The following is a 61,872-nucleotide window of genomic DNA, read 5'->3' on the forward strand; positions in this document are numbered from 1 at the left end:
TTTCATCTGTTCTGTTTGTCAGATTGATTCTGCATCGAACTCGGTGATCAAATTCCTGCGAAGGCCTAAACAAGGATTCTCAGTACAAGCCTTTGCAACAGATCTTTATGGTCATTTTCAAAAGTTCAAGGCTTCCATTAGGAGAAATAAGTTCAATCTAACCTTCAAAAAAGATTCATCGATACTTTCAAGTGGCCACTTCCAATTAGCTCAACAAGAAGGTTGTGATTCAGGAAACAGTTAAGTATGCCAGATAGCACCACTTGCATCCCAGTCCTTGAGCATGTTTCCATTGATGCAAAGTTGCAAACCTATAAACTATTCAATCAAGATTTTTTATTCATAATACTTGTGGATTCTGCATCATTACGTCAACATGTTTGTATTTTATTCAATATGCTAAAGATGGATCATTCTTGCTAATTATATTTCTATATCAAATTTATGAATATTTACACTTAAAAACTAAATGATACAGAGTAAGTTCTTCTACCAAGGGTGTGAAGTGTACTCGATACACACCCAGTGGAGGATCCTATGAACAATCCTATACTAGATTTGAACTAGTACACACATATTCACAGGTTCAAGATTGCAAATTCAAATTTTTGTATTTCAAAATTGTTTGTGCGTGAATAAATCTGGGTAAGCACAAGCTGAAACCTTGTGTCATATGAGATTGACACCACGGATCCATATGAACTAGGATCCTACCCGACCAGGTCACACCTGATCAGCAATTGCAATGTCCAAGACTGTTAAGACTCCATTGTATCAAACTTCCTCCCAACTCTGAAGAAGTGTTCCTCACCTGTTTTTCTGTCAACAGCAACAAGCCATCTGCTTTTTGAGGTCTCCACATATCTCGTTGTAAAGCTATGTATGCAACTCCTTTTAAATCTATCTCTTGGATCATTTCGGCCAATTCTTGTCACTTCCATTCCCTTACCAATGGGGAGAGTCACTGTCCTCATTCCTGTGTTCTTCTGCACAGACTTGCTGTATATCGAGCCGCTTCTGCTTTTCATTTCAAAAAGATTGTTTATCACCACAACTGACCGTGAAGTGTTCATATCAATTGCCTTTATCAACCCCTGAATATTCTCTATCTTTCCATCCACAAGTAAGAAGTCAATATTTTTATACCGTTTCAAAAGTTCTGGAGAATCGCCGATCTTGAACTCCACAAAAACTTCAAGATCAGGGTAATTGTTTAAAGCTTGCTTCGACTCATCAAGGCTTCTTGATTCCAGAAGAATACAGATTACGCGCCCGCCTGTTCTTCTTGCAGCAGCAGCCAGAGCAAACGTAAATGGTGAAATTCTGGAAGAAACTTGAACAATGGTTTGTGCTTTGATTCCTGCCGCCATGGCAGATACAAACTCTGTGCTTTCTGCTTCAGCTGTCCTCAAACAGTAGCATGTGTCCTCAGGATCCATGTACTGAAATTGAAACATAAAAGAAACAAGAATAAGTCTTATTTTCTGAAATATGATTGCATCAAGAAGCGGTCTAATTCAATAATATTATTCAAATAAAATTTGGTGTTGGAGAAATTCTACAACAATGAAACTGAGATTCAGTCTTTCCTTCCAAGTTAGTTAATTAATGCTGCATCAGATGAACCTGTTAAGAAATTATCAAATTCCTGACAGCTTTTGTACCATCATTGTTATAATGTCGGGAATAATCAGAAAAGATATGTTAAAACCTACAGCAAATGAATTTTCCAAGTCCTGTAGATCATGAAATTTCTTCTAATATGTTTGTTTGCCACACACCATCGCCTTTCCAAGAAAGATTTGGTGCAATCACCGTTCCTTCTTCGGAGGGAAACTTTTGTTGCACCATATTCCGCAACCCCAAGATCCCTCCCACAACAAACCAGGACCTTTCTGTCATGGAGCAGAGCAAAACGTGCACATCAAAGTTGATTAAGATCTCTCTATCTATACCAACCCTTTTTGTTATCACATTCACTTGAACCTGAATCTCAGTTTTCTCTCGTCGAGAAAAAAGTTCAGAACCATTAGATAAAAATATCAAACATCCTATGTCTCTTTTATTTGAGATTACAAGGCATGGGCGCTGTAAAGGAAAAATAGCATAAAAAGTGACAATGACCAAAACAAAAAAAAAACAATTATATTGATGAGAAACTTGAACTAACATACAAATACCCGCTAAAGGAAAACAACATTTTTTAAGTTAAAATTAGAATAGAGATGTCCTAACATGCATAAAAATTAAATCATTACAACGAAATACAATAAGAATGTCAAACACAACAAAACCAATGATACTACTTAACACCCAATATAATGATAGCAGTTGACAATCTTCACCAGGGTTGAGAGAGAAGGAGAGGGAGCATACCAATTTGACAGTGTCCAGGAATGCATTGGCTGCTGTCTCTGGTGACCAACCCATCTGGTAGAGGAGTCGCAGAAGAGAGAGAGAGAGAGAGAGAGAGAGAGAGAGAGAGAGGCAGTGTATGGATTGTTGCCCAAAATAGCAACAACAAATGAGAGAGAGGGGTTTTTGGAAGGGATCGATGGGAAGGAGTTAACAGGATGAGCAAGCAAGAAGCCAAAAATGGCGAAGGGACGCGTCTCTTACTCGGTAAGACCATAACTAATCGTCGAAGGACGTGCTCTAATATAGCGGAGAGAGAGAGAGGCTTGAACACCCTTTGTTTGACCAAGCCCTCCTCTCTCTCTCCCTCTCACGGGAGGTGAGTGAACCCATTTACTCTCTCTCTCTCTCCCTCCCTCTCTCTCTCTAAACCCCCTCACTTTTCCTCAACAATTTTTCACCAAACCACTCCTAGGGTAAACTGAATTCACCCAAACACCCTTTTGATATGAATGATACTTCATCTCACTGTTCATAATCAGGATATGGGCCCAATTCAACACGATCTGGATTGCTCCAATTCGTTCAATGATGGCCCGGACCCGATGCTAAAAGAAGAATCCATTTGCGCAAGTCATAAATCATATTGGATTCGCTAATATGTTATTAATAGAGTAGATTAGGTTTCCATTAACGGTTCAGAGCAAAAACAGCCCTTCTGACTTCTATACAAGGTTCATAAATTTGGATTGGACCAGTTCATTTGGCACAAGAAAGTTGTCAAACCTGTGCACCTAGTGCCGCTGATTCGATTGCAGACTCAGGCTCAGTCTGGACCTGAGAAACTTGGTTTTTCTGGGGACAAGTCATGTGTGTAGGCTTCTGAAATGAAATGAGTCCATGATAGACTCAAGAAACCAATCTGATCCGGGTTCAAAGTCAGTTTGAGCCTTCAAAGTCATTTGACAAGAGGATATTTTGGGTCTGGTCTTTATGAACTTGTTGAGCTTGGGTTGCATTGAAATTCTGAAATAAAGTGGGGGCACTTTTGTTTTTATATTTTTTTCAAGTAAATTGGACCATCTTATGGTTTAAAATGGTCCTTCTCATTTATTTTTTATATTTTTACTTTAATGAAAATTATGAAATTAGGCTTTGACTCCTGATCTTATGTCCAGTTTGCCCTCATTAAATTGTACAGCAAAAATGTCAAAAACCATTTCCCTATTTATGGATGTGAGTATATTGTTGGATGTCCAATTCTTCTTTATGAGTAGATCTACAGTCACTAACCTTATCAATGCCAACTGTTACTTATCTATAAAAGAAAAAAAAGTCAAGGCATTTATGATTGTTTTTATGTCAACCCCATCATTTTCATCACGTGTGTCTCTTGAAGCATTGACCAAGTTCACGAACTCTGGTGTTTTTTATACTCTACCAAGTTCATGGTCTCCAATTTCTAATAAAGCTTGATTTTAAGAACTTGGTCGAGATTGATAATGATGAAAGATTGTAGAGTCCGCGTGGTTGGTAGGAGCATGTCTCCTTGTGGTGGGAGGTTGCAGGTTCAAACCCAAGTGGTACGTTGAATAATAACTCTGTGGGGGACAGACAAACGGTACTCATAAAGCCCATCACATGTAGTTGGGATAAAGCTAGACTATTGTTTGCATATATATATATATATATATATATATATATATATATATATATATATATATATATATATATATATATATATATATATATATATATATATAATTTAAATTCATGTGCAAGTGTGTCAAAACTATCAAATTTAAGCTCATTTATACATGATAAGATAAATACTAAGGTTATGGTAAACCTCTTTAACCATTTGTGTTGGTCACGGTAAAAGAGGGTAATGTGTTAGTTATGATAAAAGAGGTTAAACATGTACGGGTTATAGTAAATGATGGTAACTTGTGCTAGTTGTAGTAAATCAATCACGTATCACCTTAAATCTCAAACATCTACTCATATTGTGGTCGATACACATAAAGTATGAAGGCAAGAAACATGGGAGTAGTTACAACAAAAACAATATCCATGATCGTGGGATGCTAAACTTAAGGGAACAACTCTATAAAAAAGAGAAGTTACGTAAATCTAAGGAAGACAAAAAGAGAAGATAAAAAAAAAATTTAAGGAAGCCCAAAAAAAACACGAAGATCCGATCGACATCACAAGCCCTCATTTTCTTCTCCCTTTATCTCTCTCTTTTCCTTTTCTTCTTACTTGTAATCTAATCTCTGGGAATCATAAGCTATTGTAAAGGTGAAGAGATCCTGAAATAAAGTTTCAAGTTTTCATATCTGAATTTGAGTGTTAAAAAATCAACGCTTCAATTTGACACGCCCAGTAAAACCTTTGCCTGCTTCTCATCTTCCTCTAAGAAATGCAACAATGGTGAAAAGAAACAAGAGTTCGAAAATCAAGTTGACGCTCGCAAGCCAATTAAATAGAACCAACACTTCGCCTACTTCTGCATACAGGGACCTTTTTAATAGAAGCAAAGCCAAAGCCACATCAAAGTCCTTCAATAGCTTGGAAGGATAAAACCACCTTCAAGATTAGAGACCTAAGTCGCTCTGGCTATGCCTGCCATACTTTTGGTCGCTTTCTTGATGGTGTAAACCTGTGGTGACCCCTTGTTCTTGAGGAGTTGCCTTGATTTGGCATGAGCCATAATGCTCATGTCATTTCTTATATGCAAGGGCTGATTGGAATGAAAACCTGAACACCCGCCTAACAGCTTTTGTTTTGAGTTTATGCCTTGAGAGAGAGAGAGAGACTTCGTCCATTAAGTCAAACAATGGTGATTGTTTTGACTAAAAAAGTTGAAAGATTTGATACTTTATTAAAAATTCTTTCACCTAATGACACATAACAAAATGAAATTGATTATAATTTACTAACAAAAAGATGTAATATTAGTATAAATATAAACACGAATTTTTTTTGAGAGGGAAACTCAAGAATAAAATTAAATGCACAACAAATGAAAGTAGTTTATGTATATTTGAATTTCTATATGGTAATATTAATCTAATAAATTTAATAATTAATTAAAAATTAACCATTTTCTGTAACCTAGTTGACCATATTTTTGCTTTAAACTTGACTAATTTCATCATTTCTGTTATTATACATTCAGTATGTTGTTTTTTTTTTAATTGATATATATCTATTGGTAAGAATTATATTATATAATTAACGGGTAATACATCCATGCTAAATAAAATATGCTAAATGAAACATGTTAAATAGATTTTTTTGGACTTTTTTGTTTTATTTTTAAATTCTGACTGTACAGATGTGACCCATGTACTTGATTTTATAGGGATCGGCTCTTGAAGTGTTTGATTCTGACACATCGATGGTTTTTATAAGGTTTAAGAAATCAACACTATAAAATCTTTGTAAATTTTTTAGGTTCCAAATATCATTTTTTTTTCATCGAAAACACATGGTCCAGGTGTAGATTCCTTGTAAATTGACCATGCCCAATACATTTATGGGGTCAGAACAGTGAAAAAAAAAACAAAAAAATCTGAAAAACACATTTAGCATGTTTCATTTAGCACATCAGGTAATTAACATATTAAAATGTCATCAATTGTAGAAATATTGAGGATCATGAAAGTTGATCATGGTTAGATGATAAATGCACCACCTCATGTGAATGTTTTGAGGAACCAATCAAAGCTCTGATTATGATTTGGCATGCTGCATGAATGCACCTCCAAGTTTTTTTGTTTAGTGAGATATTTGGTTCATAATTGAGATCTTTTCAGCCAAGTGATAATTAATCAATTTGAGATTACGATATGGTTCCTACTTCATTTTTTTATCGAGGGAAAAACCTGGTTTAGGTGGTGGGATCTTTATGGCTAGGTCTGTCAATGGGTCAGGTCAAAGCCGGGTCAGGGTTGACACAGACCAACCCATATAACTAATAAACGGGTTCAGGCTTTTCAGGTCACGAAAATAGAATCCCAAACTCAGGCCCACATAATATATTAAAATTTTATTTCTATTATCGGGTTGGGTTGGGTTGGGTTGGGTTCTGTTCGGTTGACCCGAATGTTATTCTGGTCAGCACTTTCAATGTCCATACCCGGCAATTTTGGGTTCTGTTCAACACGCCATTTAGGGGGTGTCATGGATAACACAATCATGACACGTACATACATTAATTTAATGTTTTAAATTATTGTTTTATTTATTTATAATAAAATTCCAGTAAAAATATATTTTATGTATTAAAACATATTGTTCCTCAAGAAAATGGATCAGAAACATCAATTTCTTGAGTTAGAAGCTACATCATTTTGAAGAAAACCACTGACCTTGATACTACACTCCAGGATCTGAATCCTAAACAAGTTGATTTGAGACCCAAACTGAACCCTTCTATGTACCCAAGGCTAGTCAAGGAGATCCGCCTGTACCTAGCTCCTTTTAGGTCAATGAATGGGCAAAGGAGGCGAGTTTTTAGTCCTTCACCTCCTTAGTTGGATTTGGGCTTAGCATATTTCAAACCGGGTCATGCAATAGACCATCTCCCCACATTCCAAATCCAATTCCATCTTTTCATGGAAGTATTTATTTGTGTTTGAGAGAGGAGTTAGTTTAGAGATTTTCTAAAGCCCTAGTTTGTTTCCCTTTGTTCTTTGCTTAATTTCAATTCCAGTTTATAATTTTCTACCTTTTGATATCGAGCTGCTCTTATTCACTGCAACATTTGCTGAACCCATTGAGCAACTTTTTTGGAGGATGGACTAAATATGCCTATTTTTTTTTTTTTTCAAATGCTTTGAACCATGGATTCAGTACTTTCCAATCGACTGTTTTCACTGAGATAAGGCCAAAAATAAAAGAATTTTTTTTTTTGTTTCTTGAGCAAGAAATTTGTCTCAAATGAAAGTCTCCAGTCTCAATCAAGAACAAACTCCCTTAAGGGTCTTGTGTAGCGTAGGAATCAGCAGGGTGCAAAAGAGAATTGGTGGAAGCAAGTGATTCTTTGAGAAAAAGGAATTGGTGGAACCCGTGTTGTCAGTATCGGCCTGATACTTATCTTATCAGCAGAAAATCGATACGAATACTAACCTGAATCGGCTATTTTTTAATAAATGTAAAAAATGATTAAATTTATTTTTAATATTATTTTACCATTATTTTAATAGTTTTAACATGTGTCATGTTCTGATTGACACAGAAATATTATTTAATATTTTTTAGCCGATTCAGAACGATTCACCTGAGGATTCAGGGCTGATACCGATACTGACAACATTGGGTGGAACCATAAAAATAAGAGAGGAATCCTCATCAGTCAATTCCTTCCAAATCCGTGTCTTAGATTCTTCCAGCAAGAGCAGATAAGCCTAAAATTCCTTCTCTCGGAAGCATTCGAGTTTCTTTTGAAACCTTTACCAAGGTGCTTCAAAAACAAGGCAATTTCTACGAATTTGGAATAATTGCAAAATTCCTTCACTCGGAAGGATTTCCAAATTCGTTTCTCTTGGATTCCTTCCAAGTCATTTCCATCATCTCCTCCCAAACAGACCCCTACACAGAAAAATCCAATTCCCCTACCTTTTCTCAAAAAGAAAATTGATACATACTAATCTCTTTACAGTAAAAAAATAGTTACTATATATATATATATATATATATATATATATATATATACAGAGAGAGAGAGAGATTTCCTCAATCTTAAAGTCCTAAAGAATCCATAATTTGCTAAGAAGGTTGTGTTGATCTATACATCAACTATATCAATGTCCCTAAGGTTCCCAACCAAAAAAGTTAAAAAAGAAAGAAAAAAGAGGGATCTTTTTAAGGTTCTCTTACTTCTCAACCTGTGTTTCTGATCTAACGACCTCCCAATTCTCTAACCTGCTATCTATCGATCGCCATGAAAACGGGACCTTCAGACACCTCGCTGCCAGGCAGCCAAGAGAGTCCGGAGAAACGGAGCCCTCTGGATCCCAACCTCCTCTTTTCGACCTGAAATCGAAGACGCTGGTGGGAGACGACGAGACGCGTTTCATCAGGACCTTCGACTCCGTGACGAACGGATGGTTCAGCAGCTCCTTGCAACTCCACCTCATTTTCGGGTCTCTGCGCAAGCACCTCTTCAAGAAATCCAACCCCTCGTCGGATAAATCCGCCGGAAATTCCGGCAATTCGTCGGTGCGAACGATCTTGTAAACTGCACTCATGATGTCGGAAACCCCATCGCTCCACGGAGGCCTCCCCGTCTTCATTTCAATAATGGTGCAACCCAACGACCAAATGTCCGACGCGAAATCGACATCTTCTTGTTTCAAGACCTCCGGAGCCATCCAGAGCGGCGACCCCTGCACCAACGATGCCAATTCCCCGTTGTTTTCGAGAGAATCGGAGGAATTCTTCCTGGTAGCAAACCCGAAATCCGCTATTTTCACGTTCCCGGAAGAGCCCAACAGGAGATTTCTGCATTTGATGTCCCGATGAACGATCCCGTTGCAATGGAGATAATCCAATCCCCGAAGGACATCCCTGGTGTAGGAACGAATCACCGATTCGTCGAGAGCGCCTCCGAATTTTTTCGAAATATCAGAAATGCTTCCTCCCGCCATGTACTCCATGAACAGATTCATACCCTTTCCGCCATCCTCTTCCTCCTTGCCGAGGCACCAAACGATCCACGGTGAATCCAGGGAACAGAGGATCTCGGTCTCGTTCTCCAGAGATCGGACGCCGGCCTCTCCAGTGGCCGACTTGACGGCAAAGAGCTCTCCGGTAGTCCGACGCATCGCCAGATTCACCACGCTGAATGAGCCGGATCCGACCGGGTTCCCCTTAACCCACTCCCCCGGCAATACAGAGGAGGGATAGGACGACAGAACGCTCGTTCCCGCCATTTTCTTTTCACCTTTCCAAGCCCGTTTGAAAATGAAAAGCCTAATTTTTTTTCCTGAGAGAAGGTAAGGACCTTGATCGTGTCGTCGCGGATCGATGTTAACCGAATCGAATTTTCTTCGGGTTGCTGTGTCGGATCCGATATCCCAGAACCCTAGCGACTCCAAGTCGGGTGCGAGAGAAGCGAATGTTGCGGATCGGATCGGAAGTCGCTTCCAGGATCTCCCGCGGTCGCTGGCGGAAGACGAGAGCCTTCTCGTCCAACAGGAACCGTAGAGAAAGGAGAGCGACGACGAGACGACACGCTAACAGATCGGAAACCGATCGTTTCTGCAGGAAATGTTGCCTGAAAACCTAATTCCTCTCCTTTTATCCGGATGATACCGGATCGACGATTCAGTATACGTGCCGGAGATGTCGCCGGAAACAATTCTTGTCTCTTTTCTGCTGGCCGAGATGAAAAGATAATCAGACCGGTGATTTCTGAAATATCTCCAGGAACCAAACTCCTCTCCTTTCTCCGTTCGTCGGGATGAAAACGCGAGGCCGTCCACTCGGGAAAATGTTTCAGGATACTTTCTTCACCTCGCTTTTCCGATCGCTGGAAGATCCGTCGGACGCCTGTCGTCCTCTCTTTTCCGGCAGGCCGAGACGAGACGCAGGCGGATCGGTGAGCGATCGGAGAAGTAGGAACGGGAAAGAGAGAAAGAGAACGGCTTGATTTCTTTCTCCCTCTTCGTTCCCGGAGAATCTTTCTCCGGCGAGGTTGCCGGACGGAGACGGTCGCTCAGCGGAAAGGGTTTCTCTTCCCCTTGCCTTCTGGTATTTATAGGAGAGAGGAAAGGAGGATATCTGTTAATTACTTCTGCATCCCAAAAATGACTGAAATGCCCTTGGTAGTTAAGGCCGTTACCTGTTAGGGAAATTAATGTCATTTTCAAAAAGAGTATCAGCGCAGACCGACGCCAACGCGATCGCCGCGCTCAGGGACCGGCTACGGATGAAACGGGTTCGGATCCATTCTGGATATGGATATGGCCTGATCCAGTCCTATTGCCCATCTGGTATAACATGACGTCACAGAGACACAGGGACACGAGGATGTGTGATGCGGGTTTAACTCTTAAGTTCTATTTTTTTTTCGAAAAATAGGACATGAGGACACAAAATTTTTTAATCACTAAAAAACTAATTTATTGATATTTTAATGTTAAAATGTATTTTTATTAAAATAAAACTTTGAAACATTAAAAATAATAAAACATTATTTGTGCATGCCAGTGTTAGAGCATGTCCGTTCATGTCACCAGAGACACGCCACCACAATGGCGTGTACCTGTGACATAGGCTACAAATATTGTCCAGATTTTGAAGATTCTGATAATATCACGAAATTCTCAAAATCCCCGCATATTATCAAATATATCATGCTTTTTAAATTATTTTATATGATTTTTTTCTTATATTTTTTCAACATCATATATTTAAGATTTTTTTTTTATATCTTCTTAAGGCAAAACTCCAATTTATGCAAGAATTTTTCCATATCATGAAAATCCCAAGAACAAGAATTGTAATTGGATCTGAGGTTGGGATAGGATGGATAAGCCCTTCATTGGATCTGACCATTACTAGTTCCTTACCCTTATTAGATCTAGGTTTGTATTAACTGGTTTCGAATTACGATCCCGGTTAACAAAAGAAAATGCATCATACGATTAAGCTCATGGAGTTTTACGCTACTAGAACAGCGACTGTAAGCTGAGCAAGCGCACCAACCCGGGGGGGGGGGGGGGGATTCCACTTGTTTGTTAGGAGCTGTTAGTGCATGTCACCTTGTGTTGGGACGTAAGCTCAAAACCCAATGGTATGTTGTATAACTGGTGGAGATCTGTCTAACCCTAGCTTGCCTATCAAAAAAAAAAAAAAAATTGAGCCAGCGCGACTAGGTCTTCGATCTTGAGAGCGGTTTAAATAGAAAAAAAAAGATATGACTAAATGGACTTGGCTTGGTTGGATATTGAACTCAAACCAAAAATATTTACATCCTAGTTGAGTCAAACTGATTTGGTGATATCCATGACCATGTTGACCTGAGTTGCAAACAAAAGCCATTGGTGAGTCCTCAAAGTCTTCTGGTCAATTTGTGAACAAAATGGCAAATCCTAGATGACTCTTTGCAATGTGCGACCAACTCAGCTGAGTCAAGCTTGAAGTACACCAAGTGTATTCGGATCTAGACTCTGAGTCAAACTCGTAGAAGTCTTTAACTCAACCTAGTCATGGAGGATGTAGTCAATCCCGGGAACGTGCTGATTGGGACTTTGGCGAGCAATCCAGATATTGTTTCGTGATTGGTTGCACTGAGTCAAAGCTGAGTCTTCTAAGGCAAGGGTCTGGTCAATGTCTAAGAAGACTTAACCAAGATTGCAATACTATTTATCAGGGTCAGGTTCTCAGGTATAGACTCTAGAGGTTGGCTAGGGCACATAGTGACAAAGTGAGATTTATGAAATTCCCTCGATAATATTGCAAGAAATTTGCCTGAAAGTTTAAAATGGCAATTTCTTGCAAAATTTTCAAAATATCCCAAGATTTATGAAAAAAACATAAATACCATGATTTAAATGCAATATTTATGTTTTAAACCGCTATTTATCGTGAAAAAACTATGTATTTTTATTTTTCAATAATTTTTATTAATATTTTCTTATAAAAATCTATTATTTATTTTTTTATTGCCAAGATTTTGCCAAAAAAATGCGAGATTTATGAAAAATTTTCAATTTCTCACGAGTTTTTGAAAAACAAGATTTTGCCGAAAAAAATGTTTGTCACTATGCTAGGGCATAACCAAGCCGCTCTCTTGTTTAAGCTGATAATACTAAGCCGAACCACACCCGAGTAAAGATACGGTTAGTTTCATGCATTTTGACCTTGATTTAATTAAAAAAAAAAGAGGCTAAATTGGATTCATAATATGTTTTCTTGAGTTTCCGAGTAAACTGTTTCATCATGAATAAGGATGTCAATGAGTCGGATTTTATCTGATATCTGACCAAATTTGACTCCATTTAGTTGCATTTGGAATGCCAAAACTATATCCTGTTATAATCAGCTGTGGATATTGTTTTGATTTTTTGTTACTGAATTAATTTGATAAATATCTTAATTCATTAAATATAAAAAAAAACTAATTTGGTATGAGCTTTTCACCATCCTAACTCAATCCGATTTGAATCCGTTTAACTAACATCCGATTAGTTGAATATGATATTGGCCACATCCTATCCGAATCTGAACCACCTACATCTCTGATCAAGGAGGGATAAAAAGTGTCTCATGCCTCAGCTCAAGCAATGGTTTGAGATGGATTAAAAGTAAATTATGTTGTTAAATGTGGTAATTAATAGAGAATTGAACATATTAGGCTTCGTTTTCTGGTTCTACCCCATAGTTTGAAGTGTTTTACTATAGATCTGAACCTAGCATGCTTGATTTAGTGAGAATCGACTCTTGGATCATATTTTTTTGACTAAAAAATGTATTTTTATGAGTCGGGAAAAATTGATGCCTTCATAGCCATTGATTTTGGATCACCAGAAAAACCTATATACAGGACAGATTCTGGTGATCCAAAAGTCGGTTCCCACTAAACAAAACCTATAGATCGCATCTATAGTGTTAGATGTGAGAAAAAATACCAAATAATTACGATCTTAAATGGGCAAAACGGGGCAGAACGAGAAAGTGGGCAGAACCAGCGCATTAATCTAAGTGAACAAGTGATAATTCAAGGAGTTGTTGACATCAAATAAGTCTTTGGTAAGGATGTGCATGTGGGTGCAATGTCAATGTGTTGAAACTCATAGGTGTGACTTGGTTAGACTTAATCTAACACCATAGATGTGATCTACATGATTTGTTAAGTGAGGAGTGACCTTTGAATCACCCAATTCCAATGTGTGAATAGGTTTTTTCATCGATTCAAAAAAATCAAAGGTTGCAAATCTTTCAACTCAACAAATGAATTTTATTTTGGTCGAAAAAATGCGAAGCAAAGTCTGGCTCTTGGCAAAATTGATTATATTGAACACATCTGCGGTGTGAGTCTGAGGTGAAACAACTAGCAACTATGAGTTTCGACTCATGGACATGATGCAAATGTGCACACCAAGGTCTTATCTATGGGAGTCTCCCCAAGTAGAAATTATCAATAGTAATGCAGCATTATTAGTTTTTTGTTTATAGGCAAGCTGGGGTTAGGCAGACCCTCCCCAGTTATACAATGTACCATTGGGTTTTGAACTTGCAACGTCCCAATACAAGGTGACGTGCACTAATAGCTCCTACCAAACAAGCGGAGTCCCAGTTGGCAGCATTATTAGTGAGGACGAGGAGAAAAACGATATGATAATAATATTTATGCTATTTTCAGAAAGAAAAATTATAAAAAAAAACAGGTTTCATTATCCAAATGCAATTTCTAAGGTGAGCAATTGGTTCCTGTTAATGGGATCTCATCCCTATCTTCATACCCTTCTTGGGGATTTCATTGATGCAAGTTGTTTTGATCAAATCAGACTTCACATATGTGATCTACCCCCATTCATTTAGTGAAGAACAACATTTAAATCGTCGAAATCCGACCTGTATTTAAGAAATTTTAGCGATTTAATGTTCAATGGTTAACAAAACACAAATTTTTGTATCTGTTGGGACGTTACAGGTTCAAAACCCAATGATATAGTTGCATAACTGATAGGGGTCTGCCTAACCCCAGCTTGCCTTTCAAAAATAAAATACACATACAATTTTTTTGTGATTTAAAAAATTATATTTTTCATTAAAAAATATAATCCATTGGTTGTTTATTATTAAATCAACCACTTTGAATCTATCTATACGGTCACGTTTGATCAAAACAACATGCACCGTAAGATTTAAGAGGGATATGAAGATGAGGGATGAATGGAACTGAACTTCTATCAATGGGTCAATGCAGACTGATCCGAGTCCATAACTCAATCCAGTTTTGAGTGGACGGTATTGTCTTCGATCATAATTGGTTTATACTAGTGTTATCAAAATAGGTCTGAATCAGCCGATCCAAATCGAATTGACCCAAAGACAATTCGAAAGGGGCTGATTCATGACCAATTCAATTTATTTTTTAATATTTTTAAGAGGGTAAAAAAACATTTTATTCTTATTTTTTAATGACTGATTTTTAAAAAAAGGCCAAGTTTTTAATAAACTGGTTCACCTAGTGAACTGATTTTAACAACATTAGTTTATAGAGAACTAGACCCGGGTCAAAGTCCAAATAGCAAGAACTTGCCTGGGTTAATCAAGTGACATTTTCCATTTTGCATCACTTTTCCTGAATCTTCTTTCTTCCAAACGTGCCCTTATGCTTTTGAAGTATTTTATATATAAAAGTATCATTATCTTATTCAAATGTCGGGTTAGACCCATTCATGTTGTATCCGACCCATTGACAACCGGAACCCACATAAGTGGTAAGGTCCAATATTACAATACCGCTTAATTCGGGTTAAACTAGTACGAGCTATCGACATTAGGTTGAGTCAGGCTAAACTCAGCTTAGTTCTAGGAGTGGACATCGAGCCAACTCCTTGTGATCCAACCCAATGACCTAATAGAGCTTAGCAGGCTAGCTAGGCCCAAACCTTGACCTACCAACAAACTGATTAACCTTGCAACCACACAAGTGTAGGGTTGTCAACAGATCAGGTTTATACCGGGTACTTAATCCAACATGAACTCGAATTCATAAGGGCATAAAAGTGTCAATTTGAATAATATTCAGGTTGTGCTGAACCCGACCCCAGCAATATGTAGGCTGGGTTTTTATTGGGTACCTGACCAGACTCAGTGTTTTATATGTATTTAAAGTAAAAGTAAACTTCTGAAATTATACAGATCCGGGTTTGGGATTTCATTTTTGTGACCGAGTAAAACCGGAATCCAACACTTTATTATTTGGGAGGGTTTCAATACACCCCTGTGTCACCCAACGTTTGATACCACTTGCATCCCTTGTTTGATATGCAAAGATTTAAAAAGTTTGATGTACTAGAAACACAGTGAAATAATTTCAAAAAGTTCTAAAAAATGATTTCAAAAAGTATTGGTAGGTTCTCTGAGGCTATGTTTGGGAGCTTTGGATCATGGGTTGTGTTGTGGTTGCTGTATTACTCCTAGAGATGGCATTGGACAGGGAGACGACGGGACCCGGCCTTGCCCCGTTTGGACCGGGGATGAAGGGCATGAAACAGGGATGGAGGCAGGGATGAAGGTTAAAATCTATCCCCATGCAGGGATGAAAGAAGGGATGGACTTACGCTTTCCCCTACCCCATCCCCGTCTCAATCCCCACCTCGCCCTTTGCCCAATCCTTCAAGGAATGACTATAGACCGAGGGAAAACAGGGCCCCACCCTGCCTCACCCCCGTTTGGACCGGGGACAAAGGACATGAAACAGGGATGGAGGCAGGGGGTGGAGGTTAAAATCCATCACCGTACAGGGATGAAGGTTCAGATTTTGAAACGGGGCAGGGGTGGAGTGTAAGACCCACGAATTTTTCTGAGAATTTCACTGCTTACTTAGTGTTGATATGTATGCTTTAATGTGTATACGAGGTTATATCGCGTAATTAGCTCTAAATTGTTTGTGCTTTGTATTTCTGTTTGTGCGCACGACCCGAAAATCGCGTAAATACACTGTGTAAGTAAGAAGTGCCTAATTCTGGATGAATTAATCCTTGAAATTTTAGGAGTTAATTTATAATATATTTTTGTAGTTTGTCCTCGAATTTGGGACCCATACGACATAAAAACCTTGTCAATGCATGTGAATTACGAGTTTTGCTCTACAATTGGACCTCAATCTTAATACGCTTAATTCTTGCAAACGAATGAGAATTTTCTTAAGAGGCATCAAGCATTCCATGTTAATAGAGGCTTTGAAGAAAACTAAATGATTTATTGGAATTAAATTAATATTTTAATACATTAAATAAGAATTGTTTTGAAACATCACTATAGGCGATTTTGGATTTGAATCCGGATTGGCTAGAGGAGGCCCAACTCATTCGGGCGCCCCTCTAGAGGACAATTTTAGACATGGTGGACCAGCTGGTCCAGGTTGGACCAGTTGGATGGCGTTTTTGTAAGATTTTGCATGGTTTTGGAAGAGAAGGCCATGATTGGCCATTTCCTCTTTTCAAAACTCATGATGAGCCTTGAAGTTCATCATGAGGGGTGTTTTTCCAATAAAGGGGATCATGGGGCTGGTGCCCCATGGTATTTTTGTAAATTGATTAAAACATTTCAAATGCCAAAAACCGATATGCTAGCTTGGGCGGCAGCCAAGGGCGCCCCCTTGTAAATTTTTCAAATATTAAAGGCTTTTTGAAACCCTTTTCAATGGCATTTCTGATTTTTTTTTAAAAAGTTTTAAATACATGACATGCATTGAGCGTGGGCTTGCTATGGGGGGCGTGGAGCACCCCAGCCCTCCATCTTGCCCCATTAAATCTCATCCATCCATTATTTTAACCCTACCTATTTAAAGTTTTAAGAGAGAGAAATAGCCCATTCACCTTGGGCGATTTTTGATGGAGCTCCTCTCTCCTCCTTCCCTTCTTCTCCAACCGTGAGAGAGAGTTTGAGAGTGTGTGTGATAGAGTACCTTGTTGCAGTTCCTAAACTATAGACAACCTTCTCCATCTCCTCCATTGATTCAAAGCCTCGAAGGTGAGACGCCTTATCCTCTACACCTATTGTGGATTCGATTGAGCAAGTTGGATATGCTCTTGCATTTTCATGAGCTTTCCTTTACACAAAACAATGAATGTGATTTTTGGTTAGTTTGCTTGCATGTATCCCATTTGCGTATCTTATTGAACATACTAGCATGCGAAATTGTTTTTGGTCTCTCCCGTTGCCCTTGCTTTTCGTTACATGCATTTCATTGAGCAAAATAGTGGTGGGACGCTATGGGTTTCAGATTCCATTTCTCTTGTTTTCCATTTCACGCATTTGCTTCACTTCTTTTATTTTCTAATATGGTTGTAAATGTTTGGAAGCCGTCAACATTTTCCTGCGTTTTCCTTTGATTCAACGCACCTTGTTCGTTGTTTTTGCAAAAGGGGTCTCGGTTGGCAAGGAGACCGTGGACAGCCCCACACCATGCAGCTTACTCCTTTAAGCCAACCCTCGTTGGGTTAGCTTCGGCCGACGTGGGCTAGTCAGGTCGAGTCTAGGTGAAACGTGCCATCAGTTTTCACCATTTCCATTTAGTTGTTTTCTGTTTGTTGGGCCATAGATGCCATGTCTCCTTTGCTTCATTTTCAATTGACTGGACGTCCCAGCAAGTGTGAACCAGACCGACTCCCAGCCAGGGCATCTTCCTCTTCTTCTTCCTTGTGGTGCGGTTTGAATCGTGGCCAAACCCACCAAACCGGGTGGGTGTGGGTCGGTTTGCCCCTGGCTTGACATGGTCTGGACCGCATGTGGTCCAGACCTGTCAAGGGCCTATCCCACGTTTGTTTGATGGAACGTCTTTCCCTATCTCCATTTTAGATTTGGCGCGCTTGACCCAGCACCCATTTCGGGTGGCTGGGATGTTCGGATAGCCTAACATGGTCTGGACCGGTTATGGTCCAGATCTGTTAGAGGCCCCTAACCGAACCCAGTTTCGGTTAAGGGCTCTTTGTTTTGTGCCCAGCTAAGAGCTGGTGTTGTTTGGGGTTGCTGCAGCCTGGCTCCAGCGAGTGGAGGCAGTTGGGTGCAGGTCGTGGGCCTGCGCCCCTTTGTTTGGTGGCAACGGTGCCAAAGTTTGGGTCTGGACATTCGGTCCAGACCTTGCTCCAATTAGAGCAGCCCGTTTGTAGGTCTCGACCAGTCGGTCTAGACCTGGGCCATTTCCCTTTTTGTCGTTGCAACCGAGTGTGTGGGGGTGTGCGGGCTCTTTCCCCAAACCCGGCACACCTAGTCTGTGTGTTTCATCCCTTGCATGCGGGGTCATTGGCGTCGCGTGACAGCATAGCCGCTATCCTCTTTTCGGTTTTGCAGCACTGCCCAAACCAGGTCTGTTGCATGTGCGTGGTGCCCCATGGCACCGAGGTGGCTGTTAGGTTGGTGAGCCTGTTTTTGGGCAATACCAGCTCAACAGCTGGTTTTCCCTCCACTTTGCCGCGCGTTGTGGGTTGTTTAGCAAGTCCCCGGACTGCAACCTTTGGGGCTACGTGTAAGCATGCTACGCGGGATCCAATATCCCTATGAACACAGCGAGTGCTTTGACTAGTTATAACTTGTGCGATGAGTGTGTGTTGTCCAATGCAATTTATGTAAATATGGTTATGATTGCGCGATAAATGACAACCCACCAATGTGGACAATGCGAATACATATCTCTATGCATGGGTTCGCTTCAGCATAGAACACAAAGTTTGTGTAAATGACTCCTTATCGAGTGCTTTCAAAGAGTTTGCGTAATTAAGAACCTTATGTCATATGTTAAACAAACATATACGTAGTTATGTTGGCACAAAGATATAGTACACCGTCAATTTGTGTGGTGTAGATTCACCCTCATTGCTGGTATGACCGCTTATGCATAAATCGAAAAATGTTGCAAGTAATGCCTTGTTAATGCTTTTTATAAAATAAGTTTTTTACGAAACCTAAGGTGCATGTCATCCTATGAATGTAGTCGTATAGTCGTGCTTGTTATATTTGATTGCATGAATCACTTTGGCAATTTCAGGGGTTTTCTCTAAGTACGTAGGGATTCTCGAGATACATGTTTGAGATTATGGTCTTGTGAGACTTTTGCAACTCTGTGGCGAGTTTTGGGTGGGTGATGGCCCCACTTCGCGAGATGAGCTCGCTAATGTTAAAAATACATGGTTTATGAACTTTGGCACAGCTTGTGAGTCACGCTTTACCGTGGCAAAATGCTTCTAATTGTCTCATCATAATGTGCAATGCTTTGTAATGTTACTTGGCTAGTTCTCGTACTTATGACATGATGCACATGTATGCCTATTTACTTTTATGCATAATTCACGGTGACTTAGCTGTTCGGCATCACATACTCCTTGTTGCATTAATTGCTTATGTTCTGTGATGCGTACCATGTTACAAATGATATGAATTGTGTTTAATTATGTTCTTTAATGCATGATATGCTAAATGATACGAATTGTAAAATGAAATGTCGTGGTTAACTGCTCATGCTTTGCTTAATCGCATCAACTCGTGCCAGTTATATTCTCTTGTTGCTCCATGTGTAGTTTTGTTCACTTGCTTATGATGTAACTGTTCAATTATTGTAAATGTACATGCTATGTGTCGTATGGATAGCTCTGCTCTCGTATTTTCACACATTGTTATGTTGTGATTGGTTTGTCTCACCAGCTCGAAAGAGTACTGACCCCATTTTATGGGGATACAGGTGTTTTACTTAGGCGTGCGATGGAGCTCGATGTGCGGCAGTGGACTCTGAACCCACACTTCTGGAAACTTTGAGAATCTTGGTAATTGTTGGTTTTGTATAAGGGAAATGATTTGTACTACTTGTAAAATGATTATAAAATGTTGTTTCTTTCACTGTTGTTTCACTCCTGCGACCCGCCCCGGAGGTTCGCCGCTTGTTTCCTTTTTGGTACTTCCGCACTTGCGCACTTGTTTTCAAAAAAAAAAAAAAAGTTTACCTAAAAATTCAAAGGATTTCAAAAGATTCAAAGAATTCAAAGGAATTCTGGGGGCGTCGCATGAAGACCTTGTCCCCCGCCCCGGTCCACTGCCATCCCCACATTGCAGAAACAATATGGGTACACCACATTTCAACACCATCCACAACAAGATGTTTTTGGCAACTCCATCTATCAACCTCGCACATTGGTAGAACAGTATTTTGGAGATATACTGAATCCGTGTTTCCATCTCAATGCAAGGCTACCAAACATAACCCAATAAACATTTATACAGATTTTAAAAAAAAAATTGTTAAAAGAAGGATACAAAGTATATATTTATATAATCATAAAATATATATGAATTAAAATAAGAAATTACATATATTTGCCTAAGCTAAAAAAACCCGGGTACGGGGCCACGACCACCCTGCCTTACATGGCTCACATCTGAAAGAGTTACGGACACACTCGTATGCCAGCGGGGTTTGATGGGGGTCCTTCAGCTCAACACTTTCACAACTATCCCTCTGGCCACACGGGCGACACCCGCGGTGGTGATCTTGTTTATCACCTTACCTTATTTGATACGGGTCGGTTCCGGGTCAAATCCGAACCATTAAGACCCCTACATATACATAGGGTTTCTTGTGCTCGCTGGGAGTTGCAGAAAGAATTAGGTTTCCTCTCCCTCGTTCTCAGCTAGGAAGAACAGAAAACCCTAATTAGGTATCAATTTCTTTTCTTCTTCGGACTTTTTTGCTATGTTTTCTTTTTTCCAGAGGATTTAGGGTTTCCCTCATCTTGGATCGATCCTTTTCGTTCTCATTTTCCTTGAGTTTTTTTCGATGAGTTTAGGGTTGCGGTAACGAAGATGAGGCCGATTCTGATGAAGGGCCACGAGAGGCCGCTCACTTTCCTAAAGTACAACAGGGACGGCGATCTCCTCTTCTCCTGCGCCAAGGATCACACGCCGACCGTCTGGTTCGCCGACAATGGCGAACGGCTCGGTACCTACAGAGGCCACAACGGCGCGGTCTGGTGTTGCGACGTCTCTCGTATGATACACGCCCCTCTCTCTCTTCTGCTTCCTTCATTTTTACTCAGGTTTCTTTGATATTCCTTATTTTTATCGCCTGTTCATATTATTGTTTGATGAAATTATGGCACTCAAGAAATTCGTATTCTCTCAAACGAAACATTGTGGTATTTGTTTGTATGGATTGAATGTATGCGTTCTGGCTGGACGATGAGTTTAGGGCACTAGATCGATAGCGTTGTTCAAATTCAATTGATATATCTGTTAAATGAGTATCTTTTGCCGGCTTCACGCGCAGAGTGATTAAATGCTATCAGCCGTTTGTTGCAGCATAGGCTCTAGGGGCGAGGGTTCCTAGCCTCGGAGTTTTACACCTCTGGGATGACGGTCGTAGGTATGGCAGGCCGAGCCAGAGAGACCAGGTTTTCTGTCCCAAATGTGGTTTCTTCGAGTAATAAATCAAAAAAAAAATGGTTTAAGGGTTGTATGCAAGGTGGTTGATGCCCAAGGGTCAAAATTCAAAATCCTTTTATGAGCTCTATCTCTAATGAGGCTCCCTATGGCCTTTCACGATCAGGCGATCATGACGGAGCAACACATGATTCCAGCCGTCCCAACTACTTGCTTGGGAGCAAGAACCAACAAATTACTCACTTCATTCTTAGTGCGGATAAGAGACAGAGAGGGTTGGATGAAGAATTGAATTGTGTGTTTTTTCATTGAATATGGCTTGTCATCTTATCTGATGGACGTGGGAGTAAGCACATCAACCTTTGTTAGTGCTTGAAATGTGATATGTGACTAGTTGGTGCTGAACTTGTTGAGAATTATATGAATTTTCAATGGAGAAGGAAATTTTATATCTTTCTATTTTTCGTCAGTTGTAGAAAATTTGGATGCATTCGGTATTTTGTTTTTCTTTCTTTCTTGTTAATGGTTTCCGTATTAGAAATTTCTATCTTCTCTTTAACTAAACTCTCAAAAGACAAATTGAATTGGATTCTGCTTTCGAATTATCTCATACACTTATCTACTTCTATAGTCGGATAGAGGGAATACTGAAGAGTCCTGAAAAGAAGCATGCAATTGAGCTAGTTCCTGCCAAAGCTGTAAACACAAGGACAGGAGATTGACCGAGTTCTGAGAAGTTCCCTAGTCAGACTTGACAAAGTTGATTACTTCCAAACTGTGACCAAGTTTTAGTTTAGATCTTGAAACTAGCCAAGTCAAAGGAAATTTTGTATGTGAAGAGTTCTCTTAAACTCTTGCCCTAATGATTTAATAGGCTGTAGTGCAGGTGCAGATGCTGCCCTGAACTAAATTTTCAGATACTGTTTCTACTTGTTGTGGCTGATGTGTTTGTTTAATGTTTTACAAAGATACCTAGAATTTAGTACTGTTCAACAATATTTTGTAATTTTATTCTTTCTCTAAATTCATTTAAAAGATGCCATTGCAGTAAAATGGCACACATACTTTAAGGAAAAAATTGTTCTAAAAAATAGAGCAAGGTGATGAGGTACACTTGTAAAGGTGTTTCAGATCAAGATTTAAATTTTGTTTTACAGTAGGATGTGCTATCTGAACAAGTTAAATTTCATTACGTTGAAATAATTAGCTATTGAAATAGTAACGGTTCAAATAAGTTTGATGTTGCGGTGCCTGCCCACATCTTTTAGCTTAAGTGGAGTGTCTTGGTCACAGAAGTTTCACTACAGAGTGAATGTAAATGTTTATATCTTAACAGTTGACATCAATTGAAAGTAAACCATTAGAAAACTACAACCTAACTTTTTACTCAAAAATTTCCTTACCTATATTCGATACAAAATGGTTGAATTATGCCTATGACTACCATACTACCTTTCTTGCAATATATGCTGTTATATGATGTTTCTTATTTTATTCTTTTCCCTGATCAAGGATTCATAAGTTTGAGTTCTAATTTTATTTTCTTGTGATGGGCTCATGATCCATGTTATGGTGTATTTGTATTTTTTGCTCATGAATTATACCTATGACTACCATACTACCTTTCTTGCAATATATGCTGTTATATGATGTTTCTTATTTTATTCCTTTCCCTGATCAAGGATTCATAAGTTTGAGTTCTAATTTTATTTTCTTGTGATGGGCTCATGGTCCATGCTATGGTTCCTCTGTATTTTTTGCCCGCAGATCCTTATCCTTTTAATAGATGATCCCTTTATTTCCAAATCCAATTATATAAAAAAAATCAGTAACATGTGTTTAACTGGATCTATATGTTGTCGTTTACATTCAGGGGACTCCAGGCACCTCATCACAGGAAGTGCAGATCAGACTGCAAAGCTGTGGAATGTTGAGACTGGAACACAGCTTTATTCTTTCAGTTTCGATGCCCCAGCTAGAGCTGTTGAATTTTCGGAAGGCAATAAGCTTTCTGTGATCACCACAGACCCATTCATGGAACTGCCTTCTTCTATTCATGTGAAGCGAATTGCCAGGGATCCTAGCGAGCGTATGTTTCCTTTTTTTCCTGCATGATAGGATTCATTTGCTGCTTTAGATATGTCGTTGGGACTTGATAGTTGATACTGTAATGTACATTAGTCATTCCATAACCCATCCATTTTTCTTGGGAGGGAGACAGGATTCTCTGAGTTTATTATGATGTATCAAAAGGTTTGTTCTCAATGATGGCAATTTCTGATGCTTACCTTATCTTTCAGAAACCCCGGAGTCTGTGCTTATAATCAGGGGACCCCAAGGAAGAATCAATAGAGCTGTTTGGGGGCCCCTTAACAGAACATTAATCAGTGCTGGTGAAGATGCTGTAGTTCGTATCTGGGATTCTGAGGTACCTATTGGCATTCTTATGTTATTCTGATTTATACAATTTCTTGATCTTTTGAGTAAATTCTAATATTACCTGCTTGTATTGTTTAACAAGTTAAATTGTAGCTGTTCCTAGGGCACTTTGCCCCCCCCCCCATAGACTGTGGGCACAAATGATATGTGCAATCATCTTTTAGGGCCGCACCATCTGACATTATTATCCCCTTGAAAAATCCTTGTTGTGGTGGATTTGGTACAATGATGAAGCTTGTGCAGCACTATATAAAGGTGGAGGATGGAATGATTTTTTTTATGACGAGGAACCTTTGCCGAGAACCAGGTCACTTAATGCCCCCCCCCCCTGCGACGTAAACCCCAGGTGGGGTCACCAACACCCAAGCCCTTATGGAGCCCGGAGGGTGGAACGAATTGTGTCAAGATTCAGTTTAGGGGAATCTTTCTGGGTTGAATCAGGTGTCAGAAAGGTAAAACAAAATTGATCATGTGGGAAGGGAGTTAGGACATAGAAGCTGCATCAAAGTAGCTTAATTTCCCTGTTGAAGAAAGCTGACACTCCACGTACTATGGATACATCAGACACCCCACATGCAGACTTCCAATCTAGATAATACCTGTTCTGCTCTGCAGAGGCTTCCTGCTGCTGTAAGCTGCATTGTGTATCTTGGATCTCTACTGATTGTCACCCCTTCATAGCCCTAGGCTTGTCTAGAAAATGAACAGTTTTTTGGGTCAATGGTCATCAGCCAGGAGTTTTGGTTTTAATACTGATCCTTTAGCAACAGATGTAATAAATCTAACTTGGTGCTTGCTGTATTAATCTTTTTCGGAAAGGAAGTGTGCCTGAGTTGCTTATTTCATGAGTAGGCTGGAGCCAAGCAGCTGCACTTTATATTTTGCTATTTTAGTCTATATAGAAGAAGGTGCATGTCCTCAACAAATTATTTGAACTACTCAACTGTATTCTTGCATATGTTTATTATTATTTTTTTTTGTTGGAGGCTATTGAATGGAAATTTCTTTGAACCATTTAGGCTTGCTTAACCAATTGGATGAAGTATTAATCTGTATGCTGATTGTTGAAAGGTCCTGTGTTAACTTCCTATTTTATATGCAATACATGTGAATTCTTCAATGAAGTTTCCTCTATTATGTATAAAACTCAGGACACATCTGGCTGTTTAGTTGCTGAGCTAAAGGACCAGTGATTTCTATTATAAACCATGAACAAACCAACACTTCTTTTTGGATCCAATTTTCTTCTGGCATCATCTGGAATTGTCTCCCATTCTTGTAGACTGGAAAGCTGCTCGAAGAATCAGATAAAGAAACTGGCCATCAGAAAACAGTAACTTCACTATCGAAGTCATCTGATGGGTCTCACTTTCTCACTGGTTCACTGGATAAATCTGCGAAGGTACCATCTGTAACCTACTTTTTTTTTGTTTTGGGGATATTTATTTTCTCTTGCTTATATTTTTGGATCTATCATCAGCTTTGGGACTCAAGAACTCTCACACTTATCAAGACATATGTGACTGAGCGACCAGTCAATGCCTGCGCAATATCGCCGCTTCTTGATCATGTATGTATTTTCAACCTTATTATGGTTTCTTTTATCATTGTTATCTGTTTAATATGGTTTGCCAAACGCATGTGGGGGGTTTTGCATGCACATTTAACAGTTGAAGTCTTTTGATGCATTGAATATCCGTAAGAACTGTTCTTTGTTTGTTTGTTTGCAATTTTCTCTAACGCTGAAAATTGCCGACTTATATTGATCCTTATCTGCGTATTTCCAGTGAATTTTTTGACGTGAATGTAAACTTCAATTTTCTTTTCTACTTTAGACTGCTAAAGTTTCTGTGTTTATGTCATTATGCATATTAGGATGTGTAAGTTTCGATCTTTTCTATTGGTTGATTTCCAAGAAGTTGACTTAATCAGTTGCAGTTGCTTGCGTCATAAGTGTTAATAATTTAAAAGGTGCCTCATTTTCTTATTTGTATTAAGTTTGAGCTGGGGGCATAATCTCAGTTGTGGTACTCGATGTAGACTCGGTTGTGATGACTTTAAGTTTTTTTTTTTACATGACAAGGCTGGGTTACAAAAATATGAACAAACTTGAGAAAATGTCTGAAGGAAATGCTAGGCTGTTTGATCAACTTTTTACTAACTTGGTGCATCTATGGATGGAATGTTAATTACTACTTTGATGCGAATAAACAGCTCATTCAACTAAATATGTTTTAATTATACGACTCTTTCCTCTAAAAAAAATTATATGACTCTTTGTTGTCTACCTTAATAAAAAGAAATCTTGATCTCTTTATCTCTGTTCTGTAGAGTCTCGGCCAGTGGAGAAGTGTTCAGTTTTACCTGTCAATGGATTTTATGTCACTGATACAGATCTTTCCTTCCCTCATTGTCATCTACAGGTGGTGATGGGTGGTGGTCAGGAAGCATCGCATGTGACAACCACAGATCGTCGTGCAGGGAAGTTTGAGGCAAAATTCTTTCACAAGGTATACTTTTCTATCTTACCCCCCCAAATCCATAATAAGCCCATGAGTGATGCTACTTATTACACGAGAATATAAGAGGGAGATTGGAGACTTGAGACTGATCTGATACTAAAATTCACCATGCCATCAGATCCTTCAAGAAGAAATTGGTGGTGTGAAGGGGCATTTCGGACCAATCAATGCACTGGCATTCAATCCCGACGGCCGGAGGTATCTCTTCTCCCCCGTCTTGCTCTCCTTTCCTTTTTTGTTTTGGCCTGGGGTTGTAACTTGCAATACATTGGTGTTGGGAGTGGGATTTTTTTGGGGATTACCTGTATTGTTGTATGTATTCACATTATATGCAGCGATCTGCTTGACAGCCACCCATCTTGGCATTTCTTGAGATGGGTATGGTGTCCATCTCAAGAAGTGTTGAGATGGATGGTCATCAGCAGCGCCACTGCATAAGAAATGACTTGTTATATTTACAATTTGTATTGTTTGTTTGATCTGCAGTTTCTCCAGTGGTGGTGAAGATGGATACGTGAGACTGCATCACTTCGACCCTGATTACTTCAACATCAAGTTGTAATTCCAGAATCCAACCAGATTGCAGTTTTGTAGCCTTTATTTATATGTCTGCGTCCTTTTTTGTAGATACGTTTTGTATCTGGTTGCCTTTGTTTTTCTGCAATCAAATACAAGGGAAGATCATCTGTGATGCTTTGATGGGTAACTTCTGTTTTGACTAGGGTGTTTTTTCACTCAAGCGTGTTTGGTGTTTGTTCAACAACCAGGCCTCCGGTTGGTTGAACTTTTGAGGTCTCCCCTGCCCGCTGTGTTTCGAACCGTGGTTGTTCCATGTCACGGTGACAAACGCCTGCCCTCCTAACCAGAATGGATGCAGCTAAATTTGTCTGGAATGATAAAGCCAATTGATTATCAAAAAACTTGGAATAAAATGGGCTATTGTGTTGTAAAGCAGAATGCCATATCTCTATTTTCCCACTTTTTGAAATGACTAGATGCATGCTAATGAAAGCTCTGTTTGGGAGCAGGATGCTGTGGATTCCACGCCTTCAAGAGGGAACTGCGGATTTGGGACTTTCCACTGTGCTTGTTTGGTAGTCCCAGCCATTTTCACTATACCACTATTTGGGAAATGAATAAGGATGCCCCCGGTTTTAACGTGGGAGGGAGTGGAAGATACCGTTGGAATACACCACCAGAGTAGGTGTTGGCATGGAAGTTGCTAACTACCAACTCTCGACGTTGGTAGCCCAAACGAGGAAAGGGAGGCATCAGTTTCCATGGCTAGCGCCTTCTTTTCCAACCCTTGCATGCTCTTGGGGCAAAGGGTCTAGCCCATGGAGTGTTAAGCTGTCAGGACAGTGATTGTGTAATTACGTCCGTTAGGTCTATGATCCTTTAGGTGGGTTTTTTGTGTAAATATAAAAAAGAAATGGTGGTTAACGCTGGGGCGGTTGGCTCTCAAACAAAGCTTTAATACTCTTTAGAACCAAACTTTAATTAACTGTAGGGAAAATCATCATCAACGTCATCATTCATATAAAAAAAATGAGAGGCCTTATCCAGCATGGTGTTGGCATTGGGCTTTTTTTATTATTCCATTATCTGTAAAATAAGAATAAGCATCCATGACCAACCGGGGGCTCCGCTTGTTTGGCTGGAGCAGTTAGCGCAAGTCACTGTTGAGATGATGCAAGTTCGAATCCCAATGGTGTATGGTTGTATAACTGGTAGGGGGCAGCCCAAAGGCTCTGATAGCCTAGCTTTACTTGGCACACTCGGAAGGACAAACTGCAATATCCTGATTCAAGTTTTGCTTTATAGGTTTTCGTATTTCTTTAAATTACTCGTCCGCACAAAGATTATGATAGCCTAGTTTTACTTAATACTGACGTGAGTGTTTTGTACGTAATTTTAATAATGGATCCAGGTTTGGTTTTTTTTTCGTGACTTGGCAAAACCCGAATATGAACTCGAATAAGCAATTTGTTATTTAGTCAGGTTCTGGTACACTGGATGAAACGGGTTCCTGATCCGTTGACTGCACCCTGTTTAGCACACGTGCTTAAAAAAACCCATGATGAAAGGGACTCTCATTATCAAAAGTTTTCGTCGATAGCCCAACTTCTCCTTCCTTTATGCTTGTGCATCACATCGCAAAAGCCAACATTAAAGGGACCTTTTTTGGTAACCTCTTTTATTCAGACCTTGCTTTCTCTCCAAGCTTTTCTTAATGGCTAAGGTTTGCAGCAGGGATCCTTTATGTGATCTTGCTCAATTACCTTCAAACATGGTCTTTAGACCATCGATTAGGTGGCTCACCGTACCTTTGCACAAATGCTTCTCGATGCCCAAACTATTTGGGCAAGTGTTTCTACCATGCTCTCTATCAAGTTAGTGCTCGAAAGCGATAAAAAAGTGTGCAAGCCTAAAAAGACCGAAATTGAGATGCTAAATGTGAACTCCAAGTAACCTACCGAACGTGTTCCAAGCAAAGGACCTCAATATGTGCTTAGTGTAATCTCCATATTGTTGGCCCTTTACCTATGGGATGAGTGACCATCATTTGGGTAATCACCATTTCTTCTCCAGGGATATCTCATCTCTTAGAATCTTTGATGTAATTCTTTTCATTTTGACAGTTATATTTGTAAAATAAGAATGTTTGCCTTTCTTTAAAAAAAAAATAGTCTCTTCATTCTCTTCTCTAGGAGATCTGACAATCATGTCTCAATAAGCAAGAAGATTAGAAGCATAAGTTTGTGTCCTATGTATGGAGAAGCTAGGCATATTCATCTAAGTGCCAGGCGGATCTACAGGAATGTGATTGGATTAGATTCATACCAAATCCGTCTAATAGGATATTGTCTTAGTTAGATTTGGAGTTGGATTCAGATTCAAATAGGAAAGGTGGTGTCGAATCCAACTAATTACATGTTTTCGATTTTCATGTCAGCCGAATTGGACCAGACATTAGATAACATTCAATCCATCCGTGTTGACCTTACGGTAAGGGGTGCCATCCATGGGATTTGTATTTGCGATGTCTTTTCAACTTAAGACATTCACTAGTTTTGGTATTTTCTTATTGAATTAGATAAGTATTAGAATTTATTAAAAAAAATAGATATGGTATGAGCCTTTCACCATTTGAATCTAAATTAGAATTTGAATATATTTAACCAACATCGATATGATATTTGGTTATATCCAATCTGAATCCAAACTGTTTACATCCCTGGTTTTTGTAAGTCAGTGAGCATATCCCGAGCCGATCTTTCGGAATGGGGCATGTGCAGTTTGGAGCTCTACTGAGTGGAAAATGCATTAAGTGTAAGAACGTGTGGTATGTGTTCGCTTGATCGGTGACGTGTGGTGGTAGCACGGCATGCGTTAGGCATCAGTATCATCGTTAGTGTATCGCTATATGGCGGCACGGACATAGAGCGTTGTTCAGTTAAGCAGTGCCAACGGATCAGAGGATGTTGCCTTTGGAAATTTAGATAAGGACCTCTCGGCTTGCAAGATCATCTCATGCGTGGCGGTTGGACGCACGGGGGTGCGTGCGAGTTAAGACTAATTCTTCTATGGATCACATTAGGTGATTTCAACCGAGTATGGTGACTCGAGGCTAGGCGAGTGAATGCCTAGGCATTGGCGAATGAATCTGGGTAGTACTTTTCGCTATAATGTTCAATCATCAACTGGTCTTTGGACTAGAGGCCGCAAGGCCTTGTTCCTTCAATGATGAGGTTTTGCTATGTCGTGTGCATGGAGATGCAATACGCTTCATAACACGCGAGACTAAGGCAAAGTTTGTGTCTCTTTCGAAAGTAATAGCTGATATGTGACTACTATGCACTAAGTAGCATGGACTACATGGAATGCATATTTGAAAATGCGCTTGATCAACTTCTGCTAGGTAGTTGCGCATGGGGTGGTTCACAGAACCAATGAAAATGATTTAGCACATGGAAAGATGTTGGTACGCGGCCTTTGACCGTTAAGCTGACCAACTTGGGTAGCCTGACGTGTTGCAGGTTTGCGATGCATTCTATGCCCATGACAAAGCGATAGAAAGGCTTGCAACGGTAAGGAAGGACCCTCGGGTCGCACTGGCTTATTGAAAAAAATAAGCTCGTGATAAATTAGCATCAAAGCAGAAAGATTCATAGAAACCTTGTTCTTCATTGTGTGTGACACTGTAGAGGACAATGATGGTTTATCTTGGTTATGCAGATATTCGCAACTGAAGTGTGGTTGACCTTGCAGAGAAGCAAGATGTTGATAGGATGATATGGGACATCTTGTCGATGACAAGCAGAAGTGTAAGGTTGTTGTTCAGTTAGCTAAGGGAACGTAGATAAGCCAAAGATTTCTACCAGTTATGCGTTAGGCTCACAGGTAGAGCATGACGTTTGCAGAATACTCGTTGTTTTGGTTCATTGAGTTTGCAGATCCTCAATGAATTGTGTGTGCATAAAAAGTTGTTCGTAGCTTGTTGGTTCATGCGGGAACATTTTGCTAACTCTAAGAAAGAGTTACAACATGTTGGCTTCGGGAGGATAGTTTCAACATTGGGCCAAAGGTGCTCATGTAAGGACAAGTGCCCAGTAAGACGTTTTGAAGGACTACTTTGGGGTGATACGCAAGAAGGCATCACTCACTTGAGGACCAATTTGAAGCATTGAAAAACCGCAAGTTGGTACTTAAGGGAGTTGATATCCTTGCAACATGCATTGGTGGTCATCTTTCTTTATGAGGACCACGAAGGTCTTGGACTTTCCCTTGTTGGGGTTGGAAGGCACCCCAACCATGAGAATGAAGATAATAAGTTTGTCGTGCAGGCGAGGATAACCCGTTTGTCTTTGAGATTGTACTGAGGTCTAACGAGCAGAGAAAGCTCGATGTTGATAATGTAGAAGATTGTTGTCTAAGAGATCGAAGATGCGTTAAGGAATGAGACTTGACGTGTTAAAGGTTGCGGCGATGGTGGATGTAATCCAGAACAAGTTGACTAGGCTGAAGAAAAAGAGTAAACCAAAGATAAGTTCAAAAGAAAACTGACATACCAGCGAAGACTGTGTTCTTACCTGCATTAGCATTGTCGAGGATGACAATGGTTTTGGGTGAGGGAGAATGTCCCGAGACGATCTTTCAGAATTGGGCATGTGTAGTGCAAAGCTCTCCTGAGTGAAAAATGCATCGAGTGTAGGAACATGCGGTATGCGTTCACTTGATCGGTGACGTGCGGTGGTAGCACGATATGCGATAGACATCAGTATCATTGTTAGTGCATCGATGTGTGACGATACAAACATAGAGCGTTGTTCGGTTAAGCAGTGACATCGGATTAGAGGATGTTGCCTTTAGAGATTTGGATAAGGACCTCTTGGCTTGCAAGATCGTCCCACGCATAGCGGTTGGATGCACGAGGGTACGTGTGAGTTATGGCTAATTCTCTCAGGGATCACATTAGGTGATTCCAACCGAGTATGGTGACTCGAGGCTAGGCGAGTGAATGCCTAGGCGCTGGCGAATGAGTTTAGGTGGTGTTCTTCGCTATGATGTTCAATCATCAATTGGTCTTCGAACTGGGGGCTGCAAGGTCTTGTTCTTTCAGTGGTAAGGTTTTGTTATATCGTGCGCATTAAGCTGCAATACGCTTTATGACACATAAGGCTAAGGCAAAGTTTGTCTCTTTCAGAAGTGATAGCTGGTACGAGACGACTATGCACTAAGCGGCATAGACTACGTGGAATGCACATTTGGAAATATGCTTGATCAGCTTTTGCTAAGCAGCTGCACACGGGGTGGTGTGAAAATGATTCAACACATGGAAATGTATTGGTAAGCAGCCTTTGACCGTTAGGCTGAGCAGCTTGGCGCATCACGGGTTTGCGATGTATTCTATGCCTATGATAAAGCAATAGAAAAGTTTGCGGCAGTAAGGAAGGATCATCGTGCCGCACTAGTTTATCGAAAAAAGTAGGTCAGTGACAAGAGCATCTCATATTGATTAGGGTTTTGTGGAGAACTTTTGACCAAATTAAAAAGCGGGTTTGATACATACCTGAACCCTACAACCCATACGAATCCGAAAATAAAATATACACAGGTCTGAGTTGAAGACTAGATCCAAACCCGAAACTTAGGGGACTTGGATGTAGGGGTGGCAATCGGGTCAGGTTGGCGGGTTGGCGTGTCAGCATACCTCAACCCGAACCCAACCCGTTTATTAAACGGGTTGGTTGTGGCAAACACGAACCCGACCCGTTTAATAAACGGGTAACCCGACACGACCCGCCAACCCATTTAATAAATGGGTTGGGTCGGGTAAACGGGTTTTCAGGTTGGCGGGTCGGATTGGCGGGTTGACGGATCGGGTTGGTAGGTAGGCAGGTTGGCGGGTCGGGTTGGCGGGTTGGCGGGTTGACGGGTCGGGTAGACGGGTTGGCGGGTTGACGGGTCGGGTTGGCGGGTTGGTGGGTCGGGTTGGCGGGTTGACCCACCCGCCTAACCCGTTTATTAAACGGGTCAGCCGGGTTGGCGGGTTGGCATACCCCCAACCCGAACCCGACCTGTTTAATAAACGGGTTACGCGGGTCGACCCGTTTATTAATCGGGTTGGCTTAAGCCCAACCCGAACCCGCCTAAGAGGCGGGTTGGCGGGTCGTGTCAGAAATTGCCACCCCTACTTGGATGCATCCTCTTTTCCCAATTAGTCAGAACTCGTAAGCAGAGAATCCAAGGGGCGTCTCTCTCTCTCTACTTTTCCGGCGACGTTGCTTACCAGGCGAGCCCTGAACGTCGGTTGCCGGAGACGAAAAAACGACCCACATTCTTCTGACGCCTTTTTCTTCTTGAACCCTTCATTTGCACTTCTGGCATTAGCTTTTTCTTTGTCTCTCACCCCAATTTCATGTTTTCTGCGTTTCCACTTTGGTACTAAGGCTGTTTCAGAAGAAGAAAACAAAGGGTTTTTTGCTCTAGCCTAATTCATTTTCTTCCTTTTGATGAGGGAAGCATAATTGTGAATGCCGGAACTCCGAGATGAAGAGGGAGAGGAAGGAAGAGATTGCAGAAGACTATTGCTTCTTTTGCAAGGATGGTGGGGCGCTTCGTATTTGTGATTACAAGTGAGCAAACCGGTGTTTCGAATGTTATTAGTAGCACGCGTTGTTGGATTCCTTTATTTGCTTTGTATAGGCTTGCTTTTGAAGTCCTTGTCGTTTCTGAATCGAGATAAGGCACCCATTTCATGAGGGAAATGATAGCGCGTTTGTTGGTCTTCTTTATTTGCTTTTTATGATACTTTTCTGCTTTGGGTTTGTGGTCTTTGGTGGGTTTCTGATGTGTCGATCATGGATGGGTGCATTCGTTTATGTTGTAGTTGGGCTCTTGCTATCATGTAAAACCATGCATGCCATCTCTCTCTCTCTCTCTTGTAATGAATGTGTTTATGTGTTGTATGGATATGGCCGTCTTGGTGTTTGTCATGTGGAGTGCTGATTTCTTGAAAAATATGTTATAGTTATATGCGTATGTATGTATGTATGCATGTACGCGTGTATGTATGTATGCGTGTATGTATGTATGTATGTGTGTGTATGTATATATGTATGTATGTCGAAACACATTTAGGCATGGTTGATTCTAGTGACCACGCTAAGTGATGTGAAATTTCTAAATGGTATAATGAAGGATACCACTTTGATAAACTTCAATCGTTTTCATAGGCATTAATATTATCTGTAGCTTGCCTAAACTTGTTATTAGCAACTGGCAGTAGCCAGCAGGGTGGTTCAGACCAGCTGCCACAAGCAACTCAGATCAGAAATTTCATAAAGTTTTATGTCAAATTCTGAATTGCCCATTATACACTCATTAAAACTTTTTAGCTCCAGCAAATGGTTAAATATATATTCATGTTTCTATCTTTGTGTGTGTGTGTGTGTGTGTGGTGAAAAAACCAAGGTGCCCCTAGTTTTCCTGCAATTACCTTGACTGTGTTTTATATGTTTGTCTAGGATTGAAGCTTAATCAACCATTTCTACTCGCTAAATTTGTTGTATCAGGTCCTGTCTTAAAGCTTACCATGCAACATGTGTGGGCAAAAGTCCTGAGTTCTTGGAATCAGATGAACGCTGGATTTGTGGTAAGTAATTTGTCACGTTTCAACTCTGTTTTTTTTTAAAGTCCAGCTGGGGTTAGGCAGACCCCTACCAGTTATACAAGGATACGATTGGGATTTGAACTTGCAACGTCCCAACACAAGGTGACGTGCACTAGCTGCTCCTACCAAACAAGCGGAGCCCCGTTGGTTCAACTGTATTTTGCCATTCATGTCTATGAATATGTAAATGTGTTGCTGTTACCAGTTATCTGGTTGTTATTTATTATCAGCCACGCTCAATGATGACCTGAGACACTCGCATTAGTAGATTCAGTAGATCCGTATTATGCTGTTTATCTTACAATATCTAGTAGATTATTTCGGTGAAGATAGGAGTCTTTTGATGGAATGTGTGGCTATTCTTGTATTGTTTTGAATCTATGACTTGCACATTGGCACTATGTTTTGGTCTAGCAAATCTTCTACAGTTTGTAACTATTGGCCTTCCTGTGTTTAGGTTGGCACTCATGCTTCCTTTGTAAAAAGACCTCGAGCTTCCAATGCTTTTGTTGTCCAAAGTCTGTATGTTCAGCTTGTTCGGTAGCTGCCAACTTTGTACTCCTCAGAAGTAGGAAAGGATTTTGCGATGATTGCCTGAAGCTGGTGTTGATGATAGAGGATGACATGGATGTGGATTCTGATGGGGTATGATTCTTTGATCTTTATAAGTTGCATACCTCCGTCATTGATTCAGTACTGCTCCTGGCATCCAGATAGAGCAGGTTCAGTTTTTGCTTTTGATTTTTTTTCCAGAGTTATCATTTTACTTATAATAACCTTTCTAGAGTTCAGAGTTCAATATAATTTTGTCATATTGGTGAATCCATCTCTCTGTTGGTCTTTCCTGGTGAAGACTTGCAAGCCTCATTATACAGACAATTCATCTCGGTATTTCCTAGACATTGGTTTGCATTTGCTGGAGCACAATTCTTAAAATACATTCAGATAATTCCTAAGGAATGGTGGAGCACATTCCATGATGGTGGGGAGACCATGCTCTTATGCTTCAGCTGCATATGTTGACCACTTATATCACCTGAGTATATTCCTAAACAAAATCTAGGAAACTTCCTTATAACTTAAGTATGCTTGTGAGGACCACTTAGTTTTGTCCCTTGTAGCATTCCCATTCACTTTCTTTGAAAGTTATTCCAGTTATCGTGCTTGAGAAAGAAAAGCACTTTTCTTCCTTTAAGAGTTGAGCAACATTCATGTTTTCTTCTTTCCTGGATTCATTGTTGAGCCCAGGAAAGTTTGATGTGCTTCTTTTGTGGTTCAAGAAGTTTTGTAGCCTCCAGAAGATTGAAGATTAAGGGAGGTCAGAGAGGTTTTCTTCTCACCTAAACTCATTCTTGTTGATAGAATCCAAATAGGAGATTTGTCTTTGATTCATTTTCTTTTCTTGAAGGTTCTACTTTGGACATTTGGTTCCGTTAAATTGTATCCCTTTTTGTATCCTTATCTACACCAGAACTCATGGTCCCTAAAATTTTCTCTTGCTTTCTAAGGCATAGCTGTGATTTTTGGAGATTGCTAAAAAAAGAAAGAAAAAAAAGCAGATTACTTCTGCAAGAAAATAAAAAAATTCTGAAAATCCCATAAAAGTCTGAGCTGGATAACCTGGATTAAGGTTTAATGCATTTCCTCTTGCAAATGCCATGTTATACTATATTCAAATTAGTGAAGATTTCACAAATATGGTTAATACTTGTAGCCTCAGTGTGTTTTTCTATTTTTATCTCATTTTTGTGCATATATATATATTTATATATACCACTAGAATGTGATGGTGTCTTTTTTTCCCCAATCTGTACGGATGTGATCTATATGCTTGATTTCAAAGGGACTGGCTTTTGAATCATCTGATTGCAAAGCATAAACAGGTTTTTTTAATGCTTGAAAATTGATGGCTCAGTTTTTTCGTAAATATCAAGCATCCAAAAATCATGTTTTTTTTGTCGAAAGGCATAATCCAACAGTCATTTCCTAGCAAATGGACCATGCTGAACGCATTTTCAAGGTTGGATTTGCAAAAAAAGCATAGAAATTGCCTAGATCATACTCTAGTTCTCATATTCTAGTGGTCCTATATATAAAATTTGAGAAGTCTTCCTTATATTTCTTATGTTATGCACATATATTTTAGTTTTACAACTTCAGATAGTTTTCTATCTTCTGGATTCTGTTTGTGTATGTTAGGATGAAGGGTTAGGAGTTGCTAAATTAATTCTAGCAAATTTTGTAAAAGTTTTGAGATGAGGTGAGGCTCTGGTTCCCCATGGGATGAGTAAGCTTCTAGGAACAAATAATTAAATTAGTGCAAGGGAAAGGCAAAAACGGAGTTCTCCAGTTGATTTGGAAGGGTTAACCACACTACAATAAGTTCTTTAAAATCCACTGCAAAATTGGTAGCTTCTAATTGTAACCGCTGTCTAATTTTCATGGGATTCCCAAAATTCACCAAAAAATCAAATGCTCTCTGGGATATGGACTGAAATCTGCTTTCCATGGTAGGGTATAGCTCCCTTCAAAAACCAGAAGACTGGTAAAACTATTGAACTTTGTCTTCATTACAGTTTATTTTTCAAGAGATATAGTTGTAGAGGTGGAAACTGCTCTTTTCCTGCCACAAATGTCATTAGAGTTATTATCGTACAGACAAAAGGTCAACCTAATCTAAAAAAAGTCAAAAAAATCTAGTTGTATTAGTCCTTGTAACTCTCCTGCCATTGCATCTGGCAAAGAGATACAGACTTCGTAAGAGTGGTGATTTTATTTTTTTGACTAGATGTTCTTGTGTTGCATCTTCTTCCTATATTCACTGCCTAGTCCTTCTATGTTCAGGGTAAAGTGGATTTTAAAGACACAGAAACCTGGGAATTTTTATTTAAGGACTACTGGCCAATTGTGAAGGAAAAAGAAAAGTTGTCTACAAATGACGTTCATAAAGCTTATGCACTGCTAAAGAAAATTGGATTCACAAATGATGAAGTTGTAAGAATCGATCTAGATGATTCAGAAGAAGATGACAAAACTGGGAGATCAGTTATGAAAACCAAGGCTATCCGCCCTAATAGTAAGGTGAAGAAGATTATGCGAAGATATAAGTCCAACAAGAAGCAGTTTGTTGGTTGGGGTTCAAAAGAACTGATATGCTTTCTTCAATCAATTGGCAAAGCAACTGATAGGTGTTTTACTCAGGTGGAAGTTTTTGAAATCGTGAAGGAATATATACAAGAAAATAAGCTGCTGAACCCTCACAAGAAAAGGCGGGTTCTATGTGACAGTAGGCTGCATGCTCTTTTCGGGAGAAAATCCATTAGCCGTATTAAGATCAATGATTTGCTGGACCCACACTTTGCAGCAAATGAAATATCAGAAGATGAGCTTGTTATTAGTTCAGAAGATGAGAATGTTAAAAAACGACGAAGGCTGAGTTCTGATCAAAAGAGTGGTAAATCAGTGTCAAAAGGGAATGCTGTGGATGTACAAAAAAGTGTATATGCATGCATAACAGTAAAAAATATTAGAGCAGTTTATCTAAAGAGGAGTCTGATTGAGGAGTTTCTGAAATCCCTGGACACATTTGACAGCAAAGTCACTGGATGTTTCATGAGAATTAGAAGTGGTGCAAAAGCAAAACTCAGAAACTCTCACCAGCTTGTTCAAATAACTGGTAAGAGATAACAAAGGCATTTCCTTGTTTCACCTACCACCTCCTCTCCACGACTCACATGCACACCAATGCATATACTGATTCACATGCATGAACTTCTGTATATATCATCCCTTTTCTTTTAATTTTACCCTTTATCTGGCTTTTGTGTCTTTTCAGGCACGAAAAAGGTAGCAGAGGATTACAAGACAGAAGATTTGTACACAAACATTGTCCTGCTTGTGTCAAATTCAGAGAAGGATATCCACATTCACATGGTTTCAGATGATGATTTTTCTGAGGTATAATGCAAAATGGCACAACTTTTTGTCAACGAAGTCTTCTATCAGGATGTAGCTAACATCCAATACAATCAAGCACTTAAAACATACTGTAGTATTTTCTATGTCTTCGACTGTTCTAGATTGTGGTGCTGGTCCGTTGTGTTACTTCTTTTGTATTTTGTCTCCATCTATTAGCAGAATATGGATGAATAGCTAGTTTGTTTCTTTTCCCTTTTCTTCAACAATGCCAAGTCTCTTACTCTTGCAATTTCATGCAATACAATCAAGCACTTAAAACATACTGTAGTATTTTCTATGTCTTCGACTGTTCTAGATTGTGGTGCTGGTCCGTTGTGTTACTTCTTTTGTATTTTGTCTCCATCTATTAGCAGAATATGGATGAATAGCTAGTTTGTTTCTTTTCCCTTTTCTTCAACAATGCCAAGTCTCTTACTCTTGCTATTTCATGCACAGGAAGAGTGTGAAGAACTTGGCCAACTTGTGAAACAGGGTCTTCTTAAAAGGCCAACAGTGGTAAGTGTCTTGATGCTTTTCATTTGTTTCACACAGAACAGGGTTCAACACATTTTCCCCAGACTGACCCTGGTATTGAGTGCATGAAACTATGACTGACGCAACAGATCGTGGGTTCTCTGCCATCCTTGCATTCTATACCCAAACATGAATAAATTACACACACACACACAGTAGAGAGAGTGAGAGGTTAAACTTGCATGATTATGAATACTATTACAAGATTAAAAGTGGTTGGCTTGTCTTGTAAATTGAGATGCTAGACTAGGCCTGGGCCAAAGTCCAGTTTAGGGCCTTGGAAATGTTTTAGGCTTTCTGTGACCTGGTTTACTAATTCCATTTCAAGTTTGGTCAACAATTCGCAAGGACTTGGAAGAGTTAAGAATTGGTCTCGGAGTTGGACCATGCTGTCCAAATTGAGGAATTTCCATTTGGTTAGAAACTAATCCTGAGGCTGTCAAGATATGGACTTAACTACTCGATTTCTATGTCTAGCTTTAAATGTACAAGGTTCTGCCGAGTACACTAATAAGAAACTATTGATGCTTTTTCTATTTCTGAATGATGAATGAAGTTGGAATTCTGGCAGATTAAGTGGCTTTCCTGCCTGGTAAGTGGCAATGAACCACCAGCCTGTTTTTTTATTAGCACCCCAATGTCAGCTCTTTTTCATTATGTTATCTCTGAGTTGGAAAGAATCTGACACAATACCCCTATATTTATACTTTTGTTTTGTTGAATATGTCATTTTCAAGGTTTATGGCTTATTTTAGGTGAGAGTGGCCTGTCTTTGGAATCTTAATGCATAATGAAGAGATGTCATTTCCATCTTTACTGTCCATAAAAGGTTGCAATTTTCCTTTATTTACAGTTTTGGCTTCCACATGCATCCTTTCCCCTCACCTCATCCATTCCTCTGTGCCTGTGATGGATTAACAAGCTTAAACTTTTGACCTTTCTTGAACATAGAATATTTCATATCTTTATAACTGATTGACTTGTCTAGTGAAAGTAATCACTTTTTTCAGATCAGATTCCATTTGATAAAACATTGTTTTGACAGCTAGTGAATTGTGTATAATGGTTATTTTGTTTGTTTGGTGGCACATATCTTAGTTGTGAATATTCCCGTTTGATTTGTGTTTTCAGCCTTTAGATGATGTACCCTACAGCCTCTATGCCTCTTTCTGGCTAGTCATATGGAATTTTTTGTCTGTTGGTTACTTGGTGGTACTTGATTCACATGCTGATCGAAGAACTTACTGTTCAGTGTGTATTACGATAGCTGATACAGCCAAACTACCACTGATATGTGATAATATCCCTGATATCTCTTTGTTTCTTTTATTATTCACTTTGTTATACTTCCTTTTTATTATTGGTTACAGCTGAATGTCACACAGATCCCACTTTTGATCTCACAATGCCCAATCTCTGATGGTGTATGCTGTCTAAAGGTCTTTAACAGAGTGTAATCCTATAGTCTCTCTCTCTCTCTAACTATATATATATGTGTGTGTGTGTGTAATGTTTCTCCATAGTTTTTTTTTCTTTTTCTTTTCCATGATAGTGAGACAGTGACTACCATCTGAAGTATTATGGTTAGTTTTGAGGTGATTGCTTACAGAGTAAAAATCAAATGGGTGTCTTGCTGCCAAAAAGGTGGTGCTGATCTTCTTGCAAGAAGCTCAGGCATGGCTTCATCCTCTTTCATTTAATAAACAAGCTCAATAGGCTCAAGCTTGAGCCTGGTTCGTTAAACTTGTTTAGAGTAAATTAGTCTATAAAGTGTCTTGAATCATAGTGCAAGGACATTTCGTTTTAAATGAGAGACGACAGGTTCCAATCTCATTTCCTCTACCTTATCAAGTAATATGTTACATCTGGTTTGGCTCTGCTCAAGCTTACTGGAAGTGAGCTTAAGCTTGATTAAGCTCAACCAAACTGAGTTTGAGCCTGTTATTTTTGTACCAAGCCAAACAGTCTGAGCTCAGTCTTCACTCCCAACTTGTGTGCTGTCCTAATGAAGATGGAGATAAAAGTAGTCCACCTTTAACCATGGCAGTGCATTCATGTAGGACTCTTTTTTCAGGTGAAGCAGGCAGTGCATTAATTATTTTCCTCTGATTACCACCAATTCTTAAAAATCTCCTGTTTGAGGTGAAGCTATTATTTTTAAACATGCATGATGATCTATGTCACAAAGATACAGACACGTACATGTACGTGAATCACGTACGGGACACGAGTTCGTCAATTTTGTAAAAACTATGACACGGCGAAACACACACACAGATATATATATATATATATATATATATATATATATATATATATATATATATATATATGTGTGTGTGTGTGTGTGTGTAAATTTTGTTATATATTACATTTAAAAATTTAGTTATTATTATGGTATTTTGGTGATATTTAGAAAGGTGAGGGTAACTGTGGTAAGAGAGAGAGAGATTTTGGTGATATTAAAAAATATGAGGGTAGCCTTTAAAAAAAGGTCAGGGTAACTGTGGTATGAAGAGAGTGTAATGAAGTGCCGGAAGTGATATCTCCAAGGGCAAACAAGGAAGCACGCACATACACAAGTGGCCACTAATGGGCAAGATTACACCAAACCACAAAAGTGGCAAAACACACAAAAGAAGAGGAAAAAATATATTCCACTCAAGAGGCTTCAAAGAAGCATGCTTTACATGGGGGAGAACTCCTTTATTTATAGGCAAAAGAGAGGGCCCTTGGAAGGGCTCCTAAGGGACGTTGGAGCCCTTCCAATGGTCATATTTATGACCGTTGGAGGCTCCAACGTCCCCTAAGGGGGGCCTTCCCAAGGAAAAAGAAAAAAAGGAAAAGGAAAAAAAAAAAAGAAAAAGAAGAAATACATTGTTCATGAAATAGGTAAAATGACTATTTTACCCCTAGTGAGTATTACAAGGAAAATACACACACACACACACATATATATATATATAACATATTTTAACACCCCCCCTCAAACACACGGGGAGATCACAGAGAGTTTGCTAAGGAGAAAGTAAAAACGAGGCGATGGCAAAGCTTTGGTGAAGAAGTCCGCCAATTGGTATTCGGTAGGAACATATGAAAGTTGAATGGTGCCCCGTATAAACTCACCACAAACATAATGACAATCCATCTCTATGTGCTTTGTTCGTTTATGGAAGGTGTGATTGCTGACAATGTAGATAGAACTCTTGTTGTCGCAACACAACTTCGAAGGAGTTGAGAATGAGACGCCCATATCTTTAAGCAAACTTCTTAACCATACAATTTCAGTGATGGTAGTGGCCATCGCACGATACTCCGCTTCGGTAGAAGAGAGAGATACTTTCTGTTGTTTCTTACACCTCCAGGAAATAAGTGACTCTCCAAGAAACACACAATAACGTGTTGTAAAAATATGATCATATCAGAGTCAGTATAAGCAAGTACAATAAGAGGTGAAGAGGAGGGTAAGAATAATCCTTTAGTTATGGTGGTTTTCAAATATTTGATAATCCTCATGACTGCGACTATGTGAATGGTAGAAGGTGCAGTCTGAAATTGGCTTGCACTATGAACCACATGAGAAATATCGGGTCTGGTGATAGATAAATATGTTAGTGACCCAATTAACTGACGATAAGGAGTGAGATCTGCTAAAGGAGTGCCATCACTGGCTCTCATCTTGGCGTTGATCACTGCTGGAGTCTCCACCTTCTTGTCATCTGTTAACCTAGACCAAGTAATGATATCGGAGGCAAGCTTCATTTGAGAGAGGACATACCCCTTGTGGGAGTATGCAACTTCAATTCCTAAAAAGTACCTCATAAAACCAAGGTCAGACATATCAAAATTTTCTTTTAAAATATTTTTAATAAATTCAGTACCCTTTTTATCATTACCTGTGATGATCATGTCATCCACATATAGTAACAAAATTGTTATATATTTATCAGATTTTTTAACAAACAAAGCAGTATTAGTATAACAAGAAGACAAACCATTATCGAGAACTACTTTGCTAAAGAGATCATACCAAGCTTTTGGGTCTTGTTTAAGACCATAGAGAGCTTTGTTTAATTTTAGGATATTCCCTTGTCCAATTTCAAGACCTGGCGGAGGATCCATAAGGACTTCTTCACATAGAGTTCTATTTAAAAAAACATTTTTAACATCAAGTTGATATATCGGCTATTGTTTAATAGAAGCCAAGGCGATTAAAGTTCGCACACTAGTCATTCTAGCTACTAGGGCAAATGTTTCTTCATAATCAATCTCATATTCTTGGGCGTAGCCTTTTGCAACCAACCGAGCTTTGTATCTTTCTAGAGATCCATCGCATTTGGTTTTAACTTTATAAACCCATCTACACTCAATTGGCTTTTTTCCAAAGGGTTGGCGAATAATGTGTTAAAATGTATCTCCAAAACCATTGTTGGAAGTATAAATATATATACTTATATATATAGAGATACATATGCATATATATCATATATGTATACGTATCACTCTATATATAAATAAATATATATATATATATATATTATTTTCTTATACCTGAAAAGGGTATTCTTGTAATTTCACATCTTGCATATATTCCACTTGGAATATGTTGTAATTTCTTTTTATTTTTTTTTCTATTTTTTATTTTTTCCTTTTTCATAAAGGTGCATTGGGGGTCCCCCCAATAGAGTCGTTGGGGACCCCCAACGGTCACAAATGTGACTGTTGGGGGCTCCCCAACGACTCCTTTGGGAGCCCCCCTTGTACCCCTTTGCTTTTGTATAAATAGGGGTGTTTCCCCTTGTTATTCCTTAAGCTTGAGAGTCTCAAGCATTTGCTCTTTTCTATAAAATACATGCCTTAGTGCATGTTTGCTACTTTTACGTTTTTTTTGCGTATTTTGTTCAAGTGTTGTGTGAGTGCCTTCGTGCATATCTTTCATAAAGTATTTTTGTTTGTATGCGTAGTCTCTTCGTAGAAAATTTTATATGGTATCAGAGCCAGGTTGGTGATAGAGGATCGTGGGATTCTTCTTTTTTGAGTGCCTCGAAAAGCGTGCCTTCGGATCTTTGAAGTTTGAAGTGGTGGATCTTGCTTCTCAAATATTTTAGAAGAATCTTGTGCAAGTCAGATTTTGAAATCTTGTGTTGGTACGCATTTTTTCCCTCCTTCTTTACTCCTTAATGGGTGAAAAAGAGTCTCATTTTGCTCTTGGCTTCAAACTAAATGGGTCCAACTATCATGTTTGGGCTGGGAACACAGAGGCTCACGTAAAAGGAAAATGGCCATGGGGTTATGTGCAAGGCACAATTCCAGAACCGGAACCCAAAATTGCCATGGTAAACGGAAGTGAAATCAAGATTCTTGAGGGAGAAGAAAGAATCAAAGCCCTTGAAGAGTATTCTAAGAAGCACGATAAATGAAAAATGAAAAATTTCAAGATTCTTTCTTGGTTTTTCTCATCCGTTGAAACTAAGATTAATGCCAACATTATTAAGTTCAAGAAAGTATCGAAAGCTTGGCATTATCTTGAGAAAATGTATACGTCAAGGGACTTATCTCATAAGTATTACCTTCAAAAGAAGACTCTCTCTCCTACTCAAGGTGAAATGACTATTAGGGAATATTTTTGCCGATCTTTCTTCCATTTGGGATGAGCTTGCCATGCTTGAACCAAAATGGAGTGGAGAGGCGATTGAACTCCGTCACAAGCAACTTGAAGAAGATCAGTTCTTCAACTTTTTGAATGGGCTAAGGCCCGAATTTGAGCAAATAAGGTCATCTCTTCTATCATCGTTTACTCCTCCCTCTCTTGAAGATGTACTCACCAAATTAAGTGGTGAGGAGAAGGATCAAATGTTCTTGCGGTTCCTTGTAATTATGAAGAAAACAATGGGGTCCATGCCGTATCAAGACCCGAAAACAATGTAAAAACCTATCGTCCTCCTCACTTTAAACCACAAAATCAAAGTGAAAATGGTGGGCAAAGAGGAAAAAAAGACTATAGCAAAATTATTTGTCATTTCTGTAAAGAACCAGGGCATATCAAACCCATATGTCCCAAATGGAAGAAGCTTCTCGCAATGGCTACCACCGGTGTACCGCAAAAAGAGGAGGCATCTTCAAGTGGATCTCTCTCTAAGTCAAATAATGGGATCCCTTCAACCTCTCCTCAAGGGAGCTACCTCCGATGCTGCCGTGTCTACTCCTTCCTCTCCAGGTAAAGTCTCTTAGCTTTTGGACTCTGGTGCATCTTTTCATATGTCCCCAAACATATTTTCCCTTTCCGCGATTACTCAAAAAATGTTTCTCCATCTTTTGTTTCCACTACAGATGGAACCTCTCTTGAAATTAAAGGCATAGGTAATTTTGAACTCAAGACTTTTTTATTCCAAAAATTAGATTTATACCTAAATTAAACTTAAACCTTCTCTCTGTTTCTCAACTCTCGGACCATGGTTGCGATATTAAATTCTCTTGTGATAAATGTTTAATACAAGATCGTCAGTCCGGGGAATTGATTGGGGAAGGCTTTAGGAAGGGAGACTTATACTATATGGACTCTCTTCAAGTTCCAATTTTTTTTGTAATGTTGCCCGACACAAAGATATAAATGTGTGGCACAAAAGACTTGCTCATCCTAATATCACCAAGTTATCTTATTTACACTTTACAAAAGACCTATGTAAAAGTTCTTTTTCTTGTAATGATTGTATTCTCGAAAAAATGCGGAGTTTGCCTTTTGAGCAAAGAACTATGTTCTCTTCTAAAACTTTCGAAATTGTTCATTCAGATGTTTGGGGACCCGCACCTGTTGCTTCAAAAGGAGGCTTTTCTTATTATGTAATTTTGTGGATGACTTTTCCAGATATTCATGGATCTATTTTCTTAAGTTCAAATATGAAGTATTTTCATGTTTCAAAACTTTTCGTACAATGATTAAGAATCAATTCAACAGTAACATAAAGATATTTAGAAGTGATTCTGGAGGAGAATATCTCTCCAATCAATTTAAGGAGTACCTTGAGGATAACAGAATTGTTCACCAAACGTCTTGTCCTAAAACTCCTCAACAAAATGGGTTGGCCGAAAGGAAACATAGGCACATCATTGAGACCACTAAGACCCTTATATCCCAAAACATTCCTAAAAATTTTTGGGCTGAAGCATCTCTTGCTTTTGTTTATCTGATAAATCGCTTACCATCTAGGATATTGAGAAAAATATCTCCTTTTGAGGTATTATATAAGCTTGAACCTGATTATAATAGGTTACGAGTTTGGTGTAAGTGTTTTATACTTACTGATAAAAATGACAAGCTCTCTCCTAAGGCTATTCCTTCTGCCTTTCTCGAATATTCTTAAACTCAAAAAAGGTTTCGTTGTGTTAAAATGTACTCATCAATTATTGTAATTAGATATATTATATATATATATATATAAAAGATGATACATATACATATATGGTATATATGTATATGTATCTTCCTAATTATATATATAAAATATATATTTTTCTATATTAGTCGTAGGGGTAGTTTAGTCCTTTTATGCATATTCCATTTTGGAATATGATTGTATTTTCTCTTTTATTTTTATTTTTCTATTTATTTTTTCTAAATTTATTTTTGTGGTTTGCACCACATTGGAGGACTCCCCAAAGAGTCGTTGGGGAGCCCCCAACGGTCACAAATGTGACCGTTGGGGGCTCCCAACGACTCCTTTGGGAGCCCCCTATGTGGCTCCTCAAAGGCTTATAAATAGGGGCTTTTCCCCTTGTATTTGTTACTCCTTGTAGGAGCTTTTGCTCCAATGTAATGGGTGTTACACCCTTCTTCTCTTCAATAATATTAACTTATGCCTTATAGGCATTTTTGCCCCTTTTGTGGGTTTATGTGTTAGCACTTTATGTGCTTGTGTTTTCCCTTTTAGTGGGTATATCCGCACTTCATGTGCATGTGTATTGGTTCATTATTGAACCTAATATATTCAAAGCCGTTTCTTTACACGTTGTTATGACCCTAGAGATGATAAGTTATATGTCTCAAGAAATGTAAATTTCTTAGAAAATGAAAGCGGCTTTGAAAAAAATGTTTCTCAACAAGAAAATGTTGATTATTCCTTCTTATTTGACTTATTGTCTAACAACGATGACATATCTAGTGATGATGATGTATCATCAAACCATGATAGAGAAAATGATGGTGATGCTGATGAATATAACTCATCCAATGAACAAGAAGGTAGAATTTCAAGTGATCCAATAACCTATTCTCGAAGAAACCAAGATACCTTTAGAAGTGCTATTGATCAATATAGTGAGTTTGTTCCTACTCTCGACCACAAAAGATCTGAAAGGAATAGGAGACCTCCAACTCGTTTTGTCTCGTTTGATTCCTTCTCACCCCGATATAGGTCTTGTCTTAGTGCTATTCACTCTTATTTTGAAACTAGAAATTTTGAAGAAGCTAAAAAATGTATAGAATAGCAAGAAGCTATGCAAAATGAACTTAACGCTTTTAGGAAGGCTGAAACCTGGGATTTTCAAACTCTACCCATAGGAAAGAAAACTATAGGTTGTCGATGGGTTTTTAAGGTTAACACTAAGAGCGATGGATCACTGAAAAGGTATAAAGCTCGCTTGGTCACAAAAGGATATGAGCAAGAGTATGAAATTGATTATGATGAAACTTTTGCTCCTGTAGCCCGAATGGTTACAGTTAGATGTCTTATTACTATTGCATTTATTAAAAATTGGAACATTTTTCAAATGGATGTGAAAAATGCTTTTTTGAATGGTGATCTTAACGAAGAAGTTTATATGGATGCTCCACCAGGCATGAAGATTCCTAAAGATAAAGTTCTTCGTCTTCGAAAGGCCCTCTATGGTTTGAAATAGGCCCCCAAAGCTTGGTATGATAGATTCACCAGCGTAATTCTGAAAAATGGTTTTTCCTCCTGTTATACTGATACTGCTTTGTTTACTAGAAAATCTGATGCAGGAATTGCGATACTATTGCTCTATGTTGATGACATGTTAATTACAGGTGATGATGTTCAAGGAGTCAAGGGTATTAAGTCCGTCTTGACTTCAAAATTTGAGATGTCAGACTTGGGTTTTTTGACATACTTTCTTGAAATTGAGGTTGCCTATTCTCAACGTGGTTACTTCCTATCTCAGTCTAAACTTGCTTGTGAGATTATTGACAGGTGAGGGATTTCTGATGACAAAGTCTGCGAAACTCCTGAAGTCGTGGGATAAAAAATGAAGATTGATGACGGTGTTCTTCTAACCGATCCTACTCCTTACAGGCAGTTGGTAGGCTCTTTAATGTACCTTAGCATTACTCGACTTGATTTGTCACATGCTATTCATATCGCCAGTCAGTTTCAGCACACCCCTATAATAGTTCATATGAGTGTTGTTCTTCGCATCATTAGATATTTAAAGGAAACAATGAATAAGGGAGTATTTCTATCTTCCTCTTCTGAATTAAAATTACTTGCTTATATTGACTCAGACTGGGGAGGTAACCCTAATAACCGTCACTCCACCACTGACTTTTGTGTTTTCTTAGGAGAGTCTTTGATTTCATGGCGATATAAAAAGCAACAAAAGGCCTCTCTGTCATCCACTGAAGCAGAATATAGAGTCATGGCATCCACTACCATGGAAATTGTATAAATTCGATGCCTTTTGAAAGATATGGGAGTGCTTATCAGAGAACCAACAAAGCTATGCTGCGACAACAAAAGTGCAATTTATATTGCCAAGAATCACACCTTTCATGAGCGAACAAAGCATATAGAGATGGACTGCCATTATGTTAGGGAAGAATACTTGAAGAAGGTCATTGATCTACCGTACGTGACGTCTGAGTATCAACTTGCAGACTTCTTCACAAAAGCTCTTTGTTCGCCCAGATTTCATTTCCTTCTTAACAAACTTGCGGTTATCACACCGTAAGTTTGAGGGGGGGTGTTAAAATGTATCTCCAAAACCATTGTTGTAAGTATAAATATATATACTTATATATATAGAGATACATGTATATATATATATATATCATATATGTATACGTATCTCTATATATATATATACATATTTTATTTTCTTATACTCAAAAAGGGTATTATTGTAATTTCACATCTTTGCGCATATTCCACTTGGAATATGTTGTAATTTCTTTTTATTTTTTCCTTTTTTCATAAAGGTGCATTGCCCCCCCCCCCATTAGAGTCGTTGGGGGCTCCCCAACGACTCCTTTGGGAGCCCCCCTTGTACCCATTTGCTTTTGTATAAATAGGGGTGTTCCCCCTTGTTATTCCTTAAGCTTGAGAGTCTCAAGCATTTGCTCTTTTCTATAAAATACATGCCTTAGTGCATGTTTGCTACTTTTACGCTTTTGTGCGTATTTTGTTCAAGTGTTGTGTGAGTGCCTTCGTGCACATCTTTCATAAAGTATTTGTGCTTGTATGCGTATTGTCTCTTCGTAGAAAATTTTACATAATGCTCCAAGTTTGGGCTTTGTTAAGAGCCTCTAATTCAATTTTCATGGCTTCAATCCAATGAGGATGATCCTTAGCTTCTTTAAATGAGGCATGCTCATGATAAAAGTGTATCAACATGAGGCAATTCCTATAGTTAGGTAAAAAAGATTCATAAGACACAAATTTTGTGGTGGCCTACTATTATGAAAGGATCTCCTAAGTTGATTGTCTTCAACAACTGGTTCTTCTAAAGAGAAATCTTGGAAATATCTTTCAAGGGCAGATTGATGTTTATTTCTTAGCCGCCAGGTATATACATTAATATCATTAAGATTCTCATTTCAAGAACCATCATCATGTTGTGGCATATCATTATGATGTAAAATACCATCACAAGAATTATCACAAATAATTGCATCTTGAGACTTAGTTCTAGGAGCTAAATCAAATAAAAAGGAATAAACAATGTCTTCTTTAGATGTGTGAATATCAATACCATTTTGATCTTTAAGAAAGTTTACATTTCTTGACATATAGAGTTGATTGTTTTGTATATCATAACACCTATAGCCTTTTTTATTTTTACCATATTCAATGACCACACATTCAAGAGCTTTTGGTGATATTTTGTCTTGTCCTTGAACAAACACAAAGCATGTACATCCAAAGATCCTTAGTCTATTAAAATTTGGAGTAATTTTGAATAATTTTTCAAATGGTGATATATTTTTTAAAGAAGAGGAGGGCATCCGATTTATAAGATATGTTGCGGTAAAAAGAGTTTTGGCCCAAAAATTCTTAGGAACATTTTTAGACATAAAAGTGTTCTTGTGGTTTCAATTAAATGTCTATGTTTTCTTTCCGCAAGAGCATTTTGTTGTGGAGTCTTAGGACAAGATCGTTCATGTAGAATTGTATTTAATTTGAGGTAATTTTGAAATTCTTTAGACATGTACTCACCTCGTGAATCGGATCTAAGTATGGTTATAGTGTTTTGAAATTGATTTTGAATGAGAACATGGAATTCTTTAAAATTAGTGAAGACATTGGATTTGTTTTTAATAATATATACCTATGTATATCTACTAAAATCATCAATAAAAAAATGTAGTAAGAGTATTCTCCTTTGAACATAATGGGTGCCGGCTCCCATACATCGGAATGCACAAGTTCAAAAGGTCTTTTTGACACAAAATTACTATGCGAATACAGAAGCAAATGATGAAGTTTTCCAAGAATACAATCATTGCATGCAAATGTATTTGTATTACAAAATTTGTTCAAGAAAGGAAAGAGATACAACTTGGAGATACTAGGATGTCCAAGCCTCTTGTGCCAAGTCTCAATATCTTTAAATTGAACATGATTACAAAAAGATTTGGATGGCAAAGACAAAAAATTGATATAATAAAGATCCCCTCTTCTATGGCCTTGCCCAATCCACTTCTTGAACCGAAGATCCTGCACATAGCAATGGGTAGGTAAAAAAAAGACATTACATTCAAAATCGGTAATTTAAGAAACAAAAAAACGATTTAGGTTAAGTTTTGGAATAATTCGTATTTTGGGAACAAAAAATTCTTTGTTTTGATCATAAGTTTTCTCAATATTTTCAATGCCTTCAACATCTAAAGATGTTTCATCAACGGTGGAAACATATGATTTGAATTTATTGAGACTTGGTTTTGACAAAAATGATGCATTCAGAGTCGTATGAAAAGAGGCACCCGAGTCAAGAATCCAAGAGGTCATACCTGAAAAGGATGAGATGGCGGCACTGGAAGTGAAAGGTGTAGAGGATGATGCAGAGGAGTTCATCTTTATGAATTGATGTAGAGTTTCGGTAAGATGAGCGATGGACTCCTTTATGTCTCCATTCTTCTTTGAATCTTCATTGGTGCTTGGAGGAATTTCCTCAACGGAAGCCACCTTCTTCTTAAACTTGGGGCAATCCGGACAAATATGGCTTGGTTCATTACAATTATGACAAATAATTTTTCTTTCTCCCCCACCATTGTATTTTGAAAAATGGGGTGGTTTATATGGTCTTACATTGTTGCCGGGTCTAGACACGTCATGAACTTCATCAACATCTCTTTTCAAGGTCAAACGAGTCTCTTCTTGACATAAATCGGCCAAAATGTCACTTAAAGGAGTAGAAGCCCTATGAAGGAGGGATCCTCTTAGTTGCTCAAATTCGGGATGAAGCCCATGAATAAATTTGAAAAATCTTTCTTTTTCCATTTGCTCTTGCCTCATGGCAATAGTACTACCTTCTCATTGTGGTTCGAGAAGAATAAGTTTATCCCATAAAGAAGATAGGGCACTATAATAGTCCTTGATGCTCATATCACCTTGCTTCGTTTCTTTAACTTTTTCTTGTAGGAAGAAATGTCTAGCAAATTTTCTTTGAGTGTACATGCCTTTAATAAAGAACCAAGCTTCATTGGCCTTCTTGAACTTTGCTAGATTTGCATAAATTTTTAATTCAACATTATTCATAAACCATGCTAAAATTTTAGCATGCTCACTTTCCCATTCTTCCATTTTTGAAGAGAAGTCAAGAATGACTTTATTTTTTTCTTCTTCATTCAATGCTTTTTCCTCGTTGCCTTCAAACTTGGTTAATTTTAATTGCGGGTCCGGAACGGTTCCACACACATAACCCCAAAGTTTTTTACCATTAAGGTTATTTTCCATAGCGGCCGCCCACATACGATAATTGGTCCCATTTAATTCAAATGAGAGGTCGATTTTGGCATCTTTGTTGGCCATTTATTGAAAAAGAGTTTGAAAGCAAGAGAGAGGAGAGATATTACTTGATAAGAGAGGACCCGATGAAGCTTTCACAACCAAGGCTCTGATACCATGTAATGAAGTGCCGGAAGTGATATCTCCAAGGGTAAACAAAGAAGCACATACATACACAAGTGACTACTAATGGGCAAGACTACACCAAACCACAAAAGTGGCAAAACACACAAAAGAAGAGGAAAAAATATATTCCACTCAAGAGAGGTTTCAAACAAGCATGCTTTACATGGGGGAGAACCCCTTTATTTATAGGCAAAAGAGAGGGCCCTTGGAAGGGCTCCTAAGGGACGTTGGAGCCCTTCCAATGGTCATATTTATGACCGTTGGAGGCTCCAACGTCCCCTAAGGGGGGCCTTCCCAAGGAAAAAGGAAAAAAGAAAAAGGAAAAGAAGAAATACATTGTGTGAAATAGGTAAAATGACTATTTTACCCTTAGTGAGTATTACAAGGAATATATATATATATATATATATATATATATATATATAGATTATGACACATAGACATATATGTATATGTGTATGTGTCATAGTCTATATATATATATAACATATTTTAACAGAGAGAGAGAGAGAGAGAGAGAGAGAGAGAGAGAGAGAGAGAGAGAGAGAGAGAGAGGGCTATTTTGGTGATATTAAAAAATATCATGGTAGGTGTCGTAACGAATATTGTGTCCGGATCCGTGTCATACCAGCTACTTGACCAAAGCATGTCACTGTGACATAGTTGATGATATAATGTATGTGTTTAGCTTTTCTTTTGATGACTGTTTAAAAATATGTTCAATTTCTGGTTTTTCATTCTTTATAGAGTTGATCAGAAACTCTTTCTGTGCAGGAGGAGCTTGAGAGGAAGGTTCTGGCTCTACATGAGTATATAACCAACCATGTATATGCATTAAATCATTAATCAATAAGCATACTTTGATTCACTGGTTACTTAAGTCCTGATTCTCATTCATCTTTATGCAATTCATATTATATGCTAAGCTCTGGCTTTTTTCTGTTATTTCTGATAATTTTTGTTATAAAAATGTGCTTGCAGTGGATTAAGAAAGAGATGATCTTGCTACAGAATATGATTAAACGAGCAAATGAAAAGGGCTGGCGCAGAGAATATCCTTTCCCTGTACATGGCTCTTTAATGTTGATTGACCAAGTTAATCTGTTTATTTGGTTTTAATGCTCTGAACCCTATGCCATTTCCACCAAGCAAAAAATGCTGATTGTATTATGAGAAGGAGAACACTCGAAGCATTGCACAATATTAATTGACGACTTAAAAAGGGCAGCTGAAATTCAGCATACCTGACTTGGAACAAAAAGATTTGTAGTATAATATACAAGTTGGCTAGTGACTGTGTAGGTAGGTTTCGTAGTGCTTTAGCCTCTTAGTAACTGAAGAAAATTTTGTTTGGTGTCTTGATCTTTATAAAATTAATTTCTTACATTCAGAATTATTATGGAAGTGTGGAGATCAGGAACTAAAACTATTTCCTTACGTGGCAGATTACCTGAAATTCAAGATTTAGTTGACTTGAAGTATGTATTAACCTATGGTTGTCCTTAACTGATTATTTCTCTCTATAAGCTCATGGAGTATGCCGAAAAGTTGGAAATGCTTCAGCGACCTGCTGAACAAGCACGGCTACTGCAGGAGCTTCCAACTATTGTTGCAGATGCAGAAATAGAAATTCCAGATGCTGTCACTGAAAATGAAATTCCTGATAATAAATGCAAAGAAACAGAAAATATCAATACTGCAGATCCAACACAAGTTCCTCCTGATGGTAAAGTCGAAGGCACAGTTGTTGCCAACATTGCCACCGAAGGTACAAGCAAAAAAACAGACACTGGCAATGCTATCATTGACATAGAATCTCCTGAAGGTGAAAGCAGAGGTTCACTTTTACTGAATTCTTTTTTACAACTCCAATACCTGAAATTTTGGTTACATTATAAACTGCTATTAATTCATATTCTGGTCGTGAAACTATTTGAAGGAATCACAGTTCCCTGAGAAGGCCATGTTCTTTCTTGTTTTGACCTATCTATGTTCCATTAGATTAAGTCTGAATGCGGCTTCATGGAACCTAAAAACATTTTCTGATACTGTTGCAGTCAACCTTCAGACCAATCCTGCTATGGAAATCCATTCATCTTTCACAGGAAAACCGTCTGCTGATACTGATTGTGATAATCATTGCCCAGGCTCTACAGCTACAGAAGAAACCCAAGAGACCAACGGTGATCCTGGAAATGAGCCATCAGAAAATAAGGGTGATATAAAGGATGAAGGTGCTTTGTTGTGGAAGTACACAGACCCCTACGAGGTCATCCAAGGGCCATTTTCACTAGAAGAACTGAGAGAATGGATGGAGGAAGGATATTTTCCAGATGATTTCAAAATCTGGAAAACAAATCAATCTCAAGAGAGTGCTATATTGTTGACTGACGCACTTCGGCAGGAATCTTTGAAACCTGAATAGCTTAATCGAAGTCTACCATAAAGTTTTGTACATCCTGTTGGTCTTTCATGCATAGGCATCATAGTATTAAAAGATATATAGACTCTGCTAACCAATCAATAGGATGACTAACCATAGCATATTGAAAGTCAAACATTCTTCAAATGCAGTTTTTGCTTTTTAATTTTTGTATAATGTCAAGGTATCCGGAAGGAATAGTCCACTGGAGTAACTTTCCTTGCATTACTGGCATGTAAATCAGGTCCAAAAACTTTTAAGCCACTGAATTTATTGTTCATCCAGATTTGGCATTTTGATGTGGCTGAAACTATTCTACTTGCAGGTTTTCCTTTCTTTTTCTCGAAGCCTGTCTGCCCACAACCTTTCTTTGAACTTCTTACTCTCCTCGATGTTCTGTTTGCACCTTAACGGCCTCTGTGATCATAGAAAACAAGCACCATCAGAGAACAAACAAGTTTGGTATTGCAGTAGAATTCTTATGGAAATGTGGTTACTTCTTCTCGAAAGCAGCGGACAAGTTTTATTTTGAGATCATTGCATTTGCCAAAGAATTTTGATACCGGACGATCCATGTGACACTTCTTAAATTGTTCAATTATCTGAAATGCACAAATATTAGAAAGATGCGAAGAAAAGGTATAAAATCATACATTGTTGGGAACTTCACAAAAAGTTCTGTACTTGAGTATCCACAAATATATGTGGTTCAGAGCAGAAAGAAACAGATGGATAAGAAAAAAAAGAACTTTCTCAAGAAATCAGGGCTTTATCATAAGTTATGATATATGTGCTTGCTTTCTATCTTCTTTTACTTTGTAGCCGATGCTAGAATGATCAAGAATAACCGTTTTTTTTGCTAAATGTCCTCTTAATACATACTTGAAATCCAAAATGTTGGTGTCAAGAGAAAAAAAGAATTTTGTGAACAGACTAGGTATTAAATAAATAGTTCATCTGAGTAGCAACACGTATTTCTGTGAAAATTGGATTCTTGTGCATGTTAAGAGGAGGATGCGTATTCGCACTACAAAAATATAATTATGCAAAGAAGCATCTAAAAGAGTTAGTCTGAAAGGGAGAAAAAAAAAACTTTAAAATAAGAAATAAACACATTATATGTTTATGCAAATGTATTCTGCTTTCTGTGTAAACGGAATTTTTTCCAAATATTAGTTTCAGATTGGTACATAACATAATCCTGGGCCATGTGAGAAGTTGTCCTTTGTTTTTTTCCCCTTTGTGACTATACTTTGGATGTCAACAGACTAATCTAGACCTAGTTGCTTCCCCATTTCTCCTTTTTTCACCATTTTTATTATATTTATACAAATCAGGAAAATCTTGAAAAATGATCCTTGAGTCTTTTTTGAACCTTAGATGCAAGGAAAACAAGCAGGATAAAGACATCAATCTCTGACTAGGAAGTGGCTCACAGTGCTGAAGGTGCTAGTAAGAGGTTTCAAGTACTTTGAACATGGTTGACATCCAAACTGGCCAAAAATGTCAAACTCTGCAACGCGAAAGTGGTATTAAATTGCTGTTGATTTTTCAAAAAATGGGTTAAAAGAGATGAATGTGAGTCTCTACAAATTATAGCATTACAGCATCTACTTTGCACAAAGGTGTATGTTTGATCATTACAGAAAAGCAGCAATGCTACATGAGCAAGATTATTTGTATGGGCTGCGCATACAGACTACACTTTCTTTATTGAACAACATCAAGTCATTAACACAATGTTAAATGTGCCACTCAAACAACTCTGTACAAATGCAAGAACTACAGGACCATCTCACAGGGTGAATTTCATCACATCCCCATTTGCATTGAAAATACTTCATGGAAACAATTCTTTTGAAAACTTTCTTTAATGAGTACAGCCTCCTGATTCGTTGGTCCAACATATATTTCATCCCCATATACAAAACAATCTAAATTCCTTTCACTATTCTCATCACCAGCAATATGAAAATAGTGATAGCAGCAACACAATCTCAATTTCATCTGAAACCTACCACAAGTTTTTTTGACAGAGAAAGCTGCAGTTAGGCAGACCCCTACCAGTTATACAACCATACCATTGGGATTCGAACTTTCAACATCCCAACACAAGGTGACGTGCACTAACTGCTCTTGCCAGACAAGCGGAGCCCACCTTGGTAAGCCACCACAAAAGTTGGGTTTCCAAACTTGATGCTAAACAAAATCGCCAATTGCTACGATCAAGATTGACTCGAAAACATAGTAAAAACTTTCGAAATTAGTGGCAGCACATTTCCTCATGCCACTGGCCTAGCTTTCATTAGTGCTAGAACCTAACAGAAAGCTTAAAAAATAAAGCAAATATTTTTTATTTATCTATAGAAGTGTGATGTTGGTAGTGTTTATTTGTCATTATTGGAGAATCACCAGTAATATACTCATGAAAGCTTATTTATCAATATTGGTGAAAAAGACAAAATTCTCATAGGGCACATTTGAAAGCGAGAAAATGCTAAGAAAAAATGACAACTTTTCCAACCATTCCGAATGAGAGAAAAATTTTGAAAGAAAAATGCAATGCGGTCATGTTTACTTATAGCAAAAATCCATTACGGGCCAACCTTTTGCCCTAATAACAAATACGGGACATCCTTTTGGCCCTAATACCAAATACGGGCCACATGTTTCTGAATTTCCTGACAATGCCCTCTGTTTTCCTAGAAACTGTCAAACAAGGGGCAAGGGCCTATCTGGCTATCTTTATTGTTGTTTACTAACCCTAGGTTAAATCTAACTTCCTAATCAACAGTCCAAAATATTGGCCCTTTTTTTTGTTATGAGGATGAATGAGAATTTTTCACTTTTAAAAGACAAAAAAATCACAACTTCCAAAATTATGGATGCTGACCTGAGGTCCCTATTTGACAGTTTTCAGTTTTCAGAAAAAGTTTGACCATATAAGAAATTTTAAAAAAGTGAAGCCGATATTTGAAAATAGGAAAAAAGTTTGGCCCTTGAATGAAATTCCTTTTTTTTATCAATATTGAAGAAACCCCACTACTTTTTTGATGAATGATGAATAATAAACAAAAAGATGAACGTTAATGAGTTTCTTAAGGCGCCAACTAATATTTTGATCGATTAAATTGTGAAAAAGGTGGCAAAAATAGACAACCAAACCGATGAATCTCCACCGATTCTCTTATTCTGCCAGTCATATATATATATATATATATATATATATATATATATATATATATATATGGTAACTAAAATATGTAAACTAGTCAAATATATAACGAGATTTTTATAGGTTTTTTAATTTCACCACGGATGCAATCTAGATACATGGTTTTATAAAAAAAGACTCTTGGATCATTCAATTACGATGTATAAGAAGGATCTTTTAATGCTTGAAAGTCAACAACTCAGAATTTTCGTAAATATGCAAGCATAAAAAATCACTTTTCTTGATCCGATTACGACGATCCAATAGTCGATTACAAGCAAAGTAGACCATGCTGAATGCATTGCAAAAAAAATCCTATGAAAATCTTGGTTCATACCAGTTTACATATTTCAGTTTTCTTATATAAGGGGTAACTAAAATATATAAACTGTTATGAATCAAGATTTTTATGGTTTTTTTTTTATTTTTTTATAAAATTTCACTGTATGGATGCAATCTAGATGCATGGTTTTATAGAAACAGACTCTTGGATAATCGGATTAAGATGTATAAGAAGGATCTTTTAATGCTTAAAAATCAATGACTCAATTTTTTTGTAAATACGCAAGCATAAAAAATCACATTTCTTGATCCGATTACGATGATCCAATAGTCGATTCCGAGCAAATGGACCACGCCGAAGGCATCTGTAAGGTTAGATTTGAAAAAAAAATATGAAAATCTCGATTCATATCAGTTTACATATTTTGCTAGTTTGCATATTTTAGTTTTCCTATATGGGGATAACTATAATATGAAACTGGTATAAACCTAAATTTTCATAGGTTTTATTTATTTTTTTTTAAATTTTAACGTACGGATGCGATCTAGATGCATATTTTTATAGAAACAAACTCTTGGATCATCCGATTATGATGTATAAGAAGGATTTTTTAACGCTTAAAAATCAATGACTCAATTTTTGTAAATATGCAAGCATAAAAAATCATATTTCTTGATCCGATTATGATGATCCAATAGTTCATTCCAAGCAAATGGATCACACCAAATGCATGAGCAGGATTAGATTTGCAAAAAATGGTATGAACGGATTATGATGGTATAAAAAATCATATTTCTTGATCCGATTATGATGATTCAATAGTCAATTCCAAGCAATTGGACCATGCCTAATGCAACGACTAGCATGAGTGAGATCAACTTGTATAATATATGGGAGGGTGGTGTATGTTCGCCCCCGATGATTCACTGAATCCCACTTCTGTGTTCGGGGGTCTGAATGAGCACCACGTATACAAGCACATGGGACTCGTATTCCCGTGTATGTTGACATCACTTAGCATTGAAGTCTGGTGTGGTTACAAAGACTTAAGTACCCTTTCTTGCTATTCTTCTCATAAAGCAATGATTTGAAAAAATGACAAAAATGCCTTTCATTCAAAAAAGAAAAAACAAAAAGTTCAAAAAAAGGATAAACATGTCCTCCATTTAGAAAGTCAAGGATGATGTTGACTCTTCAAAGTCTACCCAGCAAAATGAACCTTAATCGTTTCGCCGATGGTAATCCGGCGAAACGATGGTCAGCCGACGATTCGATGGTCATCCGATGAAACAAACCTGAGCCATCAAAAATGCCAGTTTGAACTTTTCATCGTCATCTTCTTCTTCTTCCTTCTCCGTAAAACACTCTAAAACCCCCTCTCTCTCTCTAGAGAAGAAATCAAGGGAGGTAAAGAGTTCCCCCTGGAGAAAGCCATGAACATCAACCCTCTCACTCTCTCTCCCTTCTCTCTCTACTTCTGTGCACATCCAACAGACGATCCTACATTACTCCATCAAACATCGACTGACCTGCACACTGACTGTAGCATCGTTCAACTTGATGAGTTGTGTAGTCTGATTCATAGTTTTTGCCCTTATAAGAGGGGGTTTGGGGGCTCCTCCCAACGTGGGTAACATCATTCAACTTGCTGTGTTGTGGAGCCTGATTTAGAGTTTTTGCCCTTACAAGAGGGGGGTCCGGGGGCTCCCCCCGGCACGGATCCCGTTGCACGGTCAGCGGGCGGGGGCCTCGGGGGGCAGCGCCCTCCGAACCAAAAATTTTTTGGGCCTTCCAACAACGATTTGTAGTATTATCGGGCTTTCCTACAATGATTTGTAGTATTTTCGGGTCTCCAACGAGCCCCACAATGATTTATAGTGTTATCCGGCTTTTCAATAACGATTTGTAGTGTCTTCCGCAAATCACTATAGCGATTTATAGTGTTTTTGGGTCTCCAACGAGCCCCCACAATGATTTATAGTGTTGTTGAATCTCACTATAGCGATTTGTAGTGTCTTCCGCAAATCACTATAGCGATTTATAGTATTATCGCAAATCACTATAGCGATTTGTAGTATCTTCCGCAAATCAGTATAGCGATTTGTAGTGTCTTCCGCAAATCACTATAGCGATTTGTAGTGTCTTTCGCAAATCACTATAGCGATTTGTAGTGTCTTCTGCAAATCACTATAGCGATTTGTAGTGTTATTCAGTAAGCAAATCACTGTAAATCGCTACCCGAATTGGGACCAACTTGTCAGGATCATATCTCTCTAACTGAAGATCATATTCTAAATCCGTAAAAAGTGGTGTCTTCGTTATTGAGTCTAGTTTATTTTTGTAAATTTTCAGCGATTTCTATTGTCATTTTATTTCCCATTTTAACTAAAAACCAGACCCCTATTATTCTGTGTTATTTGAGTTGCACAACACCATTCTCGCTTGACATCCACATCTTGATTCTGGCATGCTCCTTGTTGGATTTTCCATTGATTTCTTCCAACCTTGCTTGGAACAAAAATATGTCTTTCTCACCATGATACTCTATGCATTTTTTGACCACGACACCCGGAACCCGTGCCGGGGGGAGCCCCCGGACCCCCTCCTGTAAGGGCAAAAGCTCTAAATCAGGCTCAACAACGAATCAAGTTGAATGATGCTACCCACGCTGGGAGGAGCCCCCAAACCCTCCTCCTATAAGGGCAAAAACTCTAAATCAAGCTCCACAATGAATCAAGTTGAACGATGCTATCCACGCTGAGAGGAGCCCCTAAACCCTCCTCCTATAAGGGAAAAAACTTTGAATCAGACTCCACAACTCATCAAGTTGAATGATGCTACCCACGCTGAGAGGAGCCCTCAGACCCCCCTTCTATAAGGGTAAAAACTCTGAATCAGACTCCACAACTCTTCAAGTTGAATGATGCTACCCACGTTGGGAGGAGCCCCCCGACCCCTCTCCTGTAAGGGTAAAAACTCTGAATCAGGATCTACAACTCATTTAGTTAAATGATGCTACCCATGCTGGGAGGAGCCCCCAAACCCTCGTCCTGTAAGGGTAAAAACTCTGAATCAGGCTCCACAACAGTCAATGTGCAGGTCAGTCGGTGTTTGATGGAGCAATGTAGGATCTTCTGCTGGATGTGCACAGAAGCAGAAAGAGAAGGGAGAGAGAGAGTGAGAGGGTTGATGTTCATGGTCTCCTCCAGGGGAGATTTCTTTCTCGGATAATCCTGCAGTGCAGAAACTGGGTCTTAAATAATCATCTTCGGGGCACTTAAGTCTTTACAACCACTCCTTTTCAAGAATCGTCATTTTTTTTGCACCAATGAAGGCGAGGGTACTTAAGTCTTTGCAATCGCATCAAACTCCAACGATAATTAATGCTGACAAACATGGGGATACGAGACGCACATGCTTACATACGTGGTGCTCTTTGGGACCCCCGAACATGAGATGTAACTAACTCCCCTGTTCGGGGGGAGACCTA

General features: G+C 38.6%; 5 protein-coding genes across 6 annotated transcripts in view; 3 read left to right on the forward strand and 2 right to left on the reverse strand.

Annotated features, from left to right (window-relative positions):
• The window catches only part of LOC149817357 (uncharacterized), a 3,634-nt gene extending 3,194 nt beyond the window's left edge, over positions 1-440 (forward strand). Inside the window, exon 4 of the mRNA XM_089987255.1 lies at positions 23-440. Coding sequence (XP_089843381.1) covers positions 23-244 — 222 coding nt within the window. The 3' untranslated portion in view covers positions 245-440. The remainder of the gene's footprint in view (positions 1-22) is intronic.
• Positions 424-2,555, reverse strand: LOC149817358 (uncharacterized). The gene is made up of 2 exons (XM_089987253.1): positions 2,377-2,555; positions 424-1,442 (listed from the first exon to the last, which is right to left on the reverse strand). The coding sequence occupies exons 1-2, from the start codon at positions 2,428-2,430 to the stop codon at positions 759-761; spliced, it is 738 nt and encodes a 245-aa protein (XP_089843379.1). The 5' UTR covers positions 2,431-2,555; the 3' UTR covers positions 424-758.
• Positions 2,556-8,113: 5,558 nt separating this feature from the next.
• On the reverse strand, positions 8,114-9,884 carry LOC149817359 (mitogen-activated protein kinase kinase kinase 17-like). Its single transcript, XM_089987880.1, has one exon. The coding sequence runs from the start codon at positions 9,294-9,296 to the stop codon at positions 8,238-8,240; it is 1,059 nt and encodes a 352-aa protein (XP_089844006.1). The 5' UTR covers positions 9,297-9,884; the 3' UTR covers positions 8,114-8,237.
• Positions 9,885-20,689: 10,805 nt separating this feature from the next.
• Positions 20,690-27,123, forward strand: LOC149817360 (eukaryotic translation initiation factor 3 subunit I-like). Its single transcript, XM_089986661.1, has 9 exons — positions 20,690-20,750; positions 20,880-21,079; positions 23,345-23,560; positions 23,772-23,899; positions 25,193-25,312; positions 25,391-25,480; positions 26,334-26,420; positions 26,551-26,630; positions 26,919-27,123. The coding sequence occupies exons 2-9, from the start codon at positions 20,896-20,898 to the stop codon at positions 26,992-26,994; spliced, it is 981 nt and encodes a 326-aa protein (XP_089842787.1). The 5' UTR covers positions 20,690-20,750; positions 20,880-20,895; the 3' UTR covers positions 26,995-27,123.
• A 6,065-nt stretch (positions 27,124-33,188) lies between these two features.
• On the forward strand, positions 33,189-55,534 carry LOC149817361 (uncharacterized protein At5g08430-like). 2 transcript variants are annotated; one of them, XR_016427673.1, is made up of 11 exons: positions 33,190-33,571; positions 34,511-34,590; positions 35,066-35,253; positions 37,453-38,284; positions 38,444-38,565; positions 39,022-39,081; positions 53,238-53,288; positions 53,445-53,514; positions 53,989-54,300; positions 54,521-55,129; positions 55,211-55,534. XR_016427673.1 is itself a non-coding variant. In XM_089987612.1 (10 exons), the coding sequence occupies exons 1-10, from the start codon at positions 33,486-33,488 to the stop codon at positions 54,886-54,888; spliced, it is 2,136 nt and encodes a 711-aa protein (XP_089843738.1). In that variant the 5' UTR covers positions 33,189-33,485; the 3' UTR covers positions 54,889-54,894. The 2 variants fall into 2 exon arrangements, 1 of the variants encoding a protein (XP_089843738.1); XM_089987612.1 differs by lacking the exon at positions 55,211-55,534 and having other exon boundaries at positions 33,189-33,571; positions 53,238-53,255; positions 54,521-54,894.
• The last annotated feature ends 6,338 nt before the right edge of the window (positions 55,535-61,872 follow it).

Source organism: Nuphar pumila, chromosome 14 (genome assembly GCF_984573655.1).
Source record: "Nuphar pumila chromosome 14, dmNupPumi1.hap1.1, whole genome shotgun sequence".
In the NCBI taxonomy this organism is placed as follows: Eukaryota; Viridiplantae; Streptophyta; class Magnoliopsida; order Nymphaeales; family Nymphaeaceae; genus Nuphar; species Nuphar pumila.

Coding starts and splice junctions, on each gene's coding strand:
- LOC149817360 (XM_089986661.1), top strand. CDS start 20,896: ATGAGGCCGATTCTGATGAAGGGCCACGAGAGGCCGCTCACTTTCCTA. Junction 23,561..23,771: donor TGCCAGGGATCCTAGCGAGC/GTATGTTTCCTT, acceptor CTTATCTTTCAG/AAACCCCGGAGTCTGTGCTT. Junction 26,631..26,918: donor TTCAATCCCGACGGCCGGAG/GTATCTCTTCTC, acceptor TTTGATCTGCAG/TTTCTCCAGTGGTGGTGAAG.
- LOC149817358 (XM_089987253.1), bottom strand. CDS start 2,430: ATGGGTTGGTCACCAGAGACAGCAGCCAATGCATTCCTGGACACTGTC. Junction 1,443..2,376: donor TCCTGGACACTGTCAAATTG/GTATGCTCCCTC, acceptor TTTCAATTTCAG/TACATGGATCCTGAGGACAC.
- LOC149817361 (XM_089987612.1), top strand. CDS start 33,486: ATGAAGAGGGAGAGGAAGGAAGAGATTGCAGAAGACTATTGCTTCTTT. Junction 33,572..34,510: donor CTTCGTATTTGTGATTACAA/GTGAGCAAACCG, acceptor TTGTTGTATCAG/GTCCTGTCTTAAAGCTTACC. Junction 54,301..54,520: donor TCCTGAAGGTGAAAGCAGAG/GTTCACTTTTAC, acceptor ATACTGTTGCAG/TCAACCTTCAGACCAATCCT.
- LOC149817359 (XM_089987880.1), bottom strand. CDS start 9,296: ATGGCGGGAACGAGCGTTCTGTCGTCCTATCCCTCCTCTGTATTGCCG.